The following is a 72,089-nucleotide window of genomic DNA, read 5'->3' on the forward strand; positions in this document are numbered from 1 at the left end:
AGCGCAGGGCTCGCCAAACAGTGTGAGTGTTTATTTTCTAGCGGTAGGGATGAGTCGCCGTCAGCTCAGGTAAGAACATACAGTAGGTGTAGTGCTTTTCAAACGCAAACTTGACCAGCGACTAACCCTTTTTTTGACCACTCTATAGTGTTGCAAGCGCGGTCGGTTGTAATTTGCATGGTGGAAAGTCTGACAGACTTTCACAGTCTACAGTCTGAGGCTTGCCAATCTGTACATTTAAAGTGGCAACTGATTCACGCCGGAATGATGCTATTATGCGCTGTTATTAGCTGGGCCCGTGTGTTGACACAAGAGCTCACTGTAATCCATAATAGTAGCCTATTACAGCGGGATTTCCCATAGCATAATTCAAATATTAATTTATTTTCCCCCAAACATCAGCCTTTTTGCAATCGCATAGTTTTTATGGCAATATTACTATCGCATAAATAGACTGATATTTTAACTAGTATTATTATACCATTGTTGATGTTGTTGTTAATATTGTTGTCGTCGTTGTTTATGCAGTTCGCTTAATTGAAAACATAGATCATATGCTAATTCACCTTTCTATTTTGGGTGTAAATGTGAAGATCAATATAACACTTGTAATAATCTAATTAATTATGGTAAAATTAAAAGCAAGTACAAAATCAATCTCTGATGCTGTGGACAGGACTCAATTGATGGTCCATCTGTTCACTCTATAGACATCATGAATGGGTAATCTAAAGACACAGCTGATATCATGATGACTGGCGTTGTGAATGCCGTTCTGTTGTTTTGGTTACAGCGGTCAAATATTTGGAAACCTCTTATTATTGCTGATTGAATTACTAGATCTTAAAACATCTCAATGTCGGAAATAGTCATTTTGGAGATAAAATAAATAAATAATTGTACGTTATAATTTAGGTAGGCTATTTTGGGCAACACAATAAACATATAGGCTACTTATTATTTTCGTATTATTATTATTATTATTATTATTATTATTATTATTATTATTATTATTATTATTATTATTATCAATGCCATTAGGCATATTATTCGGCAAACTATTTAATTCATACGATAATAATTAAATCTTGACCAGAGATTGTTTATTCTTTTTAGTTTAAACTTTTTCGAAGGATTTTTTTTTTTGGGCAATTAAAAAAAAAGAAAAAGAAAGAAAAGATTTCTCCATTATTATATTTTTTCCAGTCTGTGAAAAATGAATACCTCTCGACTAAATAATATTTTAAAGCAATCCAGCGACTGAAAATCGCAGCAAGCCTATCATACTCTCAAAATTCCATTATAACCCCTCCTGCTATAAAAGCTAAGGATACTAGCATTCAGTAGGTTATAGCACACTGACGTGGACAGCAAGCAGGTCTAGTGGAGTGGAAAGTATCGATTGGTGACGTTGACAATATTACAGTGAATGAGTTGAAACCTATGGGCTTTTAAAAGTGGAAATAGAAATATTGGAAAAAATCGAATAGAAGTGATTTTCTGCGTTCTCATTGGACGTTCATCGCTGTTAATTTTGACTAACAAACGTATGTGGCGTATAGCAGAGGCTGTCAAAACAGATGCACTATATCACTGCACCTTCGAGTATATAGGCCTATCTCTCTCTCTTTCTGTGTAGCTCTCTTTTGACACGTTCGATCACTCTCTCCCAATAGTTATCTTAAGAGTAAAAACCCCTGTTCACAAAGGGCTGATCTAAAAGAATACAAAATGTGAAAAAGACACACCTAAAGCAGATATTTTACATGTTTATCTAAAAGGGAACGCGTGCTATTTATTACACATTTCCCTTTACCCAGCTGTGACAGGACGCATGTCATATAGAAGAAAACAAAAACAAATTGTAATGGAGCCACGTGAAATATAAAAGACCCAACAGCCCGCCTATAGTATTCAATGGGCACTGTGATCAGTTGCAATTAGTTTTCCTATCATTTAACAGAGGAAGTAACTAATATAGTAAAGGGGAGTGGAGGCAAAAAGCTGGGGTCTTGCGGGGAAATAAAAGCAGCTTTAGGGGAAATGTGTAGTCGAGTGTGAAATTACAGCCCATGGTGTTACATATTGTACCAGAAGCTCCCTCCAAAAATACTAACAAAAAGAAGAATCGTCCCCAAATTTAGCCAGGAGGCATAACATAACATAGCCTCCTGTTCTTTTAGCCGAACCTACAACGGTCACAGTGCGAACACTTTATAAATGTGTAAGAGCCTTCTTCAGTCAAGCCAAAGCCTGCATTTCCCCCCCACTAATTATACACTTTTTTTTTTTATCAGTTAGGATGCTTAAATTCAGATATATGTGCAGGTGCCATTTTACTAAAAACGAAAACAGTAAAAGCAATAATAATGGCACCAAAATAAACAGACTATAATAAATAATTGAATGCATGCGCTTTACGTAAAATGAGTGCATACGATTCTATTTGTATTTTAACGGTTTAAAAATACATTTTCCAGGAGAAAAAAATGAAGCTAACTTTATCACTTGCTTCAGAAGTGGACAAAAATGAAAAATGCTCAATACGTATTTCGAGGATCTAAACTTTACAACTAAGCTATTTTTGGTATATTATTCTTCTGAATATATATATTTTTTCTGAGATAAAAAAAATAAACATTATTATATCGAATTAGGCTACTGTAGATAGATAGATAGATAGATAGATAGATAGATAGATAGATAGATAGATAGATAGATAGATAGATAGATAGATAGATAGATAGATAGATAGATAGAAGTGAAACGTTAAGTGAGGCATATTACATACACTCTTTAATAAACTATAGCATAAACAAACTTACAAAACCACAGTCAACGAAGAAACATCAAGAACGATATCAGTTCTAAAAAAATCTTATAGCCTACATTTGAGCTTTAAGTAAAAACAATAAGTAAATAAAAATAAATAATACGTACATATTATGAACAAACATTAACTTCATCAGTTATCATCAGCAATCAAGAATTGTGTTGGATAGCCATAAAACAAACTTCAAGAGCCTCCCTCAATGAAATAAAGCAAACTAAGCAGCGCCATCTACAGAAATACCTACAATACAGCAGCCCAAACAGCATGGTCAAAAGAGACAATCCTTTCATCAACATTTGACAGGCCAAACTTCGTAGTGTTGTTAGTTGCAAATGCAACGATAATATAGTAATTCTCCATTGTCCGATAGCTGTCATATGCACTAGCAAATATTTGTCAGAAATTGAGATTATAGGCTATTTTTAGGCCTATTTAAATCCGCAGACTGCGAATATTTATGCTTAATAGTAGGTATTGTTTACATATTCCGTATTTCCTTCAACAGCGCTGCGCTAGATACTGTTTTAGAAAAAATAAAAATGCCACAACCGAGGCTAATATTGCAATCTAATAATATTTAACGCCAACTCATTATAGCCTAATCGATGTTCGGAAAAATATGAAACCATAACCGACAAGATAGGCTAATTTAAAAGAGAGTAAATACAGTAGAAATAGAAAACACGAAGATTAAGACCTTCCGTCATCCTTAACTAGTCTCATCATGACAACATCAACAACACGCACACAAAAATACATTCAGTCTCTACGTTTAGGTCACCAATATGATTCAAACATGATTCATGTAGTTTGACAACATACAGTTTAGAAATACCACGATGCCTGGCCGCTGGTGGTACCGTTTCCTTTCCACTTGTCTTTTAATTTCCTCGATTTTTTTAAACCCATCTCTCCTCATTTCCCTGTTTGCATCCCTCCCCTTCCGAAGTGTCAGATGAAGAGACCTCCTCATTTGGTGCTCCAGCTTTTTGCGTTGGCGAATCACAAAGTGTTGGAATCTATTGCCTTTGTCTGACATGTCATCCATCTCTATGCGAGGGGGGATCTGGGAAGGAGGGGGGCGGTGGACTGCAGCTTTTAGAAACAGACACACTGAGAAGAGGGGTTTCAGTCTCAGCCCAAAGCTTCTAACAGGCACATCCCATTCTTGAAGAGAGGGGGACCGAGAGACACTCGCCGTGTCCATGTTTTTTCCTGTCATCCCCGGACGAATCTGACTGTATCCCCTCAGACTTTACCAGAAACGCTTTCCATATCGAGGAATTTACACTGCAGTTTCACCAGAGGACACTGGAGGAGACGCAACCACTAATGCTTGCGTTCCCTTAAATATGTAGCTAACAAATATTAACTGAACGACTGATTACGCTAACGTTCCTGCGTAAAAGATTTTTTGAGAGACTAGAGCAGGACATGATCTGCACCTGACCAGCCTCGTGTCTTTATTGAATGGACTGAACGGCACGAGATAAAGTTCGTCGCTCGCTGAAGAACTTCTCCTGTACACTGGGCATCGGAAGCACCGCGCTTTGAACGGATAGCGATCTTTATTAATTCCAATTATAGCTACATAATCAAGGCGAGACGGCGACCTCAGTCGATTATCTTTCCTTCCTTTGCTATCCCATGGATATTCACTGCAAAGCAGACCCCTTCTCGGCGATGCACCGTGAGTAAAAGATCAGTTTTTTTTTTCACCCTTCAAAATCTCTACCTTGTTTAGCATAAATCAAGTCTAAAATGTTTAGCCCAAAGATGGCTTGTAAGTCTACAACCTGCCCACATTAAGCTATTCACTCTTACCAAGTTTTAAATAATTGTTTTCATATTTTATAGCCTACTTTTTGCTCAGTAAAGCGAATACGGAAAGTAGTCACCGTATATCAGCAATCGCTTAATGTTATATATTAAGCGGCCTTTGGGTCGTTTGTTCAGACAAAAAGTCGTTCAAAAAGTCGATTACAATATTTTGCGTAGTTCCATTTAAAATTACGAATTTTGCGTTGTATGTGATTCGTGCATATTTCACGCAATATATGTCTTATTTTTAAGTTACAACGCTTGAGTAAATTACTGGCACATGCAAGGTGACAAGAGATGTAGCTACTGCAATAATATAAAGCAAAATTGCCAGAAATATCTTGACGTGCCAATGCGAAAATACCAAATTGCTAGAGATTAAATTATTGTACAAGAAAAATGCCTTTCACCATTTTAAAGCGCGGAATTCCCAATCAAAATAAATATGCTCTACGTTTTGAAAATCAGAGAGAAATGGTTTGCTATTATGCACAGTAATATATGTATATTTTTTAAGGAGTTATTTGTAATGTATTAGTTGAAAACACGGCGTGGAAACAAGATAACGGAAGGCCTGGGTATAATTTAAATAATTAATTCTTAATTATTTTGCAGTAGCCTACTCCATGGTTGTAATATGAGTTATCAAAGCTCTTTTTAATTATTTACAATAATTGTGCAAGGAAAATTAAACAGGTTGAAACATAATCTATGCGACATGTGTTTGGCTGCAATGGAATAGAAGAGGAAAATACTACCTAACTGCAGCGGGTCTTGTGGGTAGAATAGCACATGAGCTAATGTTTACAATCATGATGCGTATAAAAAGGGTTATGGGTTGTGGAATAATAATAATAATAATATATTATTATTATTATTATTATTATTATTAGCTATTATTATTATTATTAGCTATTATTATTATTATCATCATCATCAGTACAATTGTATTATATTATAATTTACATTAGCTTATAGTTATTTACTATGCTGACAAATTTAAAAACATCAAATTAATTTATTAAACTAACTAACTAAAAAAAAAATACTGCCACACGTAGCCTACAAATTTAATTTGCTTTAACTGTAGCCTATGAGGAAAACGTTTGTACTGTCCAGTGAACCTTTGGATGATAATGTATTAATATTGTCATTGTACAGAAATAGTAGGCTTCAAATAAACAATAAATAAATAAATATATAAATATAATAAATAAATGAAGGTCAAAACATTTTACGTAGCCTATACGTTTTCTATCATATTTCTCAGTTAATATAGGCCTACATTATAGCATTTAATTGTTTATGGTTGTCCACATGTGCACATACAGGCAATGTGTGTGTGTTTGTGTGTGCGCGCGCGCTCCCATGCGGAGAGTGTTAAAGAGAGAAAGAGAGAGAGAGAGAGTGAGGGGAGAAACAGAAAATTAAACGCTTCTGTGTGGTAGCCATGTTAACGGCGTAGCCTATCTTCTATATGTATGTAATGTTATGCTTTTTGTGTCTGTGTTGTTGTATCCCATATAGGGCACGGCGGTGTGAACCAGCTAGGAGGGGTGTTTGTGAATGGCAGACCCCTACCTGACGTGGTCAGGCAAAGAATCGTGGAGCTCGCGCACCAAGGAGTAAGACCTTGTGACATCTCAAGACAACTACGGGTCAGCCATGGCTGTGTCAGCAAAATTCTCGGAAGGTACGAAAAATTACAGATGCAGCAAATTGGTCCAGTTATAGAAAACTAATACTAATCAAATGTTATTGCTTCATGTAAATAAACATCTTATCATTAACATTATTGTACTGTAATGTATCGTATTAGTAAGTTTTTTTTTCTTTATAGTGAAAAGGTATAATATTAAATTTATTGTGAAGAAGGAAAGGATATGTTTTCTAGGAAACTGTTATAGATTTTTGAATTTTGTGAAATATTTTTCAGCTATCAAAAGGATCTTATAAGGTATTCTGCACTTTAAATGTTCCTTAGAATTTATGAGATGTGTTGGTGGCATGTATTAATCGTGGGGTGCATGGGACATATATCAGTCGCTGAGGAAACCGTTTGATAAATGAATGATTGCGATTTTAGATCGCAGCCTACCAATGTTAATAATTGAAGACGCAAAACCTATTGAATGTACGTGTTAAAATAGAAATGACACATTTTCCCGTCGCAGGGGTTGGACTTTTTTTAATTTTTAATTAAAAAGTCAAAATATAATAAGTATGGGCCGTAGCTATTCATAACTCACTGTTTATAAATAATGCTCAATGCCACACGCTAGAAAAAAAAATATCGCCATTGCTATGACGTGAGGACAATTTTAAATAACGAATATCGTTCATCTTTTTCAGATATTATGAAACCGGCAGTATTAAACCTGGAGTTATTGGGGGATCCAAACCAAAAGTGGCGACGCCCAAAGTTGTGGATAAAATCGCAGAATACAAGCGGCAGAATCCCACAATGTTCGCCTGGGAGATCCGAGACCGACTCCTGGCCGAGGGCGTTTGTGACAACGACACAGTACCAAGTGTTTCATCTATAAACAGGTAAAGCGCTTTGAAATTCCATTTGCACATTTTCAATTTCAAATGTATTTGAAAAGCGTGATGTCATTGACCGAACAGAACGATTTGTTCATTCCGTTCTACTGACCTTCAGCAGCTTCTGTTATTAAAACGGCGAGTCCAAACACTAACGGCCAAATTATCTTCAGCTAATTTAAAATCCTTTAGAGGCCTTGTGCTGAAAACTACGTTTCGTTTCTAATTTACAATGCTTATTCCATGGGTGATGTTTTTGCTTTTTTTTAAATTCTTGCTATCGGGGTGGTCTCAAATGTGCAATTCAATCCCAAATCTGTCCACAGCCTGCAGAGGATCTATAGTTGAGGTCGCGAAAATCACATCTGTCTCGATGAAAACCAATCAATACTCTGTAACCAGATCTAGTGGCACTGGGAAATGCGCGACAAGACCTCACTGCTTTATACGGAATCTCATAGTTCGGAGAAAAATAAATAAATCAATTAAAGTGTTAAAAAAAACAAATCTTAATTTTTCTAATAATATTAATAATAACATTTACAATAATTAATAAATATAAATTATTATTAATATTATTAAACAAGAATAGTGCAAAAAAATGTTTTTAATGCAGTGGTTGTGTAATTGGGCTTTAACAATTTTAGTAAGTTATTAATTTACCAAGGACTAACAAACAGGCCCTGCAGTCCTTATGTTATCGTAAATAATGCAAAGGAGATTATATCCAGTCCTACTTTACTGCTATGCCTACCTACAATAAATCAGTCAGTTGAAAATAAATAGACTTAAGTTACCATTCTAATTCTTATTAAAATACAAAGGCTAGCAAGACTATCCCAAGTGAGATGGAGACATGGTGGTGGGAGGGGGTTTAAGAGTGGAAGAACAAGGTGAAAAAGGCCTACCTGCAAGCAGGAGTAATGAACTTTGGTTAGAAGGCACTGTTCCATAGAGCTGGCCAGAAGCATTACATTTTAATGAGCTGAAGAGAGATCATGGGCCGACTCGCACAAGACATTTCCCCGGAAAAAGAAAAAAAATACGGGGGAGAGAGAGAGGCTGAAAAAATTCATTTCATGCACTATGGCTGCTTTTAAAAGGGCAATTTGAACAGGTCTCAACACATGTATGTGGTAAATTTTTAATCTGCATTAATGACATGAAAGAAGAGCCACTAAATCTTTGTTTCCAATGATGTTCGAGTTATCACCTCAGAGGAGGGCTTTTTTAAGGACCTGTTTATGTATGAAATTATTACATGTTACTGAAATTTATTTGGACTGTTATTCTGAATCATACAAAGATGGGTTTTCTATGCTCCACAAATCAGATAAAACCATACTTAAGCTAATTATTTCAAAACTTGCCTATAGTATTTAATAAATTAGATGTTGCTTCAGTAAGCATCAGTGAGTTTGCAGTGTTTTTAACTGAACTGGATTATACTGCATCAGTACACTCTCCTTTAACTTTGAGACTGCTTAAAGCGGTCAAGTACAAAAAAAAATGCTAAATGCAATATTTGAACATTTTATAGCAGACTGTAGTCGTCCAGTTAAAATGTAAGCCATGTGCCATTTCAAACAGGTGTTCTTGTGCCCTGTCTAAAAGTATTCCCTCACCAGTGAGCTTCAGAGGCAGGACCCTCATGCACTGAGCGCTTAAGAGGTTGACCTCTGCTCTGTTGACATTAGAAGATGTCCCAGCTTTAAGCACATTTTCTCTGCATGAATTATTAAAGATTACACACTGTCTGGGGTGTTCTCTGTGTCCTCCTCACAGCATGAAGCCACTGGCACACAACCAGTTCTGAGCCCTTCTATCGCCTGAATCCTAAGCGTCCTTTCAATAGCATCGATTCATATTTTAATATTTCTTCAGGGAATTCTCAGCACCCTGGCAAGTCATTAATTCACACCTTCCAAATAGCTCATTCGATAGTGAGAACATGGATCCAAGCTATTGAATTTGTGTTGCCAACACTAGACACAGGGTTAAATCATTGTTTTGGATGGATGTTAAAAGAATTCACAAAATACTGTTGTAGTGTTTGTTCAGAAAGATAGAGTTTGCTCTTTTGGCTGCAGGACAATTTAAATGTAAATGTATTATTTTATTGCCATTCAATTAAATAAATAATAATAATAATTTTATATATATATCATTGTTTGTGTGTGTATCAGTTCACTGAATCAATTCTTAGTCATAAGTACTGATTTTCTGAGCACATACAGAATGAGGACTTCCTTAGTAATTCAATTTACAGCCGTATTATAGTTTATACAAATGTGAAAATGTGTAGCCAACGAGAATAAATGCATTCCTAGAATAAGGCGACAGCTTCTTCTCTCAAAAGTGTGTCCCAGATTAAAGACATCAGATGCTGCAGTGGGCTTTGGTGAAGCAATAAGACACTATTGCTTTCCTGTCACATATAATTTATAGCCCTCTATTTGCATCTGTTCTTCTCTGCCTCTAATTCCCAACTTTTTTTTATCCCCAAGTCCCAATCAATAGGCCCTCATCCATGCTGGCACTCCTGAATGTTTGTGCTAGGGAAAAAATGTTGGATCTGGAAAGTCAGTATCCACACTCTACAAGCAATCTCCTCTTGCTCCAGTGAGGAGGAGGATAGAGGGAGAGATTGAGATAGATAAAGAAGGAGAGGGGGGAGAGGGAGAGAGAGAGAGAGAGAGAGAGAGAGAGAGAGAGAGAGAGAGAGAGAGAGAGAGAGAGAGAGAGAGAGAGAGAGAGAGAGAGAGAGAGAGAGATTATTAAAGCTGAGGCCAGTTCGGGGCAGTGAAGCTCATCATTGAGGTGAATTGATGTGATTTCATGCTTTGTTTGCAAGATCATTCAGACCAAAGTGCAATGAAGACTTTCCCCCATATCACACCTTCGAGGTAGTGGGACTTTATCATATTTCTAAAGATGGGATCCCATTTGATTGAATCCACTCTCTCCGCGGTAGCTCCCACTCTGCCTCGCACATCTACTCCATGATTGGCCCTAATACCCCAAGATTGGTTATTTGTGACAGAATCAGTGCATCTTTATAGGAAGGCCCCAAAACAACACTAGAGTTTTACACACGCAACGGGTCGCATCAGGCTATGTGAAAGCTTACCGTGAAATGATCCAGCGAATCAGCTGCTCCCTCAACTCATTGTGTTCTTTTAACTGTCATTCCGTAGGATAATTCGAACCAAAGTTCAGCAGCCTTTCCATCCATCCTCCGACGGCACAGGAACGCCTCTCAGCACAGCGGGACACACTATAGGTGAGACAGCATACATTTAGCATATAAACATAAAAATCATAATGACATCAATTATGCCTGTGACCTAATGTTAATTCATTCTCTTTTAAGGTGATCTTGAGAGCACTCCATATACGTTAACCTATTCCTGTGCTCTTTCAGTGCCCAGCACAGCCTCCCCACCTGTGTCAAGCGCTTCCAATGACCCCGTGGGGTCCTACTCTATTAATGGCATCCTAGGAATCCCTCGCTCCAACGGCGAAAAGAGAAAACGCGATGATGGTAAGAGACTGGATTTCTCTCCATCGCTTTTATTCCCCTCTCACTCCTTTTCTAGGCCTCTCTACAGCCCCCTGTAATTTCCAATTTGTGTGGGGAGATGAAGATGGCATTTTGATAGCACTGGACAAAGCATTTTGTTGTAGAAAAAAAAGCCCTCTCAAGTGACTTGTTATGTAGTAAAGCAGATTGGACTGTTACATTCAGCCGTTTGATACTATGGTGTTTGTACGGCTCTAGCACATTTTATTTGATGATACAGTAGCTCTGTGCAAACAAGAATATGCCTACATGCTATCATTCGGTCCGAATTATGACAGCATAGCGCTTAGGTAGTGCGTCAGGGATACGGCTTAATGCTTTTGTAAATAATACAGGTCAATGGAAATGAAGACAAAGAAATGGCAAAAAAAAAAGAATAATGTGGGAATGGAAATGCAGAATATAATGAAAAAACTACATGATGTGCGATTTATAATTGACATATTCTGACATTTTAATTTATCTCAATTTTCTGGCTGTGTATTTTTGCTTTTTGAAGAACTGAACTAGCAGCAAAAAGGGAACTGCCAACCTGCTCATGCCAACATTCTCCCTCCTTTTATAAATGAGAGGGCACATACCGCCTAAGGCCTAATGGCCGATCAGCTCTTCATACAATCGCCTTTTGAATGCTAGTGAATAAACATCCATGTGGCACGGGGCCGAACGGGAACACAGAAAGTGCTGTAGTCAGAGGGAGGGAGGTTGAAGTGGTTGGAAATGATCTCTTAAAACATTTATCAACGCAGGGCTACTTGCTTCTTTTATGTTTCCATCTCTTTAGTTCTCTGGAGTGGCAACCACTTGGATGGGAGGAAAATAGGATATTGTAAGTTCTGTTAGCCCACCTTTCTCTTGCTTGCTCAATCACGAGCCACTCGAGTCTGATCAAGTGCTCTGTGAGGGTGTGTGTGAGTGTGTGCACGTGTACGTGTAGGGTTGTGTGTCGAGGGGAGGGGGGTGAAACGGAGCGCACTGACGCTTAATGATATCTTTATGGAGAGAGCTCTGGATCATATATAAACACTGCGAGAAAGCGACTGTGGCAAATCACATTTGCTACAGCGTGGCGTGCTCTCGCCGAGACCATCGTGTGGCTTTTCCTCTGCCTCTGTCATAGACCGTTTGCTTCTAAAAACAGAGAAAGGACATAACACGACGAGAGGGGATTACCCAGCCAAACGCCAGCGCCGGTAGTTATTCCTAGTTTGATTAGAACTGACACAACATGAAGAGTGGATGAAGAGCTTGAGTGTAATTGCATCATAAAACACTAGGCGGGAAAACATGAGTTTACTTGCGTGCGCAATATCAAATTTAATACCGCTTCACCGAGGATTACCTTTCATTATAGCAACTAGAGTAAATATTCCTGTTGTTGCCAATGTGTTTCCCCTTCTCTGGCATCATACAACCTCAAGCAGGTCTCTCAAGGTGCACCGAGACGTTTGTAGGGCATATGTCATGCCGTGTCCCTGATGAAGAGCTCATGGCTGGTAATTTGATGCAGTGCCAAATGTCTAAAAAGCATTGTGTTATTTAAACTTAGCCCTTATTTCACACCGAGACATCAGGGAGGCAGAGCGACAGCCAGTGTATGGTTTCAATTTCATAGCAGCCCAGCAGCCTTGGGCTACCTGAGCCTTATTTGGCTGGGCGCAGCCAATCTTCCCTTCATTAGATGATGACATAACAGAAATATGCTAATCCGATTTTAGGAAGAGCTGAGCAGATGCACTTTGAAACACGTAACGTGTAAAATGAGGTTGAGAACAGCCAGATCGGGGAGGAGAAAAAGTCACGTGTAATGAGTTAGCGTTCATTCAGTGCTTGATTTAAGAGACGAAGGCATCCACAGTCTTTATATTTGATGATGCTAGTGCCCTTTAAAAAAAAAGGTCCCCATTACAAGAGGGATATGGAGATAATGTAGTGTGACACGCGTTATGTACACCAGGTCTTTGCAAGAGGAGCTTCAGGGACACAGGTGTCATAAGAGTCATTAATCTGTCATTTTCATGTGTTACTGCAAATTAAAAGTAGCGCGTTGCTCGCCGGCTACGGGTGACGTTCGGCGTGGTGCGGACCTTCGGCGGGAGAGAGGGAGGGGTTGGGGGGAGCCTCCCAAGATTAGTTCTTTGGTGGCAATAGCTCCCCGCAAGTTGAACATAGTGACATTTAAGGGAATTTGCAATTCTGCAGAGAAAAGCTATTAATTCACAAATTAGCACCCCCTTCCTCTATCGTGGATGTGCAAGCTATTGAGGAGACAAAAGAAATAGCCTAAAGGGGAAGAGAGAGACACAGCCCTATCTGTGTAAAGATTGGTTTATATGTCTGCAAGCAGTGATACCAATTATGCCAGCACAGAGAATGCGCCTCAACCTTATTGCTGCCTTCACAGGCCCTTCAATCCATTGCCAGATTTATTTGTGTATCTCATTATGGAAAATAGAATGCCTCTCTTGCCAAATGCATTAATGGCAAAAGAGGGAAATTAAGCCTGTTTGGGATTTCTCATTTGTCAGAGTTAATACTTTGTTGCAAAATGACACAAATGAATGAACTGAGTTAATTACTAGCGTACATGCACGAGTCGCGTATTTCCACGCCGCTTCGTTCTCACCTGTCCTTGCGTCGGCTGATTAGCAGGTTGGTGTGACCCAGCTCTCTTCCATCTGTATGAGTCCAAACATAACCTACATAGGGAGTAGGCCGGTTGTAATAAATTGCATGCAAAAACACAGATTGACGCTTGAATCAGCTGTGGGAGCGTGCGTTCACATGAAAGAGGGTTGATTTAGAAGGCCTAGCGGCATATTTATTCGCCGTTAGCGTGATAAAGAGATTACGTCCGTGCCATCATGGTACAAGTACGCAAAAGTTTTACTTTGTAGCCTGTTTGTTCATCTAAAAGTATTGCTTTGAGAGTGAGCGACAACACACTTCAAATCCCCATGCTAAAATAGTTTGGCCCGCAGCTAGAATGCTTTAACCCGTGCTTCCATTTCATGGCTTGTGAGATTCTATTGTGTCAATATGGATTCTGCTTTAAAAAAGAATAGAAATGAAATACATCCAAACCAAGAAATGGATTGGCCTCAGTCTAAATCGAATAAGAACATCCCACCGATCTCATCATGATGATGGCCTCTGTATGAAAGAGAAAGCCCAGATTTGAGCGAGGCTGCGGAGCGTAACCGGCAGAGAAGAAGGTGCCGGGCTCCTTATCAAAGGACACAAAAGGTCTATGCCCCCGCTTGGCTGATACATCTGCATTCAAGCAGACCCGCCGCCCTGGCCTGGCCGATAGTGCAAACACGAAAAATCTGCAGCACGAAAACATCTAAGGACAGAGTGGTTCGCTCTAAGAGGCATCATGTCAGAGAAAAGTCAATTATGAACGTTGATGCTGAGAATTAATGGTGCGCCGCATTACGCAGATTTTAAAGGGAAAGAGAGTGAGAGCGAGGGAGATACACATTCATTAATTGCGTTCCAGAACGCTGCGTCACATGAGCCGATGTGCTAAATGACGGACCGGGTGCGAGTACAGTAAGGAAATGTGTGTTATGGGTGAGAGGAGAAACTCATGCTGACAGCGGTAGCCTGAGAAAAGAAAAAGGAGAGAAAGCGCAGCTCCTACTGGCAGCCTGCACACTGTTCAGCGACGCTAAATTGAATTAATAAAGCCTTTTAAACACGCTGTAACATAACAGGAATTAACAGCCCCGGTTGTGCTGCTGCCACCTCGCCCCTCTCTCTCTCTCTCTCTCTCTCTCTCTCTCTCTCTCTCTCTCTCTCTCTCTCTCTCTCTCTCTCTCTCTCTCTCTCTCTCTCTCTCTCTCTCTCTCTCTCTCTCTCTCTCTCTCTCCATCTCTCTCTTGTTCTTTCTCTTATTGTCTTGTCTTCTTCTGATTTAGTCATTTGCTGTGCAGTCTTGCTGCACTGTAGATTTCATAAACAGGAGGTCCAAACCTTTTTTCTATTCAATTCTTCAACCTATATAATTAGTGTAAACCTACATATGTTTCTAAGTATAATATATTTAACTTTTTATTAACAAAAAACGGGACAGAACGCTCAACATCTGGCTTAAAGGGATCAACCAAAAATGAAAATTCTGTCATTTATTTGACCACATATGGTTTAAAACCAGATATTTTGTCTTTAAAAAAAACAATTTATTAAAAGTCAATGGAACCTTAAACATCTTTGGACGGTATTGACTTTCACTGTATGAAAAAAAACATACTCTACAATTCTTTGTTTTCAACAAAAGAAAGTCAGAGGTTTGGAACAACATGAGGGCGAGTGAATAATAATAAAAGTTCAATTTGTGGGTGAATTATCCCTATAACAGTAAAAAGCAATGCATAAAAACAAGAGATGTGTGATATCAGGTCAAGGGTCATAGGGGTCACGAGACCCTCATTTGCTTTTCAAAAAGCTCTCTCATCCAAACCAGCCTTATCTGATGAGATGAAAGCAGGAAACTCAGCACTGTTCTCTTAAAAGAATTTCACACCTACCCGCTCAACCCTAAACACTTACTTCCTAAAACCTAATATATTCTCATAGTTCATATCACAAATTTAGGACGTTTTACTTAAAAATATTCAAACGCACTTACACACACACAGACATTGACTTCGTACTGTGCATCTATTAAAATGACAAGTTCACCATGATAAGCCCTTGACTGTCTCTTGTTCTTAGTTTTATTTGAACTGGGCTCTCCAGAGGAGGAAGCCCATGGGAGGCCTGTTTTATGGACTCTGGTTATCTGATCTGACAGAGCTCTAGTCCCATAGCACCAAAGTGCTAATGCAGTGGGATGTCAAAACAAACACACTCAAGTGTTCCAATGAAATCAATATAGCACGAGCGCTGATGTAAACAGGAGCGGAGCTATATACATAGTCTAGACAACATTACTGCATTCACAGTGAATCCCTGTCAAATGTCAAAAAATCCACTGTGAAACGCCGATCTAACCTTGATCCAACCTAAATCTCCCATAATTGTAACTTCACAGAGAACAGCCCAGCCCCCCACAGCTCCAACCGCGGGTCCGTCCCCTGTGTCAACTAGCGGCCCTGCTCGCTTTGGGCTTTTGAGTATGGCAAACATGCTGCACAGAAGCAAATGACAAACGCCTGCTTATTGATCGCAGTTTGCACTTAGACCACCTGATAGAAAGTAATTAATGACTCTATTTTCTTCTGTACCAAAGAGAACAATTGAGGTTTATACGGCAACAACACGCAGCCTTATAGAAGGCCCCCAAGGGAGCTGTCTATAAAAAATGCCTGCTCTCAGATATGGAATGACTCAGATAATGCAAGGAGAAAAAACACACAAAAAAACAACAACCACAACTTAATAGGAAGAGAAAAAATGTCACCTCTGTGTAGCTTAAATACACACTCGCACACACACTCACAGGCACACACGCACACACACACATATCTCCCAGTCTCTTATCAGACCTCTCTGTGGATCCATTTCTCCTGAAAGTCAGTTCATCCTGTGGCCTCAGCCATTGAAAAAAGGTCAAGCTGGCGGGTAGAATGGCAATAAAGCCCCTGAAATGGTACTATCAGTGGAACATGATTGATCAATTGAATTCCATAGCACAGAAAAATGTGGGATTAAGTAGAGTATTATACGCACAATGAGTTGAGGCATGATGTTCATTTCAAGTTCATTTCGCCTCTCTCCTGCCACCAGATCAGGCAATCAATAGGGGCCTTGCATATCATATATCACTACGCTCTCGCCGTGGAGAGAACATAATCTGCTGCAAATTTAGAATGACAGATTTGTAAGGGAGCAAAAAAGCCCCTCCACCACCAGAGGCGGGAGGCTGCAAGTACGGCTGTCGAGGTTGCACGGACGTTCGCCGAATGTTTGCGAAGGGGTTTCCGGATGAGCAAAATGAGGCACTGGGGAAAGGAAGGCTACCTGCTTCGGCAGGGTGATGAGGTCACGGTCTGAGGGGAAACTGTTCATTTGTTTATAGAGAGCGAGATGGAGGGAAATACATAAGCTGGCAGTCAAGCTGCGTAATTGTATTCAAGTCGGGACCGGCCTCCCATTTTTCCAGGGAAAAGCAATCTGAAAGTGAAAGCAGCATTACATTCTAAAGGAAATTGTGCCTTTTAAATAATAGCTCTCCATTTTCCACCGGCCCACTGACGGAAAAGAGAACAAGGTGGCTCACGCTAAAACACATGGCGTTCCCAACAAGTATATGTTTGCTCTGAAGGCAATCCATCAATTACTGCAGGCCTATCAGATGATGACGGTGCTGATGCTGATCTGGGATGGGGGAGGTGTGGGTCTCCTCTCCCCCGCTTTGCACCGTCCACATCTTTCCCTCCCTCTCTTTCTCTCCCAGCCTCATGTGCTCTATCTTTCCACAGCTATTAGGATCAGTTTGAGGCTAGCGCTGACTGAATTTGAGCTGATATACTCCAATCTTTCATCTAGCGGTGCTGAGAGGTGCACTACAGTGCTAGACGTAGCTGTTATGTGGGGTACGGGGGGAGGGATGGGGTGCCTGCCCCGGGGAGAAATGGGACCATAACGACTGGTACTAGCATGTGGCCTTGTCCCTCTCTCCTCTCATAGATGGTTCAGATGGCTCTGGCCCAAACAGTGATTCTCAGGGTAGTGTGGAGAGTTTACGGAAGCACCTGAGGGCCGATGCCTTCACTCAACAGCAGCTGGAGGCTCTGGATCGGGTGTTTGAGCGGCCGTCATACCCCGACGTCTTCCCTACGTCAGAACACATCAAGCCAGAGCAGGTCAGTAATATTGAGGCAAATGGACGAATACTAACAAACTAATACATTAACAAAAAAAACTGGAGATTGTCAGACAGTCTGCAGTGCTAATTTTAAAGCGGAGTGTGAGCGGACAGCAGAGTTCATTTGAACCGACGGATATTTATTTTTCTGAATAAAATCCCCAAGACAAACTAGTAAAAATCAAGTCACCATACGATTTAATCACAGACAAATGTTAAATGATGCATCTTGCCCAAGCATCACTAATATATGCATTAAATAGTGTAAGGTGCATTAAAGCCAGATTAATTTAGTTTTATTAAATGCACATCAACATGACTCCACTGATACGAATATGAAAAATAATTGACAAATCTTCGGTCTGAATGCACCAAAAATCATGCTGCGAAAAACAATCCAAAAAAACAAAAACACCACCTTGTGTATACAAGCTCTTATTTAAAGCTTTTGGCTTATTACAAGAGATAAGCTTTATTTACTTTCATTATACTATCAAACAACCAGTGACTATTAATTTTTCCCTTGAAACTCCAAGTAGAGGCCCATAAAGCAAAAGCAGTGGCCTAATTGAGTTCATTTTAATTTCTCTCCGATCGCAGAGAATTACACTGGTGATAAATCAGGGGACAGCCCTCACCCCTTGTAGAGGGCCTAATTTGCAGCTAATTACAAAACTGATTTCTACTGGAAGATCAATACTAAAACGAATTGGAAATGACTTGCAATCACAAAGAGAAGCCAAGAAGGTATTAAAAAAGGCAAGGAAAGAGGCTAAACGTGAGGGAAAAAACAGCCCTGGAACAGTCCAGAAAAATCACTTTTAATTTAATGTAATATTAATCAGACTACATTCCCATTTATTGGTCCGTTTTTGTGCCCCCTTTTTAACTCTTGAAAGAGCGGACCTATTAGCCATGTCTGGTGTGTGAGGCCGGGCATTAAAAAGCCATTTTGGAAATGCTAAACTCAATGGGCTCACCCCTCCCACACTTCTGCCAGCCATTTGGTCATCCTTTTCAGATGGCTCTTCAGTTGCCCCACGCCCAACTTGCCCCTATCTGCATGATAAAATAGCTGTTGTGCATCTGAGGCCAGACCAAATAGAGAGGAACATCCGCTACTGGCCAACTGAACATTTGTAGCAGACAATTAGAGTTTATCTGGAATAGAGACAGACAAGTCTGGGGTCACAGCATTTCCCATTGGGACACAGGCCTATTGTGATGCGCAAATGCACGAACGCACACACGCACGCAGACGTATACGCAGAAGAGCGGACATATGTATGCTCGCCCTTTAATACGCGAGGAACAATGGGAGCCGGAAATCTATTCTCATTTGTTGAATTAGTTACAAAGAAATCCATTTGAAGAGAGTCGTAGCACCTCAAATGCGGCGTGCAGATCCAGACGACATAAGCGTCAATGTTTTAGCATTTCAAAATAATAACAGAGAGCTGTTTTGGGGCTTATGTTCGTGTCATCATTTTCTCATCCTAAAGAAAACTATTTCAAATGGTCTCGAAACGAGGCCATGTTGGTAATCTAACAAAGCGGACCCGTCTCCTCCCTTGGCTGGTCAGGGGAATGACTGCAGTCAAGCACAAAGAGACAGCTGACACCCCTTCCTTTCAGTCTGTTCCAAATCCTTCTCTCTGTCCCGCTCACAACCTTAATGTATGCACACACAGTTCACATTAACTCCACCAAAACACACATGCACATCTCTCTGACTGGGGGAAACAGAAATAATGTGCAAGTTTAGTAGAACTGGATTTCAGGTGCCCATTTACAAAGCCACAGTAACTGAGCCGCCACTATATTAAATTCCTGGTACTTTGTGTACGACAGTTACCCTTCCTTAAATCGTAAGAAAAAGGAGAGAAACAGTTTTAAAATAACATAGGACTGGCAGCTCACAGGCCGAAAGCTTTCTAATTGGACACCTAAAAGTGATGCTTGGACCCCAAGATATATCTACTTAAAGTGTCCCCCCTCCCCTCATTGGCAGGCTAATGAATACTCGCTACCAGCACTGAACCCTGGACTGGACGAAGTCAAGCCCAGTCTGTCAACCAGCGTCAGCTCAGATTTGGGCTCCAGCGTATCACAGAGCTACCCGGTAGTGACAGGTAAGAGCGCTGGATCGACTGTCCCAGCTGACCATTAGAATACTGGCAGGACATTCATATTCTAGTCTATGTGACTGTTTTATGTGGTAAAGTGAGCTTTATAAGTTGAGCGGACAGGTGAGAGTGGAATGTGACATGTTGATCTAAAGTGGATGGATTAGTGCTGCCTGCGCTGAGGAGCCGTGTAAGAGAGAGGCGATCGAAACAGACAGGCGCCGTTATTTGCATGCAAGACCCAATCATTCTAAGCGATTATGGAAAACTGTTGGCCAGTGTCACTGTGCAAAAACCCATGGATTGTTTTGACCACTTTACCATTGTGTACCGAAAACTTCTTCAGCTCATAGTTCTCAGAAAGAAATATGGCGTTCCAGCATGGTTTGGCCTTCATTGTTGCATCGTTTTTGTTTTTTTCTTGTGGTATGCGGTGGTTAATGTCAGGCTGGCTAATTGAAAGATTGTTTCATTGTTGCGGCTGTTATTACCTCAGAGAAGGTTAAGTTTACTGATAGCCAACTGTCGGGCTGAGATTAATATGCTGAGCTTTTAATAAAATTCACATAATTATGCAGGAGCCATCAAAGCCAATGAGTTCTGTGTGGGCGGAGGACAGGATGATTGAAAATTGCTGTGCCCCCTTCTCAAATGATAGCTGGATAATGTTATGTGAAAAGAAAGGGCTTTTTTCCCCCCTCGGTAATATGTGGGAGGTAGAGTTCCCTCCAGAAAGTTGGGCCTCTGGAGAAGAAAGGTGTGTTTTTGTCCTTTGTATGAAAGCAGTCTCGGTCTAGGGAGCACCCTCATGGCAGGTGGCCTTTCTTGCACCTGGGATGGGACACACTGGGGGTCTTAGTGTAGACCACCTCTTGCTTCTGGAACAGGAACGAGAGATTTTCAATGGTTGTTTAAGTTTTTATTGTTGTTAATGATTTTAAAACAGTGTTGGTTTATGCATGCATGATGAGAACACCTACCCCTGCCATCCTAAATTCAGCATTTGCTGAAAAAACTAAAACTAAAACAATTGTAATTATGTTCTAAAGCTCTTTCAGAATGTCTAGGATCAAATGACATTTCTTGAGAGTCTTATATATTAACTGTTCCATGTCGTATTCTAAATGACTTTTGGCAGTAATAACTTCATTTATTAAAAAAAGAAGCAAGAAAAGCAGTTCAACGACGCAATAACGTAATGTTATGGTGTACTCGCATGTGATAAACTGGAAATAAGAATAAGGACAGAGTTAAAGGAGGTGCTAAATTACCCTACGCATTTACACTGAGAGCCAATTCTGAATAAATTACTCCCTCTCATTGGATAGAGCTGGAGATTATGCTCATTCCCAGCAATGTTTTCCTGAGCCAATTAAAATTCACACTGCCATTGATCTTGTTGATTTTATGTCGTGCGATTTGCATAATCTATTAAAGATGAATGATTAATGAACTCTTCATTACAAAACAGAAATTGGAATTTTAAGGGCACTACGAGGCATAGGAGACGTGTTTTTTTTGTGTTAACTGTTTACCCAATTAGTTTTAGGGGTTACTGCTCTGTGCCGAAAGTCCTAAAGGAAAAGCCATTTTAAAATAGCTTATGTAATGGATTGAAATTAATGACGTTGGAAGAAATTTAATAAAAATAATAACAAAAAATACAACTTGGTGTAAAGAACATTTATTTTTTAAAAAATGGTATACTTATAAATATTAATAATCATTTATAAATGTATAAATACATTTAAAAATATATATGATCAATTCATAAAATAGCAGAAAGTACAGATGATGGAGTTTTTTGAGAGACCAATCTGATCTTCTGTTGTCATCAGGGCCAGTACTTGCCCCAATGAGTCATGCACATTCCACACTTTCATGTATTAACTGTAGTAGAGGGGGGAAAAACAATGGCATGATTTATTCAAACTGCAGTAAAAAGTCTGGAAGCTGTCCAGATATGACTAGCCTTTTAAAAAGGCCGTTTGCACATACCTTCACAATGAATGACTAGTGCAGATTCTTAAGCACTGTTCCTGCCGAGCCATATAATGGAAGTCTTCCTGGTGCCAGTAGGATGGTACCGTGGAAATGGGCACCCCTCCGACCCGCTGAAAACCTGAGCAGGTGCTGAAGGGATCCCCCTTGTTCCAAATCTCTTCGGAGAGATGGAAGAAGGGGGGGAGAAAAAAAATACTGAGAGCCCGGGTCTGAAAGCAACAGAGCTCCATGTCTGTAAAAAAAAAAAAAAACAAGCAAGAAAAGTAAGAAAGAAAAGCAGCATACGCAGGCAGAGTGAAAGAAAAGACTGCTTTGTGTCGGCTTATGCGGCTGATGAACTCCGGCTGAAATATATCCGACAGAGAGCCATTTTTTAAGTGTGGCCCGCTATTCTCCAGTGAGCAGCAAACAACACGCTGCTGGCTAGACTGAGGTACCTGATGTGTGGCCCGGTGACAAACTGCCTCTGTCTTGAGTCACCAGAAGCCGCGGCAGGCCCTAGAGCCCAAATTAATGTTTATTTCAGCCTCACAATAGCACACTAACCTTTGAGCACACATTTGATAATGAATAACTTTAGGAACTTATATTGGGGATTCAAGCAATTTGGCCGTCCAAACATTACATTGCTGTAATTGATCGGGGTGAAGCAGTTCGTTTTTCCTGTGAGCCTGTGAGAAAATCTTGAAAATTGAGGTCAAAGATTTCAGTACTGTTACAAAACATAGACAGGTGACTTTGCTGGAACTGTTGGGTTTTAAAAAAAAAGGAAGCCATTCCTCGCTCTCTTACGGCACCCATGTGAAACCATGCATTCGTGAGAGCGAGACAGATGTAGAGAACTCTATAGCTCTGGTTCATGTTGAGATGTGATGCGCCTCCACATAGACCAGTGTTTATCTTCCATCTCTGTAATCAGGAGGTTGACAGCCTTCCTTTTTGCAGGTCTTGCTTGTTTCCAGGACAATAAGCAACAGCACCTCTGATTAGTTTCAGAGTTCAGTGATCTTGAACACTGGGCTTCGGTCAGTGTAGCGAACGCCCTTGTCTCCTTTACAGCGGCAAAGCAGAGGCCGTGAAAACGCGAGGCCTAATTCCTCCGACAGCCTCTCTTCCTTTTCTCCTTTATTGGCCTCTAAGGTTTTTTATTTTTGAAGTTAGGCTTTACGGCCATCATCTTCCTCTTTGAAATATAGTCATCTAACAGCCTCGTTTCTGTATCGCGTCTCTCGATTAAAAAAAACGTCATGTTTATCCTGCTTCTGCTGCATGAAGATTCGGCTGCGAGTTCCAGACCTGCGCAGGAAAGAAAAATTGCCATTGATTTGTGTGGGAAAGAGGCCAGTTAAGTTGCCTGATTTCCTGGCGTTTGGTCAGAACGGGTTGTCAGGGTTGCATCTGACAACAAGGAGGCCTTATCTTAATGAGCGACTCTCCGCACATAGCTCGGTTGTAAAACAACAATAGTTGGGAAACAGCTAATGAGGCTATCATGAAGCTGTGAGAGCCCTCCCCACAGACCATGTTAACAGCAGAGGATGTTAAAGAGGATGAGTGGAGAGAGAGATGAAGACAGAACTCACATTGATTGCTTGAGCTGCAGTGGCAAACCCGCTAAGATGAAAAATGCCAAACCTCATCAGCCAAATGATATCAAGGCTGGCGATGCAAAGGGGCCGCGTCGCGATTTGCAGGCTTTTTTGTTTGGAGATGCGACACTTACCTCCGAACCTTAGGGAAATTTCTCTGTATTTGAGCTTGATTGATCTGCGAGCCATGCTGCTGTTCAAGAGATATTGTTCGAAAGTGATTTACCTGTTTAGATTTGCTCATTTTTTGCTCATTTGACGAATAAATAATTATAATCAGGTTTGTATAAAAATGTAGCTTTATTTAGATTCAGATACAAATTTAAAATTGATAGAAGACTTTAAAAGTCTCTTCTATTATGGAACAAATTATATGTTGCTTTCCATTCTGAGAAAAAAATAGATCAACCAAAGATTTATCTTATCTGTTTATAGGAAAAACATTTTTCACTTCTAATCTATTCTGTTTGTGTGAGTAAGCATGGCCCAAAACTAAGACTCACAAAGCAGGTCAAATTCAAGAATTTGTTTTTGTCAAATAAATAAAACTGGCCAGAATAAAAAAAAAAAAAGAAGAAAAAAACTGCAACGTAATGAAAAATGTGTTATAATTTTTTTCCTTCTTTGCTTAAAGTGAGCGAATCAAAATCAAAGAGATGCAAATAGTCAAATTAAGATAAAAAACAGTGACAATGTTTACATCTACAAAAATGCCCTCAATAAAATTGATCAAATGTTGCAATTTCTGATTTTGTAGAGATACATTCAAGGCACCAAACCACCATAAGAAATCAAATATCAATCCTATTGTATTTATGAGAGGCAATGTTTCACTGAGAGAGGCTGGGAGTACTCGTGCCAGCTGTAAATATACTAAGAAAAATAAATAAATCATTATTTTGTCAAATAGTTTTACAGAAACAATGCAAAGCACTGTCTAATGCTAAAAATATAGCCCATAAATGTGTGGCAAAAGTTTTAAAGCATCTTTGATGTAATTATTTGTGGATCTGTCTTTGCACATAAATCCCACACGTAGCACAGTAACATTTCCTGGCTTACCATGACCAAATCCCCTCGTGCGTGTAGAAATGCCTCTGGAGGCTCTGTTAAAACTCCTGAACACAACCGAGGAACTGAATCAGAACACCACGGCAGTCGGAACTTCACATAAATCCTTCTTTTCCTCCTAAACGCAATGTAGCATCACAACAACACCAAACACTGTCAGCCGAACTTCATTTTCCTTTTCTTTTACTACTCCCATTCAGTACTTCCATCTGTCATGATTCATTTTTTTTTTTTTTTTTGCTGAGTGCGAGCGATTGTGCATTGTCTGATTGTGTGTGTGTGGCTTTTTTTGTTGTTTTCTCCACCTGGCAGAGTCACATTCATCCTCCGCATGCGTTAAGCAGGAGCCGCATGAGGCTTCCCTGGCTCCTTTCACCCCTTCCTCACTGGCAGTCTCGGGTCTAGCGGAACTGTTGCCCCTCCAGGCCAGCGTGTCAGTAGATGCCTCCACCCCCTGCTACGGTGCCTATGCCCATCATGTCCCCGGCTACAGCCAGTATGCAAGCCAACCTATTATAGCAGGTACAGCCCTACAAAAAAAGGAAAAAGAAAAGAAAGAATAGAAACGTACCCTGCGCTGGTAAATGGGGGAAACAGCCACAGGCGTCATGCATCTGTTTCTTTTTGAGAGGGCACCAATAACACTCCAAAGTCATTTGGTGCTATACACTCTTTAACTAATTTTTTATTTATGTGTTACACTACCCTTGAAATCTTGGGGAGTCTAAGATATTTAAAAAAAAAAAAAATACAACAAAAAAGGTTAATAAGGTTAATTTGAAGGATTGCATAAGGTTAAATAAAAAAAGAGTATTTTACATTGTTACAAAAAAACACTATTCAAATAAAAGCTTTTAAACTTTTCAATCATTAAAAAAAAATTAGAATTTTCCAAAGAAATATTACGCAGCACGAATGTTTTCAACAGTGATCATGATAAATGTTTCCTGAGCATCAAATCATCATATTAGAATGATTTCTGAAGGATCATGTGACCCTGAAGACTGGAGTAATGATGCTGAAAATTCAGCTTTGCCTTTGTGTGAATTAATTAATACATTTTAAAATATATTACATTTGGAAATAGTTCATTTAAGTTGTAATAATATTTCAAAATATTACTATTTTACTGTATTTTTAATTAAACAAAATGTAGCCTTGGTGAGCATAAAAGACCCCTTTCAAAAACCGGTTGAAACGTTTTTTTTGTTTTATGAACGAGGTATACATTTATGCATAAAACTGCAACCAAATTTTAAAAAATCTACTGAGGCACATTCCATGGCGTTTCTGGTGACAGCTCATGTCCTGTACCTTCCTGAGAAGTACTGATAACTCTTTTCTAGTCTCTAGTTCTATGATTTGATTTTTTATGATTAAAGTCTGTGCACTAGTATTTTTTAACATGTTTGTTAACTTATGAGTGTGATTGGGTCTTGTGGTTCTCTATACGTGCATATTTCGTTCCTGTGCTTTAGTTAATAACCACAAACAATATGGCTATAATTTGCCTTTGGTTCCTGTTAATTAAACAAAAAGTACAATATCATAGTAAAACACAAATGTTCATATTATTTACCATCCTGGTGTGCCTGTTTGACTGGCAGCTCTTGTTAGTAGATAGAACGGGGGAATATCTACTAACAAGTAGACCCCCCTCCACTTAATGGTCCCCTTTCAAACAATGATGCGGAACCTCACAAGGGTCCAGTCGGGACTGACGAAGGCCTACGTGCTCTAAAGTTTGAGCCAGCACATCCAGCAGGATTGCTAGCCGTCACCTCCAATTACAGAGCTGGATATGGAGGCAATGTGCACTCTGCAGTCTCGTGATGTTTTGGGCTTTTTAGCAGCAGCAATGCCACCAGCAGGCCGAGGGCATTCTGTGCTTCTCTCTGTCGAGCAATTTAAAACACTTCAGTCAAAACAGGCCAGCAGCGCCACTCTGTGTAATAGAGGAAGTTAAAAGGCCGAGCGACCTAGAAGGGAAAAAAAGCAGTTGAGGTGTTTTTAGCTTCTGCAGGGTCAACAGTTTCTCAGGTTGTGAATTTAAAGAGAGGTGAAATCTACCCAATGCATGCTTGGCATGTGGGTTTTCTAGTTATTTGGCTACAACAAACAAGCTTGAGCAGACTTCTCAGATTTTCAGAGAAGATGGTTTCAGGGTTCTGCTTGAAAAACAAATATGTTTGAGTATTATTATTATTATTGATGTGCATGGTGTAACGCTTTAAGTAGTTTAATGCTTAGAGCACTTTTTTCTATGCATCATACATTTTAATGTGCCAAAATATGTGATGTTCACTTTATCTTCTTTACAGCATATGAAAAAGTACTTATATTTTGGTATTAATCTAAAAATCTTAAATTCTGCCTAACTTAAAAAATTGTAGTAGTAAAACTATTTAAGTAATTTTTTTTGAAAGATTTTATGATAATCATATACCCTTCACCCTTTCATCACTTATAGTCTATTGAATTTTTATTTTATTTTTTGTTTTTTTGTGGGTGTGTGTGCTTAAAATTGTTACTTTCTTTACAGGTCGAGACATGGCAAGCACAACCCTACCAGGGTACCCACCTCACGTTCCCCCCACTGGGCAGGGCAGCTACCCCACCTCTACACTTGCTGGAATGGTTCCTGGTAAGTGTAATTACTATTTTTACGAGGACGTTAATTTTAAGAGAGCTCGTAATATTTTCAGGGAACAGTCCTCTGCAATTGATCATCTTCAGGAAACCTAAGGTCATGCAAAGCCAAACCTGAATTTGCACTTCTGCATCTGGAAAACAAAACAAAAAATGGTGCATTGATATTCAATTATCACTGGCCAAAAGCTTCCTTTTTAATATTTTAAAAGCTTGGCTACATTAGCTGTAACATTTGGTAGCATATTAGGTAACATTTGATTAGATAAGTGAAAAAGCTACAAGCCAATGACATTTCTGGTGATGCTAATGTTTATTAAACAGGATAATATTAATGAGGAGCATAATATTAATGAGGATAAGATTAATGAGGACGATGAGGAGCCAGAACTGCAGTCTAACCAAAGACAACGACGGGCAGTGTGAATCTCGATCTCGACTCGTCAATAACCCGAGTAGCAGACTCGGCTTATCGGCTGCTGAGGAGAAAATTAGCGCCTCTCAATAAGTGATCAGGGACATAAGTGCGGGATATAGGACAGTTCCTCTCAGTTCCACTCGGGTTCCAGCGCTCATTACGCCCCTCCCTCCCTCTCCCCAACCGTTCGACGCTCTCACAGGCCATCGATAAACACAGCTTTCTCCAGCCCTGCCTCCAGTGCTGCAGAGCGTATCTCTTTTCCCCTCTACTTAACCTGCAGTTCAGGTTCACAGCAAACAGTTAAGGGTCACAAAACAGCGGGCGGGAAGGCCTGTAAATATTTAAATCACTATCTCTCAGAGGGACCTGACTTGAGTTTCACTGCCAGGACAGGATGCAATCTGGCAGCAAGAACGGCGCCCTCTCCCCAAACAGCGCAAACACACACACGTATGCAAACGGACAGCCTGAGAGATGGCACGGAGAAGTTGGAAAAGTGCAAATGCGATTGTACGCGGAGCCAGGGGATAACATCAGCGCCCACAAAGTCGGACTCGTAGAGCCCGAGCACAAACATGCAGTGTGCGAAAATTGGAAAACAAATATTTTACATCAGGCACAGAGAGGGATTCTTCTCTCGGTCACCGTTGAGTGCCTCAGATAGATTCAAGTCTGTCTTGGGCTTCCACGGCCCACAAACATGAATGGCTCGCAGGGGCAAATTTAATTCAGTGACAGGATTCATTTGCTGGGCAAACATATCTTTACAGGTACATCAAATATGTTTTCATCAAAGATTCATTTTCATTGGTCGCACGGGCTGAGAAATCCTCTTAAATCCTAGAGCCATGGGTTTTGTGTGCACTTCCATTCATCTGGCCCTCGAACGACTAAGATTTAGTGACAGACCCCAAACACTGTTAAAGCAAAAGCCATTCCTCACCAGCTTCATATAAAACCCAGCCTTTATTGTCTCATAAAAGAAAGAAACGTGGGGGACCAACAGCATTGCTCACTGACATGGACAGGGCCGCTTCCTGAAAGTCGAATTCGGCCGTATAAAAAAGGGGCGAGTGTGTGCGAGAACGAATCCATTGGGGAGGTTTTTTGAAGCCAGGCTTTGGTGCGGCCAAAGAAAAGAGAATCTTAAGAGCGCAACAGCAGAATCAAAGAAAAGAAACTTCAAAACCCAGCTCAGGATTAATGTAACAAATTCAGCCAAAATGGCCGAGCACCAGGGCGTAGGAAAGAGGACAGGGCGAGCCATCTGCCATCTAGAGCGGCGAAACAATGCCAGTTCCTTTAGTTCTGATGTGCTGAACTAATGTGATGCAATATTTCCAGTACAGCATTACTGTAACTCTGCTAAGCTCAATCAAAAGCATTAGTGGAATAATGTTGAATATAACAAAACGTTTTAATTTGTCCCTCAGTTACAATAAATAAACCTAGATTACACTGTAAACAATTGTTTTCGCTATTGGAGTAAGAACATGAAAATGCTATTTCAGTCTTTTGAATTTTCTCATTTAGTTCAATATTACTTGCTGTTTGTTTGTGAAATTTACAGGCAAATTTCAGGTATCACATTATTTTACAATCCTGTACTTATGGTAATTACAATAACCAGGTACTAACCCTGAACCTACCCCTAAATCTAACCTTAACCCATGTAGTTCATTTGTATTACCCAATACTTTCTTAGGTAAGGACACTGCAAATACACAGAAGTGCACGTACTGTAAAATAAAGAAAATCTGTGTAAACGTTAAAATACTAATTGTCTCTAGAGTAAAGCCACAAAATGAAACAGTGATTTTGATTTCAAACTACTTTGATGCCAACTTCATCATAATCTCTAAAACCCTAAAACAACAACATAAAAGATTTGAACAGCTTTAACAGAGTAAAGTGCTTTTATGAAATTAGAAAAATGCTTTCAAATTTTCCATAAATTGGCACCATTTTATTCCAATATAAATTCCTCAGTGTAACCTCAGTGATAAAAGAGATTTTATTTACCACAAATGCTGACAGTTGAGCTTAACTTCAACTGAACCCAGGGATATGTTTTTAAGATACTCATTTGCTTTATTGCTAACCTGTCATTTGTGTTTGATTTTAGGAAGCGACTTTTCAGGAAATCCCTACTCTCACCCACAGTACACAACTTACAATGAAGCTTGGCGGTTCAGCAACCCCGCGTTATTAAGTGAGTATTAACCCTTTTTGCTTATCCCTTATGGGATTAGTCGCTTTAAAGTGGGATTAATATAATCACATTTTACAATGGCATTATTTGCATACAGCTTTACTAAACTAGCTACAGTTTTATTTCTCTTTTTGATTAGCAAGGTCATAACACACTGCATCTCTAAATTAAGACGCGCATAAGCCCTTGGCAAGTGTTTTTATGTGTGCCGAGGTTTCAGAAACGTAATAGAATAGTTTGATTGTGTTTTACATAAGCAAAATCATTAGGAGTGGGCGTGAGTGTTGCTCTTGCTGTGGTTTCAAACGCTCCGCTCTTCTGTTAACTTCCAGGTTCCCCTTATTATTATAGTGCCGCATCCCGGGGCTCCGCCCCTCCCACTGCTGCCACTGCCTATGACCGCCACTAGTTACCATGGCAACCCAATCAAACTGCAGGACCATGGCCGCAGCCTCCATATCATACCAGTCTGAATGGCGCTAAGGTCAGAGGGATTGAAGATGGCTACGCGGTCTTCAGTTTCATGGGGCCGAGATCGGATTAGGAGGGTCAAGCAACAGCGGGTTCCCCCCCACCCCACCCCCCAGACATCGACTATAACCCCCCACCCACGCAACATCAACACTAAGGCTCTCATTCTCTAAATCGCTGAACAATGACTGAACTATTTCCTGAAAGACTTTGAAAGATTCTACAAAAATATATATATTATACAAGATATAAAACAAGACGAACCGTGTGAAGAACTACGAAGTAACAATTGATGTGTTGTTGTTTTGTTTTTTTTGTTCTCTCTTTAAATCAATCAATACATTCCTTTACATACTGTATTTAGTATCACTAACAGATCACACACACAAGGTTGCCTGAGGCCTTTAAAGTAATTTGCCCATGTCCTACACCATTTCACTAGTGTCTTACCTCTCACGGACAGAACAGCGACCTGTCAGAAAACTGCAGTATTGCTCCATTTTCTGTCAAACAGACAAGTGTAACAGTCTTAGAAGCCATCTCTGACTCATGGTGTGAAATTACCAACTTGATTTAACATTTTCTGTGATACACAATCAAAACGGGGGAAAAGAAAACAAGAAAAAAAAGATAAAACAGGTCAGACACTGAAGAAGAAGTTAACTGTTGCTGTAAATGACCTGAAAAGAAAACCGTATATTAAATTATTGTTTTGGTTTAGCTGATGGTTTGTGTGCGTGTGTGCATTTGTGTGTATCATACCTTTTCAGGATATTCCATTTTATCATCATGTGTAATCTCCAATACCACGATCGGTGCCGCTCTTTTCTCGTTTGCACTATTTTGCATTACTGGATTTACGGAAGTTCAAATGAATTGCAATTATCTTCGAAAGTTGCCAGATTGCGTTAGCAAAAGGGTCTACTCCAATTGACAAAGCAACAGCAACATTGGGCAAAAATTCACTTGCTATGTGTTAGAAACTAGTTGTGTCCTTCCGTGTGGATCATTAATGATTCCTTAAACTTAAAAGAACCATTTTTTGTACCATGTGACTGAGACAGAACGACTCTAGCTGACTCAGTACCAAAGTAATCATTAGCAGTCAATTGTACAACAAGTTCAACAAATGCCTTACAGCTTTTTTAATTTCATTTTTCATTTTTTTATGGTTTGGCTATGGTCCTGAGAGGTAGGCATGCATGTAATTCCTCTGGGTGGTCGAACAAACGTTTCACCAAATGTTAACTGAGGACAGAAATGGAAAGGGTCCATACATACGCTCCTGGAAATGTAAAGTGAATGTACTTTATACCACGTTTGCCAAAGACTTAGTTTGATATTTAATATTTTATTTGCTGTATCTGTCAATAAAACAGTATTATGTTTTAATAGTAGTCAAAACTGATTGTATGTGGTAATGTTGAACAAAAAGGAAAAGATCCATCTTAGGCCCACAGCAATGTACACAGAAAAGGTGAATTCTGTTCCTTAAAGGTATGTAATTTGCAACAAACTGCTGCTTTGTAGAATGATTTGTGTATAATGTGAAAACAATTCTTCTATGTATATAAGATCATCTACATTTCACCATTGCAGTATCGTACTAATTTACTGATTCCATTTGTAGATATGAGAATTGAAAAAAAAAAAGAAAAAAAAGATTGACATTGACATTTGTGTCTTCAATGTGTTGTGCTTTGCAGAGACGCACAACAAAAAGTTTGAAACCGACAGGTTTCAGATGCTCTCACCACATGTGCGGCTGTTTGTATGTTTTGTTTCGGTTCACATTTACTTAACTTGTTCATACTGTTTAAGTCTCTATGCAAATCAAGTAAAATGGTATTCTGTATTCTGATTTATTACTGCGTTCAATTTTAACCTTCATTTGAAATGATCCCTGAATCCTGTATCAAGGATAAGCCTGTAGAAATGAACAAATACATTTCACATGCCTGGTTTTGTGGATTGTTTTTGTACTTTGAACCTTCCTGTACAATTCAAGATTTTTTTTTTTTTTTTTGCAGATATTAAGTTAAAGTTATTTTGCTACCAGACCAGATTACTCAAAACTCATGGCATGCAAATGAAAAAAAATCACAATATATACAACTGTACATAAATGTACACACAGAACAACCACAAGTTCTATTTCACACAATACAAAAAAAATGTAATTTATCATTTCAGCTATTAAGTTAAACTACTGTCCCGCACAGAATGGAGCCATTCGAATTCACTCACTGCTATCCACATTTGTTAGTGGCTTTTGGAAACATGCTTTTGACAGAATTCTTCATTTTAAAACAAGCCCACGGCAGCAGAGCAAGAAGGGGAGATTTTTCTCCTGTCCTTAAAATAATGCAGAATAATGTGTACTACAACAAAATTTGTTGCAGGCATAACAATTATTTCTGATGAAAATATGTAACAAAAAGCGACATGGCCTTAGCCATCACTTTATTCCACCTCTGTCCAGTTCGGGTTTTTTTTTTTTTGTGCATATGAGAAATAAAAAATTTTGTATGTCAGCCTGTGACCGTAGTGGTGATTATTAACCCTTTCATGAAAGAGTCATTCAAGGATTCTTCAAACCGTGAGATGTTCAGTTTGTATAAATGCCAGTGATGAAAATATCACATCTGTTGGTGTCCAGTAAATCAATCAAGTACACATTGGCTGAGTGTTTAAATAAGTGAGGCTAGAAGACAGAGCTAGAATAACCCAATATTTAATGTGGTATGTTTATATGTTGATTTTAATAGTGTATTATATATAAATTATACCTATTAAATTATACCTATAAAAAAATAAAAAATAAAAATTATATATATATATATATATATATATATATATATATATATATATATATATATATATAGCTATTTTTAAAACAACAGTACTTGAAAATGTACTAATATATGTAATATTGGTTTAAAAATATGGACCCATTTTATATTGGGTGGCCTTAACTACTATGTTATAACATTTTAATTTATCATTTGACACAATGTACTTAATGTGTACATACATGTTTTACATTGTACTTAATTTTTTTGAATTACCTGCATGTTCATCTGTAATTAATTTCTGTAGTTACATTTACACTGTTGACCCTTACCTTACACCTAACCCTACCCTTAAACTCACCCATACCACCACCCCTGTCCCTAACTTTACCCGTATCCCACCTCAATATCAGCAAAAGTGCTTTACAATACAATATGAACACAATAAGTGCATTGTACATATTTTCTGATGTAAGTACATATAAGGCCACCTAATATAAAGTGGGGCCAAAAAATATAAATAAAAAAAATCACATTCATATTATATGCACACACCGATACATATACTTTTTTTTGTCTTCAAATCAATATGGCCTTTCATGCCATCGCAATGGGGACACAAGAGGACATTTAAGGCTGGAAGAGACAGTGAGTTGCAAACATAAAAGAAGTTCAAGCGAGGAAGAATGAGAGCAAAGAGAGTCTTAGAGAGAGCGAAAGTGTAAGCAAGTAAAAGGAACAGTGGAGGAACGGAAGCAGAGAGGAGTCGTCACAGTGAGGGTGTAAAACAGAGTGTGGACTATTTAATGATGCATTGGGTTCCCTCCGCAGCTGACTGCTGCCTGCAGCAGCTCTCCTCCAGCCCGAGCAGACAATCCTACCCTGCTGTAATTCAATTTTTCTGCCTATTGTTTATTTCATGGCTCCCCTGTGAAGCATCAAAAGCTGCTGTTCTGTCAGCCTCTTACTGTCGTATATGTTTGTCATTCAGCCCTTGTTAAAATAACGAAAAAGGCCTGCCTCTGTTCTTCCCCCAGCTGAGAATTCCCAGTGGTAAAATTATTCCATTTAGATGGAAACTTTTTTGTCACTCCCCTGTCTAAATTGGCATATCTGCTTCTTTTGCTGGAACCAATAAACTGTGAACCCGGATGCATCTGTCAATCAGGCTCATCTTTACTTTAGCATGCCAGATGACAACAGGGGAGATGGGGAAAAAAAGCAGCAGAATGGAATCAGCTGATTGGCTCTCATCAGCAAGGCATTACAAAAAGCACCTGTCATCCTCTCGGCTCCTCAAACACTGCAAGGGGCCCGGGCTCAGTACTACTGGAGACAACTATACAAACAAATGCATGACGGTTCAGTCTCATTCTCAACTGAATTTTGAGGTTATGTGAACTCATTTTGGAAAGTGAACTTTACATTAGAGTTTATAGATTCTGAACGTTGAAATGTTTATTATACTTTAACTGATATTAATGCACTTTTGCGGGAACCTGTGAAATTATAAGATAAACCTTTAACACATTCTTACAGTATTAGAAACTTTTAACTTTCAGTAAAATGTGCAACTATCAGTCCTAAATAAAAAGCTAATTGTTAAGAAACACTAAGACTTTATTTTACAGAGTCATTGTTAGTTAATATAGTAATAACTTTCAATTATACATATATTATATGTATTACACATAATTACATGCAACCAAACAGGTCACACTTTATTTTACAGCGTCAGTGTTACATGTTACTTTAAATTATGCATAATTACATTTACTAAGCCAACCCATATTCCTAACACTATAGTAAATACATGTAGTTACTTAATATCACTCAGTATTGAAATATATATTTACACTGTAACACCAACATCTTAAAATAAAGTGTAACCCCAAATCAAACCCTAATCTGGTAGCACTTTATTTTACCTATATGTAACACAGTGGGGCCAAAAAGTATTTAGTCAGCCACCAATTGTGCTCCCACTTACAAAGATGAGCGAGTCCTGTAATTTTCATCATAGGTACACTTGAACTATGAGAGACAGAATGAGAAGGAAAAAAATCCAGAAAATCACATTGGCTGATTTTTAAAGAATTAATTAGCAAATTTTGGTGGAAAATAAGTATTTGGTCAATAAAAAAAGTTTATCTCAATACTTTTCTGTGAGCCACCGAGCCCGAACTCACGAAAATGCGTATAAATAGTACGAGTGTGCAATCTCGTGGAACGTATACGCCAAAATGAGTTTTGGCGTGCATATGGTACGCGGTTTTTCGCATGCATATGAGTCTCATATGCACATGGAAAACGGCGTAGCATTTGCACGCCAACCATTCCACGAAATTGCACACTCGTACTATTGATACGCATTCCCATGAGATCATGTTGGAGCCACCACAAGGTTTTTACACATTGTTGCTGGTAGTTTGGCCCATTCCTCCATACAGATCTCCTCTAGAGCAGTGATGTTTTGGGGCAATCGCTGGACAACACAGATTTTCAACTCCTTCCAAAGATTTTCCATGGGGTTGAGATCTGGAAACTGGCTAGGCCACTTCAGGACCTTGAAATTGTTCTTACAAAGCCACTCCTTCATTGCCCGGGTGGTCTGTTTGGGATCATTCATGTCATGCTGAAAGACCCAGCCCCGTTTCATATTCAATGCCCTTGCTAATGAAAGGAGGTTTTTACTCAAAATCTCACGATACATGGCCCAATTCATTCTTTCCTTTACACGGATCAGTCCCCCTGGTCCCTTTGCAGAAAAACATCCCCAAAGCATGCGGTTTCCACCCCCATGCTTCACAGTAGGTATGGTGTTCTTTGGATGCAACTCAGCATTCTTTCTCCTCCAAACATGACAAGTAGAATTTACCAAAAAGTTATATTTTGGTTTAATCTGACATTCTCCCAATACCCTTCATGATCATCTAAATGCTCTAGCAAACTTCAGACGGGCCCGGACATGTACTGGATTAAGCAGTGGGACACTTCTGCCACTGCAGAATTTGAGTCCCTGGCAGCGTAGTGTGTTACTGATGGTAGCCTTTGTTACTTTGGTCCCAGCTCTCTGCAGGCCATTCTCTAGGGCCCCCGTGTGGTTCTGGGATTTTGGCTCACCGTTCTTGTGATCATTTTGACCCCACGGGCTGAGATCTTGTGAAGCCCCATACCCATACTTGTGAAGCCCCATTTCATGAAGCCCCATACCGAGGGAGATTATCAGTGGTCTTGTATGTCTTCCTATTTTCTAATAATTGCTCCCACAGTTGATTTCTTCACACTAAGCTGCTTACCTATTGCAGATTCAGTCTTCCTAGCCTGGTGCAGGTCTACAATTTTTTGTTTCTGGTGTCCTTTGACAGCTCTTTGGTCTTGGCCATAGTGGAGTTTGGAGTCTGACTGTCTGTGAGAGGCAGAAATTTAGTTTTTTTTGTAGGTGACCAAATACTTATTTTACACCATAATTTGCAATTAAAATCTTTAAAAATCAGAAAATGTGATTTTCTGGATTTTTTCCTTCTCATTCTGTCTCTCATAGTTGAAGTGTACCTATGATGAAAATTAAAGGCCTCTTTCATCTTTTTAAGTGGGAGAACTTGCACAATTGGTGGCTGACAAAATACTTTTTTGCCCCACTGTATGTCCTTGTTACATGTGTTATATATACTTACCATATAGTAATAACAGCAAGTTATGCATAATTACATGCAACTAACCCTAATACTACCCTAACCATATAGTAAGTACTATGTAGTTATATATTGTATTGTAATATATAGTATACCATATATAGTAATGTAGTTCATTATTATTACTCAGTACTTAAATATATAATTACACTATAAGACCTTAAAATGAAGTGTAATCCCTAATCCTTACCTAGTAATACATAGTAATATTACTTAGTAACTTAAATGTATGATTACAGTGTAACACAGACACCTAAATATATAAAGTGTAATCAAAGAAACTTCATGTATGCTACAGAAACGCACATCATATAAGCACTATTCCAATTATCTGACAACCCAGAACGGCAGTATGACTGTATTACACTGGTTTTACACGAATAACCTGATCACTGACATAGAAACATCCACGTTACCACGAAACAGGCCAGCGTGACATCGCCTGCATCTCATCAAGCATTAGTCACATTGGTAATCGCACGGAAAATGTGTCCATGTAGTTCTATGTAAATTTCCTACGAACAATAAAGATTTGTAGACACATTATTCATAAGAAATGGGAAAATGTCGGTTGTTTTCTGAGGCTTGAATGGGGAGAAAACGGCATCATCTGTCATGGGGTGTCACACTGGAGAGAGAAAGAGCACCAGAGGAGTTGCACTGGACAGGACTCACTGTTAAGTCCTGTCAGCCGTCTATGTGCTCGTCATCATCACTGCTGTCATATTTGATGCTGGGGAGGGGAAAGGCCAACCTGGGGCTGTCAATCAAATCCACCTCATTAGGGACAACGCTAATTATGAAATTTTCTACGATATCTGGGAATGGAGTATTTCTTAGGTACTGTATATCATCAAGACAGTGTAGATGACAAGGGCTAATTTTGCATGCTACGTAAGAACAGGGTGTGTAAATTTAAATATCCATGAAATGAACACAGACCCGCAATGAGTTTGAGCACGCAAAACTCAGACTCACTGAGTTTAAAAAAAGGAAGAAATACTTTGGGCTGCCAGTAATTTCTCCGGACTTTAAATTCATCCTCTGGAATAATTTTGATAAATCAGGCTGCAAATCTTTTGCCATTAAAAATTTAAAAAACAAATTAAAAAAAAAAAACAAATCCATGCATACAAATTAAACCAACGATCTAATGTATAGGATCTATACATTTGCTGTATCTTATTTTATTCATTTATTTATTTTATTATTTTTTGACATGCCCTGTTCCTATGTGAAACATATTGAGACATATTGTGTTCTGGATAGTTGTGGATCTTGTCATGAGAGCCATATCTGTATAATTGGGAATCAAAGCCTACTGCTTATATCTGTTCAGAAGGTCTTCCAGGATTGACTTTCAAACACTTTAAAATGAACAAATTTATATATTTTATATTTAAATGCTATGCAGAGATTCCCCAACTATTTTGTCAGCTGAACCTCTTTGCCCTAATATATTTACTTGAAGTAAGCCCTTAGATTTTAAGTTAATACGTTAGGTCAATAATAATAAAATTAAGTTCACAGCTCTCTGGTGTGCGTTAATGGTCACATGGCATGCAGGTTAACATTTTTTTTAAATTATTATTTAATTACTTAATAGCTTTTCACTAAACTCACTCCCAACCTTCAGTTCCATGACAAATTCCACTCTGCGAAACCTTTAAATAATGTAGCATTTAATGCACTCTATGACATAATAACAAAGCATCAATGTGAAAAATGAGTTTGGTCAAAAGTAATCTAAGTAGTCAAAAAGTAGTCAGAATACATTGCAGAGAATTTGCAATTTTGATTACATTACTAACTACAATTTGGAATCAGTAACTGACAAAAAATGTGTAAGTAATAAACCTAACACTGTATTAGTGTTAATATCTTAGTATCTTAATATACTTGAGTCACATTTAGCAGATTAGAGTTGGGTGATAACAGTTTACATTTACATTCCAGAAAAATCAAGCAGTTGAGATATGATATAGTATATATTGACCTATGCGAGTATACTGTATGTATGAGGAAAAAGTTGGACATATATATATATATATATATATATATATATATATATATATATATATATATATATATATATATATATATATATATATATATATATATATATATATTCAGCTTCATAGATGGACGATAATATAGTTACGTTTTGCACACAAACAAAATTAAGCAGTTGAGATTTGCTACATATCGACTTGACATAAGTTTACAGTACAATACTATAATGCATGTATAGGGTATAACTTGATATAAAGAGCCGTGCGATTTTGTGACAACATAAACAATTAGGCAGCCAAGATTTGCTTGCTTTGCGTGAGTGTACACTCACTGTATCAAATACTTTAGATGTGCAAAGGGTGCACTCGTGTTACGTATGAATGGGGAGAATGTGCAATGTGCAATATGGTGGAACAAGTCCCGACTTCTAAATAAAAGAGCCATTTGGAGATTGGTAAAGTCATCATATCACTGCATCTGCTGTTATAAGCTCCAGTTGCTATAAGAATAGTCAGCACGCTTAAGACTGCACATACGCATTGGCGGATCTAGCTTGAGATGTAAGCTTTTAAATGCGATTAGAGCATAAGAAACACGATTATGGGACAGTTTATACGATTTTGTAGCTAATTTGAAATATGTTATTTAAATGAAAGTTCGTCAAGTAGTTTTTGAGATTTCATGATTCAAGTAAATAGGGCAGGAGCCATTGCAAATATGGCCGCCGAGTGAACAGACTTTCCTTAAAAGGGTCTTTGACTGACGTACAAAATATTTCCAACTTTTAATTAACATAACCTTTTAATATGCATTTAACACTGGATTTCTTTACTGTGGCAATATTGGGAATGAAATAAACTTTTCCCAGCATCATCTTTGTTGCGAGCACATTGGCTTCGGTGCCCAGACGCTGTCTTGATGGCTGCGCTGTGATTATGAGGTCATTTTTACCCAAGCTGTGTGAGCTCATCCAAGAGACGGTTACATAAGTTGGTGAGCGTCCTAATGAGCAAGCACTGATTGATTTAGCTTTGTAAAAAGCGCCGTGTGGGTGGCGCTGAGAGCTACCAGGTTCGGCCTTTGCACCAAACAACGGGGTGGTTTTATTAGTTGTATTATTAGCACGGGAATCTTACAGAAGCCCATCTGATCGGATACCCTCTGCCTCCAAATCTGGCCACTTCCATTGGCAGCCAAATCTCATTTTCTTTCAACGGCTAAATGATCGCTTCTAATGGCCATTGTGTGCCACATTATGTAATTAAGCACTAACGCAATCTGCTTCTCAGCATGATTATGTCACCTAGCCTGCAAGGAAATGAGAAATCAGAGCGCCAAGAGCAGAGTTTTCCTTTGACCCGGCCATCCAATCAAGTGGAGATCTTCTGAAAGCCGACAAAGACCCTACCTAAGGGGGTTTGTGTGTTTGCAACCCCAGGGCACCCTTAATGTTCGAGACAGAGGCTAAAACAACACACAATCCCCCCTTTACAGTCCTCAAGACTCCACGCCGAGGCTCATCTCGCCCGTTAAGTGTCTGAGTAGAGAAAGAGAGCAAGACAGAGACAGAGAAAGACAGAAAAAGGAGAGAAAGTGAAGAAGCACCAACCCCCATCGTCCCTCCTAACCCCAACCTCCCCCTGGCTCAGTGTTCCTCTCTATACCACCACCCCCTCCCCAACACCCAGTCACTGTCAGGCCAAACACATGATGAATTGCCCTGTCAACAGAATTCATTCAGGGACCAATTAATTCAGCAGAAATGAACTAGAGCCATCAGTCGCTGAAAAACTCAGTGCAAAGAGAGCAAAGTAGCTTACTTTGGAGAAGAGAGAGAGAGAGCCGGAGGAGGAAGCCACGGAGAGAAGGGAGAAAAAGAGCAAGCGAGAGAGGGAGAAAGAAAGAGAGAGTGCATGGTGGAAGTTAGTCTGACAGAAATTGGTCATTTAATGCTTTAGCGCACTGGAGACAGCCCCTGTCATAGAGAAAGGCATGGCAGGGCTCCCCTGGTGCTTTATTTATTAATTATCCAAAGCAGCGAGGGGCATTTAACTGTCTCACTCCAGGCCTGTCAACCCCATTTCTTGTCATTTCCTTTCCATAAACAGATCCTTTAACACTGCACCCAGGTTAATAGAATAGAATCCCACCCCATCGTTTTGAATACTATAAATACTCTTTTATTGTAAAATAGCCTTTGATTCGTTATATGTATGACCACTTCCTTATGGACTGAAACAGTCCTTATGGTGGATACATGCTGATCTGGTAAATCAGCAGGAAATACACACATAGTGAGGTAACACCGTAGATTAGGGTCCAACTCTGAATATTAACTAGTTGCTTATTAGCGTGCATATTAGGATATTGGATGTTTATTAGCACTTATAAAGCACATAGCAATGCCTTATTCTGCATGATCATATTCTACATTCCTATTCCTACCCAATACCTAAACTTAACAACTACCTTTCTAACTATTAATAAACAGTTATTAGGTTTATTTAGGGAAAAGTTGTAGTCAATAGTTAGTTAATAGTGAGAATTGGACCCTAAACTAAAGTGTGACCCATAGAACTGTCTGCTATGAGAAAAGCATTAAGTCAAATGAGAAGTGTGTCTAAATATACAGTATTTGTGAAACAAATGGTGAAAAACAAACTATATTACCTACTGTACTTAGCCTGACGTCGTCATATTCAGATTCTAGTCAGAATATGAGTGTGATACTTCTCCATTGGGCTGTGATAATGAGGCGTGTTTCAACCAAACCCAGAAAGAAAATGCCTCTGCACTCAATTGCATAGACCTAAAACCAATCAGAGCAATGGAGTAAGTGACGTACACTGACTTGAGCGACGCATAGTTGTCAACAGAACTCAACTGCATGCAAGCTGGAAGAGGTAGAAGATGAGTGTAAACTATCTTTGCCGTTGTTGTAAAAAGAATTTCAGGATACACGGAGTACTTACCAAACGATCATCATTTATGAGAGAAATAGTAAAGATGAATGCATACAGACAAGTTCTCCGCTTGGCACTAAAACGAATTCAACCCCTCTTTGGTGACTTGGATGATTAATGTTGATAATTGGTCCATCATCATATAAAGCCCGCCCTGACAATTTGTTTGGTCCGAACAGCTCTGGTTCGACTCTGGATCAAGTCCAGACCGAACTTGCCGACCTCAAATGTTGTGGGCGGGGCTAAGTTCGGCTGGCATCCAGGCTATACTGTACACTTCCACTGAGAAACGTCAGTATTCCATGAAGCCATGGAAGCGGAGGGGCTGTCGGATTCAAAAAATTTGCAAAACAAAGCAAAAAAACTGAGCTGAGTGGCTCTTTCCAATATACTGTATGCACCTTGTGGTAAAATTCTATCTGTTTAACAACACGTAGTAAACTGGCTGTGATAAAGGGACATTTGTGTGTATTCTAGAGGTATTTATTATAAACTCGTTCAAATCTGATGCTCCAAAGTGATCACAATTGTGCCATATAATTTGGTCAAGGATATTTTTGCCTTTGTGAAAAAAATAAACAAACATGACGTCACTCAAACACAGTGTCCCTTAATGATCAGTGTCAACCTTAAAGGGACAGTTCATCCAAAAATGGAAATATTGTCATTAATAAATAACTCATAAGACCTCCAATTATCTTCGGAATACAAATTAAATCTGAGAGCTTTCTGTCCCTCCGTTTACGGTCTACGCAACTACCACTTTGACGCTTCAAAAAGTTCACAAAGATATTATAAAACTAATCCATATGAATTGAGAGGGTTAGTCAACATTTTCTAAAGAGACTTGATTGCTTTATATGATGAACAGATTTCATTTAGTTTCATTGAACAGCTAACATAAACAGAAGCTCAACTGAACCAAGCTTAAACAAGAATGAACCTCATTGGTTCTCACACATCAAACATAGTAAGCCTCCGTTTAACACAACTGATGTGTGAGATGATGAATGTTTATATATGAATAAAAGCCTAAATTCAATCTGTTGATCATATAAAGCAATCGTCTCTTCAGAAAATGTTGACTAAACCGCTCAATTTCTATGGATAAGTTTTATGATGATGTCTTTATCAAAAAGATCTTCATTTGTGGTCCAAAGATGAATAAAAATTCTCACGGGTTTGGAACGACACGAGGGTGAGTAATTAATGACAGAATTTTTATTTTTGGGCGAACTATCCCTTTAAGGCTGGACCAATAACCAATAATATTTTAGTTAAATATTTGATGTTTATACGATACAATTTATGAATAAACTACAACATAACTCTGTGGATGCATCTTTAATTGCACATTGTTATATATGAACATCACAATAATAGTTCAAAGCTCACTTCAAATCTGGCATACAGTTAGGGAGTGAACAATTCACTAACTGAGTGATTCTGATTCAAACCGCAAACTTGAGCGCAACTCAAGCTGTTTTGCAAATCTTTTTTTTTATTTATTTTTTACGACTCGTTAAAAATAATATGATCATAAGAGTAAATTGTTTTGCTCGTTTTGCTCTTACACACCTGTTCAAGGTTGCGTGCAGAAAACACCGGTGCCCACTCAAACTACATGATATCTGATATAAACACTTATACAAGCACGAAACGTTTTACTGACTGAATTAATTTTGTGTCACATTGGTGATCATTATAAGCTCTGGAATGTATTCCATTCTATTCACCTGCATACCTAAAGTATGCACTTCAAGAACAGTAAAGAAAGAACAGCTAATAAATGGTAGAAATGTTTAAATATTGCATTTAGATATTCATATGAGACAGCTAAATTGCATATTGACTGTGAAATCACACATACAAGGCTAAATCCATAAAATCCAAAGCAGATCACAGTTTGACAATCCATCTTAGATTAGTCCTCTCACGTTTTCTTCTTTTTCCAAAATTCGATTAGAAATAATTAGTACCTATGGTATCTTGCCTATCAGAAAACATCATTACAGCACCAGATTAGTCCAGGATGGGCTCTGAAGCAGCCCAAACTAATTAAGGTTGTTGTGTGATTTTTGGCCTAGTGATCAAGAGACTGTTGTCTCATCCCATTGGTAATTATGATGTCCATATGGTCAATGCAAAGCTATCTAAGCATGGGAAATACTATCAGTGTGACGTGGTTGCCGGCAAGCCAAAAGTTTGTTCTTCCCCATTGTGGAAAGTCTGATCAGAGGCTGAATTATTGATGGGGCCCTTTCTCTAGCTGAAGGCGCTGGGACTCAGGCATCTGTGGAACACCCCATCTCAACCAGCAGGAAGTGAAATGTGACACTTTTTCCATCGCCAGAATGAAAGCCCAAGTACCTTGGATGGTCTTCCATAGCCGTCTCTTAGATGAAAAGATTGAGGACTGATCTGCCAAACAGTGGAGTCTATTTATTGCAGGTGTCCAATATGGAAGCACCCCATGAGACCGTCTTATGGTTTATATACGCCATATGCGGAAGACGTTATTATAGTCGACTACACAGAGATTATCAGGAAAACAACAGCACGGGATCAAGTCATTTATGAGTTTAATGCAGTAATTTGAGCAATTGCTTTTCCAGCAGAGTTCTCATCACGGAGAGTCTGAACTTGAGACTCTAACTTTACTGGAACTTAACCAAAATTCCTTATCGCAGATCAAACGATGAGTGATCACCCACGGCCTCTCCAATCTGAGTCTCAAGTCAGCACATTAGACCCAGTTGAATTCTGGCTGCTCTATAGTCCACTCTGCTGAAGAAGAAAAAAAAAACGCTATTTATCACACCTTCAGTAAACCTGATAGACAACAGAGGCATGCAAGCTGAGTGAACCTGACAAATGAAATAGAGAAACTAACCGAGAAGAAAGAAGGTGCTTAGGTAAACTGTCTTTGCTGAAGCGCACTCCTGACTGCGGCTCACTTGCCGTGTTTAAAGTTGACTTGTTTTCTTAGGTAAGGTAAAGAGCCGGCGGATGAGTGTGTCAGTAACTAAATGCGAAGCACTGAGGCCTTGAGCGTGGGGATTGCTGACGGAGGGCGCATATCAGATTGACTCTAAGTGACTGCTAAATGGACGAACAAATAAACTGGCATGGGAAATTTGGAAGACACCAAAGATAAAGGCCTAGAAGTATAAACAATATGGTTTGTATAGTGTATGGATGTTGGCTAATTCAAGTTGCATGCCATTCTTTGCTGTAATTTTTTTTTTTTACTGAAAGAAACATTTATTACAATGCTTAGCAAACAAGAAAACAAGACGCATGGCATAGCATTAATTATAAACCCTTTAATGCATGCTGGCTATAACTATAATTCTTCTATTTTATATTGCAGTGGACAGAAAACTCTTAAAATATATCAATTTGATAAATAAAATGCAAAAAAATATGTATTTGACCAGTAATACTATTTAAAGCTACACTATGTGATATTTTCCCCCATCTAGCGGTGAAAAGGTATATGACCATCCGGGGAATAATAGTTTCTGTTCCACTCAATTCTGATTTCATTTTAACTTCTACGGTGGCCGATTTAGTCCAAGATTAACATGGCAATCCCTCTCTTCACATTCAACACAGTGCCATCGAGTGTTAAAACACGAAAGGCGAAGCTTGAATTTACGGGTATGTCCCTTTTTGGCTAACGTACTTTCAAGATGGAGGGAGGTCGCAAAATGGCGACTGGCATTCGAACCCCTCACCCGTTTGTATTTTCAATGGCATATTATAAACTTACGAGAATACTTTAAAAGAAGTAAATATACATAAATGAGCACATATATTTTTGAAAGAACTAAGTGTTTTTAAAGAATAAACAAAAAAAGTTACACAGTGTAGCTTTAAAATAAAAATATTGTGCAATGTAATATTGTAGTGTACATATTATTTCAAATAAAGAAACATTAAGATATGTGCTTTAATAATTTACGCATCGGAGGGTTGTGGTCAAAAAGTAACCATAGCCGCTAGAATTCATACTATTTTAAGTGGTGTTACAAGGGGCTACATTTCTTTAAATTCATTAGACAAAGCTGAGCAGCTCATTTCTCAGCCTAATGTAAATGGTAAAAAAAAAACTGAACCGAGAGGAAGATAAGGAGATGTGCAGCAGAATATAATTAATTAAATGAGACTAATTAGGAACATGAGAGCAGGTGCCAGGCTATGGGCTGACAGCACAGACAGCAAGACAACATGAGAGACAGAGAGAGAGAGAGAAAGAGAAAGAGAGAGAGGGATAGAGAGGGAGAGGGGGGGGGTGAGAGAGGGGGAAAAATACTCCGGTTAAGGGGTGTAACATGACAGGGAGAGGGACAAAACAACTTTCTGCATTTTGTCATGTGAAACCCCACAGGAATAGGTATGACAGAAACCATAGACCCCAGCACCATAGGGGTCTTTCCTTTGTTTGAGACAGATTATTTTTTTGGCAATTGGAAGTTTGCATAAGCGCAAGATTTTCCCCCCTAATTATTCCAGCATATGCTCAGCACTGGTGGCGGCATAAATTTCTCTCGCTCTCTCTGCCTCTCTCTCTTCTGCTGTGGCAGAGAATGGGTGAAGCATGTTTCCCCTCTGGAGAACTTAAGTGAGATTTCATATTTAAAAATCAAGATGACAAGACTTTCTGCCTTCTTTACATGCCCACCTGTACTCACTGAAACACAGCGTGCTTCCAGTGCACCTGAATATGGATATTAACCTTATATAATATTCAAATATTCTATTCTATTCTATTCTATTCTATTCTATTCTATTCTATTCTATTCTATTCTATTCTATTCTATTCTAAGTTCGATAAAATGTAAGATATATTATTTTACAATTACCAAATAAACAATATGCACTGTTGCTTATAGTATATATAGAAAAATATTATACCAAATAAATATGACGGTCACTCAAAAGTCTCAAAAGTCATAACTTATACTATACAAATGTGTGTGTGTATGTGTGTGTGTGTTTTTGTGACATATCAGGACACAAATGTGTATAATGGCATTGGTATGACATAGGTATTACAGAAGAGGGTGACTTATGAGGACATGTCCCCACTTTTCAAAAGGCTTATAACTTATACAGGATGAGTTTTTTTGGAAAGTAAAAATGCAGAATGTTTCCTGTGATGGGTTGGTTTAGGGGCAGGGGCAGTGTAGGGAGATAGAAAATAAGTTTGTACAGTATAAAAACCATTACGCCTATATGGAATGTCCCCACAATTCACAAAAATAAACGTGTGTGTGTGTGTGTGTGTGTGTGCATTTATTTATTTATTTATTCATTATATTTTTGCCAGTGGAATATGAAATACATTTTCAGATATATTCTATTGTCTTACAATTCGAACTCGAACCCCTTTAAAAATATTCAGATTTTTACCCCGAAACAAAGCAAAAATGCTAATAAGTAAAGTATTTTGGTAGCACCTTGATACCATGTATAATGCATTATAAAAGGTATTCATATTGTACAAACATAATTGTAACCAAAGTTAAAATGCATTATAATACATTTGAAATTGGCTATTTGTTGTGTTTTAATGCATTATACTTTCTTAAGGTGTATTAAAATGTACTATAACTGTGGTTACATTAATACATGAGAGTGAACAATGCATTTAAGGGCATTACAAGGCATAATTAATGCATTACAAATAAAGTGTTTCTTTTTTTTTTTTTTGCAGTGTGTATTTTATGTGCAGAAAATTTTGTACATAATGTTTGAAGACTAGTGCATTTTTATACTATAGTCTAATTTATCTGTAATTATGGCCTTTATTTCTCTTGACACAATGACTAACAGCACTGCGCAATGTGATATAGGTTAAAACAACAAGAGAAGACGTGATAGCAGAAGTTGTATCCCTGAATTCTTGCTGAGAACCACTCTAGAGAATGCAGGTTAAAAAGTCATTTCTACTGGAAACCAAATGAGTTCATTAAACAGACTCATCCGTTCATGTTATCCGTTTACAACAGATGAGGTTCAGCACCTCCGACCACCCTCTCCAAATAAAATGTCATATTCCTCATTTTACTGCAAAGAAGATCAGCGAACTGCAGTTTTCATCCAGACACAATGTATTCTGGTGTCAGGCTTTGAAATGTGTTAGATATGGCATCATGGCAGAAACGGCAGAGAATATAACAGGGCCAGAGCCACCCAATTAACCCTGTGCTGCACTTCTCATGGCGGAGAACATCTACTCTGTGAGAGTGGGGATAGAGACGAGGCATCAGCTGATTTTAGTACAATTTACTCCCCTAACAGGTTACAAATGTGGCATGTGATGAATATAATGAGGCTTGATGTCACTTAGCCTGTGGTCATGTGTGGAATAGCAAAACACTTGCTGAAACAGAGCGAGAGAGAAGATCAAGAGAGATTTCACAAAGGTCTTCAGGAAAGGAGATTCTTCTCCTCCTCCTCCTCCTCTCTCTCCCTAAATCTGTAAAATGCTGCCTGACAATCTCCCAAATCGCATCTCACTATTATGTTGTAATGTTGAAGTCTCCGAAAATGAGTGTCATGCCATTTATTGTGGACTGCAGTGGATTCGTTTTTAGTATAAAAAAATGTAGTCAATGTTGTTAATGATAAGTACAAAAGTTAATGTTGTGTTTGGGGGGGGGAAGGCATACTCAAAACTTTGATAACTGTCACAGTTTTGAGAGAGAAGCACACAGCTGAACACCAGAGCACATTTTAAAACTTCTGCCAGTCATGAGCAGAAGACCAGAGACCAATATGTTTTTTTAGCTCTTGAAATAGCACAAGAGACCATTTGAAGAACTCGATGCTGGCATTCAGGATGCTGCCAAGAGGACAGCTCAATATTTCGTTTGTGCTCAGCTGTCAATGGGCCAAAAGTAAAGGCTGAGAGAGAAAGGCCGAGGTTTTTTTTTTTTTTTTTTAATTATCTCCGACCCAAGCCCACTGTGCATCATCATTAGAGAAACTAAATAGCACTGGTCACTTACTCAGGTAGTGGTAAACGGCACAATTAATGGGCTGAGAGGGGAAAACTGTATTCAATTTGAAAGCCTTCTCTCCTAATCCATCTCCACTGATCATGGCCTGTGCTGAGCTACACGCTTTTACATTCAATTACAATAATCAGGTTAATTCTGAGTAAAAAGTCAACGTTTTAATCAAGGGCTGACAATCTATGGTTATCTAGTGCTGAGACAAAGAAGGTGATGGTAAATGAAGAGACTGTGTAATGAGTTCTGTTTAAATCTGAATTAAAAACACAACAACCACAAGCTATAGAGGGATATATATAGAGAGAGAGTATATAAGAGACAAAATATTATTTAAATATTAATAAAGTGTTCTTGCTTTATTTAGCACTGCACAGAAGAAACTGCTAAACAGATATTTACATATATTTCACAAGACATATGAGAGGAACAATTCTATGAGAGGAAAACATACAAACAAAAAAACATGCTTAGGCAACGTATACAAAAACCCTTCTGCTCCTGACGACACATTGATGTCTTAAGACACAAACTGATCGGTTATGTGAGAAACCGAACAGTATTAGTTATTTTTTTTACGTTATATCCCGTCTTTCCAGACGGAAGTAATAGACGATGGGAAAACTTGATGAGCCTCGTCAGAACATGAGGTAAAAAATAACATAAATACTTTCCAGTTTCTCACAGAAACCGATCGGTTTGTGTCTTAAGACATCAATGTGTCGTCAGGATCAACAGGGTTTTTGTGTATGTTGCCTAAGCATGTTTTTTTGTTTGTATGTTTTCCTCTCATAGAATTGTTACCTATTCACCCCATTATATGACTGGCACACAGCAACGGTTGGAGTTAAAAATCTTTCATTTAAGTGTGTTTAAAATTATGTTATGACTATGCTCTGTGCGTTCGTTCAGCAGCTGTTATGACACTTGTCCACACTGCTAAGAGTAAAGAATCTGTAAAATAAAACCGGAAACCGAGGGTAACACAGATATGACGCAATTGACAGGCGACTCCCTCAGACGCTATGCTCAGACACCCCGGCTTCTTGGTTAAAATTAGCCTGACAAGCCAGACCCACAAGATGTTTGGTCTGGAAACTCACCATTGACAGGGCTCAATCCGAGGGGCGGGATAAACGGTTGTCTTTCAAACTCCCTCTGCACACAATCAGACAGCGCTACATCCAACCAGAGCTAGTTGAAAGATTACACTTTCACCGTATCCGGTCAGCAAAACTCAGAACACATCTTCCCTTTTTAAGAATGACTTCAGTGCCGTTCTTTGTTCTTTTATCAGCGAAAAGCTCAACTCCAAGTCTTCCAGAGTCGCGGTCAAAGCTTATTTGAAAGACCGCCGTTCGCAAACTTCTGTGTTTACTAGAAGCACGCAAGTGCAACTCGGCCATCATTATATACACGATGTGATTGGCCCGGCAAGAGTTTGCCGTTTACAGCTCAGAAGTGTATTGAAAGTTGCTAGACGACACTCGCAGACAGATTAGATTTGCTGCGGCTAGGGTGCGTCTAGATTTCTAGGCTAGGTTAAAATAGCAATTTTCTCACAATTTACAAATAGTTGGAAACATTTGGAATATTGTAAGTACTCAACTGAACAAAATATATAACACTGGCCTAGTGGTTTTTGTACATTTTACTGCAAAATATAGTGCATCTTTAATATGATTTATAAAGTTTAAAAAAATTATAAGGTTTTAATTTATTGCCATCTTTGTAGGGAACCACACACACACACACACACACACACACACACACAAAAGCATGGGGGCCTTCTTTTGGTGCCCCCTCAGCACTTGGTGGGAGTGGTGGCACTGACCATAATGTTTAAAGTTCCAGTGAAGCGGAAGTTACAACTGATTTTATTTCAGTGCTGTGACGCATTGCCAAGTGAAATGGAATATTGAATAGAGGGCAGAGTTTTACTTAAGCGCTCCACCTCTCCATCTCTCACTTGTAACAGACTAATGGTTGGAACTAGAAGAGAGTGGTTAAGGATATTCAAACCCAATCCGTCAAACTGCAGTCATCGGAAAGGGAACACCATTCCAGACCGGAAGTTACTTTTCAGATTATGATGAAAGATTTCTGTGTATTTACTTGCACGGATTAATTGTTCACCCTAAGACCAGTAACATTTGCTAACAAAGTAAATAAGATCGATTTTGATTTTAAAATGTTAATGTTGAAAAATTTGGGATACACTAGGCTACCCGTTTCTACCGCATATATGCTCATTGAAAATTACCGCATTTTAGTACAATGCAAATACATTAAGAACCACATATTTGTACTACTGAGCATTATGTGATTTGTGTCATGTGCAAGTGCAATGGATCGCGTACAAACCAGTAGGGTGTCAGAATGGTATATGTCAATACTTCTCATCTAACCACAATCAAATTCACTCTAGATGGTGCGATTTATCTCGATAGGTTTCTTTCTTTTTTTTCCTTCGTTTTTTTTAACGATGATAAGCCGAAATGAAATGGGAGTAACGAGGCTATTTTTAAAATGTAAGGAGTAGAAAGTACAGATAATTTCATGAAAATGTAAGGAGCAGAAGTAAAAAGTCGGCTGAAAAATAATTACTCCAGTAAAGTATAGATACCTAAAAAAGGTAACGTTGTATTTGTACTTTGTTACTTGACACCTCTGGGCTAATGTAGCTTAGGATGCAACCGACTCAGTATTAGTTATGAGATTTGTTTTCCTTGAGTAAATTTGTAATGTATTGTACCCGATATATATCCAAAACAATCGATATTGAATCTAATCGAATTGAAAGCTTGGGAATCTAAATGAATCGTGTGAATAGTACCCAGCCCTGATAAATTGTATTTGAAAATATATTAAAATAGAAAAGTTATTCTAATAAAATTTTACCATTGGTCAAATAAATGCAGTGTTGGTGAGCAAGGACTTTCAAACTAATCCCAAACATTTGAATAAATAAAGAATGAAAAAAATGTGGCAAGGGCAGTATGTTTTGTCAACACTTTTGCAGTGCTGTAGTTTTAAGTTAGCCAAGTGCATCTAAAGCTCAAAAAAACATAGAGTGCTGCTTGAAAACCCTCTACCTCTTCCCAGAAATAAATAAATGAAAATCCAATACATGTAAGAGTAACAAAAGTTCACAACATCACAAGAGTGTTATTGCAAAGCATTCTAATTAAAACAAAACAGTAACCCCAAAAGTCCAACTTTAATAGAAATGCCAACCCTTGAATCAAAACTTTGAAAGGACTAATATTTGTTTTAACATGTGTACTGTCTTTTACTGGCCTGTGCATTTTTGTTTTCAACAGTAAGTGACCCTGAAACCTGGTCCTGAATAACAAGAAAATTCACAGAGGTCTGTTTAATCAGACCGGACAGAGGTTAGAACAGCTCAATATAAGAGATAACCACTCTTTGATTCAAACAGCCATGCAGAACCTAAAGGTAGCAGTGTCAGAAAATGTACTGTCAGGAATTTCGTATTTAAATTTGACCTTATTAGCACCACAGGGATAAATGGAGAAGTAAGGGACTGCAGGATAAAACCGACCAGACATCTTATCGCTTCTAAACAACTACTCTAAAGACATGAAGTTGAATTCAGTGTTGTCCTGTAAACCCTAATGCACAAAATAATTAATTGATTTGAGTAGAACCAACTTTCTTTTGCTTTTGAGTTCACAAAACTGACACAGTTTAAGTCATCTGAATTGTTTCATTGTTTTGAGTTATAAACTTGCTTTTATTTCAACAAACTTAAATTTACCTGAAACTGGGCTGGGAATCCTATTTCCCATCATGCTTTGCCACGACACTCAAAAGGAAAAGGAAAATGTTCAAATTAAGTGGTATATACTTAATTTGTTATACTTATTATTATTTTTATTTTTTGGGGGGTGGGGGGAGTTTACCATCATGGTGACAAGTGGGGGAGCATGAGCTTAGTTTGAGAACAGATACGGTATATTAAATGTTCTATATTGCTTATTGTACTTATTCAGCAAGTGCTAGGTTATTCTAACGCTATAATGCTATCAAAGCATTGTCTTACAAAATGAATGAATGAATGAATGAATGAATGAATGAATGAATGAATGAATGAATGAGGCATTTATATAGTGCTTTCATATGTACTATTGTACACCCAAAGAAAATTAGAAAATCTAATTTACAAATTAGAAAGGTGGCATTTATTGAATTAGCTAGTTAAAGCTAGCCAAGTTTTCACCACTACTAAAAATATTTAAGTTGATCATTTTAATTTAATGTATGCATTAGCTTACTCAAATATTTAAAGGTAAGAGCTTATTAAATGTATAAGTCTGCAAGTCTGTAAAATTCAGCAAGTTCTGCTTACTTTATCTTTACATTTCTTAAAAAGCGTGTAACCGATTGTCTCAAATCAAAAGGAGAAATATTTTAAATGATCACATATAACACTTTTATGTTAGAGGTTATTTTTTTCTAGTGATTAAAATTTATTAAAACGAAATATTGGGATTATGATGGGATGGGAACCACTCAAAGGTTCTATATTTGAAGCGCCTGCTAGAATCCTTTACGATTGTATCTAAAACCCTTTTCTTCTAAGAGTGTAGCAAACAATGTTCACAGCTGTTATCTCAACTAAAAAGCTATTGGATGATATTTCAAAAAGTGACAAGTCCTTTTATTGTGCCCTCTTTCAACAAAAAAATACAATAAAAAACTGCTCATGTCAAACTATCTTTGAATGTTACAACAGTAACAGAAATATATAATTTTTTTAGTAGGAACCTATTTCCCAGTAGACCTAAATGTAAAACATAATTCATAGACATGATATGATAATCATTTTATTATAAAGAAGCAACATGTCTCTATAATTAATATATGGCTTTTAATCATACTGGCACTGAAGAGACTGTCAGGTTTCCTCCTTCTCATACAGTCTCTGTTAATTGCTCGGATGTCGTTAGCTGTCCAAATCCCCCCGGTTCCTTCCGTTTATCCTCAGGCGACCAGTGTGAGGTTTTCCCTGCCTTCTCACCACTATACCGAAACAGGTCTTCACTAGTCATCTCCTTCTCAAGCACAGCATCCTCCACTAACACGCACCTCAGGGGCAGTCGTCAGACACCGCTGTTGATTTTCATTAATTCACAGACACTAAATTTGCCAGTTTGGGGCTCACCCTAACTCCACCCCACGTGCACCTGTGCTCCAGGGCAGGTAGAGAGCAGAGCGCACCCCATTGTCCCCTGGCAGCAGAATTAAATGAAAGCCGCCTGATTGCTGGATATCACAGGCCGGGTGATAAAGCAATTAAGGTTCTCTAATTCTTTTGCCAGGAAAGGGTTGGCCCGGGCCTGGGAGGTAATTAACTATATGTAATGGAATCCTTTTATTACTTCTTTTTTGATTCGATTTTTGTTTCTGACGCCGCTTGCTGCATGGAAGCGGAGGTCTGTGTGGCAGGGGTCTCTCCTGTCCTAAGTTGTCCAGCAGATGAAAACAGATCTTTAGTTAATAGGCTCTCCATGGACAGATGAGGTCTATTAGGAGGTTAATTTGAAAATGAATGGGGGAATGAAAGAGAGAGACCACGGACAGAGACAGCACAGGAGGCTCATAAACAGTGTCCACTACAATCATCCTCTTGCTCTAAAATGAACAAATACTATAAACTGAAAATAAATTCAGAACTTAAAATACATATATATATTTGAGAAATAAACATTGTATTCAAGTATTAAGTCTGTGAACATAAGACACAGTACTATATTTTACTTTACATAATTAAAGCCAGTTTGTACTTTTTTTCTATGCTTTAAGAATGGGGGCATAAAAACACTCCAAAAATACCAAAAAATGCAAATGTGAATGTCTGTACGGTAACATGGGATCTGAACTTCTCCATGGAGTCATTTTAAAAAACAGCAAAGCATTGTTCAAATGCATGGCACCACCCTCTCTCCCATTTCCATTTTTTCCCACTGCCCAGGAAAATATGATCCGAGTTCATTGGTGTGTGTATAATGAGGAGGTTACGGTGAGCTGAGAGAGGTCGTGTAATTCCCCGTACCGAGGGACAGGCTTTTTGGGGGAGTTGGCTGAGCACTCCTGCTCTCTGATGCATGCACTCATGTGTGCCAGCGACGACCCCTCCAAATCCAAGGTTCTTCTTAGGCATCGCCTGCATAAAACTCATACAGTTGGACTGTATCAATATCCGCTGCTACACAATTTTTCAAACCAAAAAGCAGAAGTGAAACTAAAAATAAATGATGTATGAATTGAGAAAATCAATGTACTATCTAAAACAGCAGAGTCGAGGGTCCTCTCAGTGACTTCCTTTGTTTCAGATTGCAGACTCATTTTGGTATAATTTATATATACAGCATATATTGGCATATTTTATATACACAGCACACCATTACATTTTTATATATATATATATATATATATATATATATATATATATATATATATATATATATATATATATATATATATATATATATATATATTATATTATATTATATTATATTCATTCTAAATTTGGACTTGGATCTGGGAGGATTAATCAACAAAAACAGATCCCGAACTACACAAAGTAAGCTACGATATTAAGTAGGCCTAAACTTTCATTCAGTATACAGTATAGTCAATGATAAAATCCTACTGATAGCTTTCATTTATCATATTAGACAAATTCACCACAAAAATAATGAAAAGATATCTTAAACTTCATTAAGTGGGCTCAGTTCATGAGAGTAACCTCTCAGATGTGGGAATAGCCCCTCCGAACCAGGGGTCACCGCCATTAGCATATCATTTGACAATATGGCCGGCTATTGTGGGACAGCTTCCCCGAGGAGGCCTGCTCGTGCCTCCCAATGGACAAGAGGAACCACATCATTCCAGGGTTAAGTATCCCCACTTAATTATGATAAAGACATACGGCACAGTGCTATTCAGTCTCTGCGGCCTGTGTCAATACCCCGTATGGTCAATGCTCTTTTTCCTTTGACCGCCTGACCTCTTAAGAAAGCTTCATCCATCATCAAACTCCTCACCCCTGATCATTGCAAATCATTACGCCCAGACACGGCTGGCCTCTGGTGGTCGCGGCCGGGATTGGGGGTGGGTGTGGGGGTGCTAATCTGCCGGGGGTGATCAATCATGCCTGTGGCACCCTTACATCAGGACCTTGATGAAATCTTATTGGGCTCTAAAAGCAGGAGAGAAGTGAGCCATTCAGCTCAACACATGCCAACACCGTTATACTTCAACTCAAATCATTGATCTCACATTAAAACCTATTTAATCACTGCAGTCTGCCAGGATGGAGTCTCCATTGTGTATTCGAAGCATTTCAGCTGATAACAAACAACAAAAGACACTTCACTGTGCAAAACTCTTACCTGTATAACAGCTTGTTGGGTACCCTTAAAGCAAAACAATAGGAAAGTCAATGGGGTCCAAAACAACACTGAACACCATTGACTTTCATCTTATAGACAAAAAAAACTTTTCTGCTCCACATATGAAAGTTAAGATTTGGAATGGCATGACATAAATACTTTTTTGGGTGGACTATCCCTTTAAAAAGACACTTTGTATCTGCTCATTTATCAAAAATGCATATTGGAGCCAAATACGAATGCAAGAAGGACACCATCCTTCATCCTCTCTTCTGTCTGTGGAAGAACCCCTCCTCCTCATCCTCCCCCTCGCGCCGAAGATGTTCTCCTGACCCCGCTTGCTTTGCAAAACTAGCGCAGCGCTCTAACCCGAGGGTATGTGTTGTCATGCAAGCAAGATAAGTTTATTCGGCGTGCGGCCGGCATTTGTTCCGTCAGGCGGTGTGGGCTCTGGACCCTGAGCGCTAGCAGTGGGGAGCCCAGCTCAGCACCTGCAGTGCTAGCGAGGTGGCTATGGAGATGCATTGGCCACAACCCAAATATCTGCCTCTACCTTCTGCGCCGAGCCCAGCCTAGGGAAAGCAGGAGGCAGCAATATTGTGGAACAAATGTCCTCTAATGTGAGCCTGCTGGTCTGAGGCTCCAGTGGGGCCCGCCGCCGCACGGCCTGAATTTACCCTTCACGCAGGCCGGCCGGCAGCATGACGGAGGAGGTGCTAAAGGCAGGTTAACGCTGTGGGGACCTCCAGATGCTCCACGGCCCAGGCACTTTGGCCCAGCAACAAACAGGTGCTGATAGGAAGAGCCAGGCTCGGAGTTTAGGCATGCCAACGACAACCGGGGGTAACTGAAGACCTATAAACTGCCAGAATGATGTCCACTTGCTCTATTTACGTCTGCAGTGGGACAGGTTTGGAATGTACTTTTGAGACCTGAGATCAAAGTAACCCTCATCTAACCTATCAGTTTAAAACGCATCTAGTCAAGAAGCGACTGTAATTGAGAAAGCGGAGCGCTTTGGGATCGGAATGGTTCTCCTTTAGTTTAAAGCACTAAACCAAGTCTTTGAAGTTCATCTTTACGACTCTCTGAAGAAAAAACACAATTACAAGCACAGCTGCATACGGAGCTGTTAATGTTCGCCCTGCAAGAGACGAGCCTCTCACTGGAGGAAATGTTTTTGTTTGTCTGCTTGTGTTGCTCTGTGATTTGAGAAGATTCTGAGATAAGGAGCGCCGTCTCTCTCAGGGTTTCTAACAAAGGGAGGGTGGATGTACTAATTTGGAGCTAAAAGTGACAGCGGTGACAAAAATTAATCCATATGTGCCTGTCCCCCTATTAGAAAAAAAAAAAAATGTTTCTAGAAATAAACTGCCAGAACCATTTAATATCTACACATTTATTCATAGATCACAGTAGAGAGCTCAGCACAGACTGATTTTTATTACGCAAATGTGTGCATTTAAACATTGAGCTTAAGATAAAATAAACTTAAAAAATAAATCTAATTAAATTACATTAAAAAAATAAACGTTATAATTTGCAACAAAGCAGAAAGAGATATATACACACTCTAAAAAATGCTGGGTTAAAAACAACTCAAGATGGGTTGACAATGAACGAACCCAGAAATTGGGTTGTTTGAATGGGTCATTTACTGGGTTCAAACAACCCAATTTCTGGGTTTGTCCATTTTCAACTCAACTTGAGTTGTTTTTAACCCAGCATTTTTTATAGAGTGTATAGGCTAAGCCAAATTAAGTGTCACTGTTCTTTTAGAACATTTATCTTAGAGAGTGTAGCAAATAATATGATAAAAAATATATCATATTATATATATATATATATAATATTATAAATTCCAAATTGTATTTTATATATTATATTATTTATATATTCATTATTTTAAATAATGCACACAAAATATCAATATTCATATTACACATTTAATCATTATTATTATTATTATTATTTAGGATATTATTATCATCATTATTAAAAGGCTAAATATGCCTTCATTTACAATTATCTCAATAAATTCCCTTCGCAGAACATCCATAAACATGCTCACTATTCCTGCGCCGCTGCTGTGGGGAGGGTAGTGGTGAAAACTATTTGAAATAATTTTCCTGATCAGTGGCCTCACTATCAATTGGAAAGCTTCCATCTGCAATACTGTGCTCTGTAAGAGAGAGCAATATAAACTGGAGGAAGGATGTCTCGAGTGAATGGAATTTACTTTTAGTGTTCCAAAAATGACTTTCCATTTTTATGCCGATTGCTTTAATTTGTGTGCAATTAAAAGTTGCGAACGCGTGAAAACAAAGCATGTACAGTTACAGCCAAATGCCATAAGCAAAGCAGAGAGAGAGAGAGAGAGAGAGAGAGAGAGAGAGAGAGAGAGAGAGAGAGAGAGAGAGAGAGAGAGAGAGAGAGAGAGAGAGAGAGAGAGAGAGAGAGAGGGAGGGAGGGAGGGAGGGAGGGAGGGAGGGAAATGGCAAGAAATCTGCCTGCCTGGAAGTTTACGGATCTGCAGATCGGTGTTTCGTGTCTGGGTGGTGGACTGCTTCTGTCTCAAATGAGCAGTCTGGGGCACAGCAATGCAACAGAAGGAGTGATAACCATAGCAACGGCCTAGTCCCCAGCTGTCACGCAGGAGTGGAGATGGGTGCTGCGAGCACGGAGACCACTTAACCTCGGCCGCACTTCAACTTAGGGGAGTCAAGATGCTGTTCAAATCTTCACAGAACCCCACTTAATATGGAGACAATAAGCCCCGTGTGTAGACAAAGGATGCTTTTGAAACAGCCAATGAATAAATGAGCTATGCAAGGGCTCTTCATGTACATTAAGTGCCTTATCAGAACATTGGATGTCACCTTTCAGAGCGACGGGGAGAAAGGAACCCGAGGCTGTGCTTGGTTAAGCTCTCAAAAATGTGCACATCACATGTTCATTATGATTCATGAAATCACCAACATCCTTTTATTTGTCCCAGCCAAGAATAACCTTCATTCAGACGTGCTGTAACCTATTCATTGGACGGCAATGACAGTACAGCTCATTCAGCAGCTGAGCTCGCTAAGAAATAGCAGCACGTCTGCTGTGGGTATTCAATTACTGACCTGCATCCAATATGGGTAACTAGGTAACTAAGGTCAAGCCATCCCATAATCGACAGCATGCATAATGTCAGCAATAATAATGTTCATTTTTTTAAAAAGCACATCGAGAGAACAGATTACAGAAAAAAAATATTTTTTCCTCTTTTTAAAAAAAAAGCCTAATGGGAGACGTTTTCTCTGCACTTTTAGAGCCTTTGAGAACCATGAGTACTCATTTAGACTGTTATGACGGATTTTTACAGTTTTATATTTACAGGCAGCCACCATGAATGAAGACAAACATTAAAAAAAGCCTTATGGGAAGATTAAAGAGACACATTTTCAACGCACTTTGCACTATTTTATACTTACAGCTGGCTGATGGGTCTTTCACAAAGCCTGTTTTACACATGTTTGTGTCAGCAAAGCATGAAGCAGTTTCTAGCAAAATAAAATCTGTAAAATGAAATGGAATCAAAAAATAAAGTGCCTACACAGCGTATGAGACGGCCACGTCTTCTTTATCCTCGCCGTGCATTGAGCAAGCGATGCCAGCGCCAGACCTTTTTGAATCATTTCCAAAAAACACACAAGCCATTTGTTTTCCAAATGCATGTTTGCATGATTAATGCAGCGTAAACAATGCCACCAACCCAAATTCATAACATATGACTTTTTAGGGATCGCAAGGTTACGGGCACCAATTTGAATATGACACTATGATGCATAAGTATTTTGCGGCATATCATAAATAGCAATTGGTATTCATCATAATTTGCGGCTAAGCAAAGCCAGCCCCCTCCTGAGAAGGTCATCTCCATATTAATACGAGAGAACAATACTCAGATGAGTAACGATCCATTCCAAATGACAATGTTTGTTTCTAATGACCACTTCACCCAGGCCTGACTTGTGGAAACTTGCCATATTGCGGCACATCAGCAGGGTTAGTGAGGCAATTGTCTCAGCCATCAGTTGAATCTGATAAATGTATAAATGCTTTTTTGTTACATTTTGGTTGTTCCATTTCATTTAGATGTTCTAGGTTTAAATGAATAATAAAATAAATCTTCTTTCCTCACCTTATAAGGTGGATTTTTGTGTGGTTAAAGCCCACACAGAGTGTGCATTAGTATTCTGTTAGGTAGAGATGAAGGCTCATGGTTCTATCAGATATTTCGCTGGGGGCTGAATACAGAGTGTCACTCCAAGACTCTCAGCCCCCAAAAGCCCCTTCAGCAGCGCTAGAGCCGCGTTTCCTATCTCTACCCAGCACAGTGATATACTGCACACAACATGGATATTGAATTCCATGCACATCTGTACAGAAGAGCTTTTAAGATGAACTCAGGCTGAAGCTTTTCCCTGCACTGCCACAAAACATTTCTCTCTGGTTGCTACATAAAAATTCAGCTTAAATGCATATTGGGAGCTATCAAAAACTGACTGGATGGTTTGTGTAACTGTGGCAACAGGATTTTTTTTTATTTGGTAACACTTTATTTTAAGGTGACTGAAAATAAACTTAATAGATACACTACATGTTACTACATGTACTACTTACTCTAGTAATAACAGTAAATTATGCATAATTATATGTAAATAGTCCTAAATCAAACCCTAACCATAACTCTCTAGTAAGTATATGTATAGTTAAGGGATTCTGTCAGTAATTACAATAATTATAACACCTTCATGTCATTCCAAACCCACAAGACCTTTATTAATCTTCTGAACACAAATTAAAGGGGGGGGGGGGGGGGGGAACACTCAGTTTCAGTCAATCTCATGTCAATCTTGAGTACCTATAGAGTAGTATTGCATCCTTCATATCTCTGAAAATTCTTTAGTTTTATTATATTTATAAAAGAAATATAGGCTGTACCGAGTCTTTCCGGAAAAAAACGAGCGCCTGGAGGCGTATCGACTGGGCGGAGCTAAAGAATGACGATCGCGAACAAAGCGGTGACGTCCTCAAGCGTGGAGAAACCCATGGCTATCTCAGCTAATACAGATAATGATCTAGAATCAGATCTGAGGCAGAAATAAATTGAACAGGAGAAACAGCAGCAGCAGGACGCCCGTCGCTGTGGTATGTACTGTATTTAGGGGCCTGTCAACATTTCTGTGTCTTTACAAGCAGTTTATGAGGACATGATTCGGTTTATGGACTATTGTATGAATAAATCTTAGCAGTAGCAAGCAAAACGGTTTTGCACGTCAGACTAGTGTAACGTTATACATAGAACAGCAATGGAGTAACGTTAGTGCATTTGAATGACGAAGCACGCGATCGTATCGTTTACTGATGTTTACTCATTCGACGGTAGGCAATAGCAGAGACATTTGAAGCAGTTTTACTCACCGGCTGCTTCCAAAGCAGGACCGAACCTTTATCGCTGGGACCGCTCCGTCAAAAACACACTTCTTTGGTATGATTTTGTGAAGTCCTGTGACAGCAGTGGCGTGAAAATCCACTTTGAGACACGACTGAAGCGATGTTGTGAAGCTTCCGGTCATTTCTGCGTTCAAATCGGTTCAAATGCAGTGCTGCCTTCCCGGAATGCTGTGCTGAAGCGTTAAAGTCGCTTGATGTCACTCATAGGAATAAAGTGAAGCGCGGCGCGACAGAAGTGTTCACGGACGACTGGATCTGCAGCTGAGAAAGTGTTTACGGGAATGCATTTCCTCTCTCGCTCTAGGCGCGCGCGCGGACCAATACTCGAAAAAAAAAAACTCTCCGAAACTTGTGAGAAACCGGAAGGAGTATTTTTAACACAGAAATACTCCATCAAACGTCCAACATTAGTTTTTGAAAATTTGTCTATGTTTAGGATGGGAATCCAAGTCTTCAACAGTGTAAAAAGCTCAGTAAGCATTTCACCCAAACAGTCTCTGACGCTGTTCACGTGAGCACCACGCGCACATGTTGTCCTGACCCAGGAGCTGGCCAATACTGAGGCGGCGTTCTGATGTAGAATCCAGAAGCTCTTTACTATTTACAACGTGAACAGTGTCAGAGACTGACACGGAAGATAAGAAATTGTTTAATAAAGTTGTTATTTCCATGGTTTATTTTGCACTCAAAAAGTATCCTTGTCTGGGTCTTGAAAGTGGTAATAACATTGCAGTCTGTGTGGGGTCAGAAAGCTCTTAAATGTCATCAAAAATATTTTAATTTGTATTCCAGAGATGAACGATGGACCCGCAGATTTGGAACGACATTAAGGTAAGTAATTAATGACAGATTTTTAATTTTTGTGGGAATTAACCCTTGAATTAATATTACTCAGTACTTACTTGAGTAATGGACATCACCTTAAAATAAAGTGTAACCCTTCATTTTGCTGCTTGTGTTTTTAATGATGTGAAGGAACAACAGAAATGCCACTTTTTAAAACATGATGGAACGTCATCATTTCAAAATAAATGGACTTTCTAGCAGCTTCCCATTTAAACAGTTTAGAGGTGAGAATAAAACCAAAACCAGTCATTTTCTACCACTGTAACGACAGACATCACAATATATAATTCTGCCCAAACTGTGGTTTATTTCTAAAACAAGAGGTTACTAAATAAAATCCAAACCATATATTTCTCAACATCGCCACTTAAATGGCTGCTGATTGAATAAAAAAAAAAGTAAGCTTACATCAGACTTTGATAACTGTTTATATTGAGAGGAAGCAGTTCTCAAAGTATTAATGAAAATACTTCAAATAAAACCGACTAACATTTATATATTTATACGTCTTAATTACATTCGAACACTCAGGAATGTGTCCCCAATAATTTGCTAACAAAATAATAAATCCAATATAGCTTGATCTAAATCTGGAGCATTATTACCATTGATTATACGATCGTTATTATCACCAAGAAAACATGCTCTATGGTAAAGCATTAAGGCATTATAGCATGGCATATAAAGCTATACAAATACATTTGACAGGCTAATTCTAATTGTTTATAAATTGCATTGAGTAAGCTGAAATATTATAACAAATTAAAGAAGCCAATGTGCACATGGTCCAAAATTAACCTTTGCCAAATACAATGTGAGTATACATGCTTTGGTGAGTAAATAAAACTTACCAATTGAGTTATTCACTAATTGGCCAGGAACTTTATGAGCTGCAACATAATATAAGATTAAAGTAAAAATGTACCTTTAAATTTACTTTAACCTTCTGGAGTCTGAGCTGTTTTGGGGCTCTTTAGAAGTTTTGACATGCTTTGACATTACATGTAGTTACACATGGGTATATTAGGGCTGGGTATTGACATAAATGTCACAATTAGATTTGATTTGGATTCACAAGCTTGTAATTCAATTCAATTTTGATTCGGATTAGATACAATGTCGATTATTTAGAGATATATTAGGTGTACATGGCAAATTTTCAATTTTAAGGAAAGCAAATCTCATAACTAATGCTGTAAACAATATAAATCAGTTGTAGCCTATAGGGTAGTAAACAAACACTTAAATTACACTCAATTATGTTTTTTGTTTATAATAATAATGTTATAATATTAAATTCATATTTCTACTCCAATTATATATATATATATATACACACATTTAAATGGCTGTCATAAACACTTGTCAGTTTTATTCATACATGCATTAAATATTGAAGAACATTACAATTTTAATGAATATGTAATATGGTGCATATATTTAGCAAAATCCTTCTTTTAAGAGTTCATTTTTCTGGCTGACTAACGAGTTTATGGACACTGGATATGGTTTTCTGAGGTAAATGTGACATTACAAGCTGTTTTACTGACATCTTTCCACGGTTGAAACACTGATTGAGGGGTTCTATTCTATGTGACATGCTCCAGATCTCAGTAAGTTGTACTTTATCTTTTAACATTTTCAGATGCTCATTAATGTCTGTTCATTTTGCGTTGTAACTGGTATTAAGGCAGAATCAATTCATGTGCACTACACGTCTTGCGATCTCGTGCCACGGCGCCAAAACGGTATTCATGTTTTTGAATTTTGTAATAAAATGGAAGTATTTTAAAATCTAAGACTTTGTTTCATATCAATAGTAACGAAGCACAAAGATTATTGTGATTTGTTGGATGGGAGGTGTGCTACAATGTTCTTTTCATCCATCAACTGAAAACAGGACGACTAATCAATTCTAGGGATTTAAGAATCAATATCGGTTCATAAAAATGAGAATCGAACAAAATCGAGAAATCTATATTTTTTTACCCAGCCCTATAGTAGATATTATTCCTAAGCAGACCAAAACGTAAACAAAGATGAAAACTTATGAGGTGCCTACATAGTTTCAATATGCAAGGGGAAAAAACTCTTAAATTTTTTTTTTTCTTAAGGAAAAAGAGGACATTATGTTTAAACCTTCAGGCTGAGAGCTTCGGAAAAACAATCAAACACTCGGTGTCATGAAGTGAATGCAAAGTAAAATGTGCAGAGTATACTCAGGAAACACATTTACATAATACAAAACGAGTGAGGTCTTCCTCTGCTGTGTTGTTTCTGACTGTGTGTGCATGTGTCATCTTCACAGTGACACATTGGCGGTGACAGAGGTCAGACGGGCTGGCCTGTTGTTTTGAAAGGGAAAATGCGGCATTGTCCTGCTGTAGTCTCCTCTGGCTGGGAGGCATGCTCTAATCAGGACTCTCCCCTTTTCACTTCGACTACAGAGGACTGAGAGGCGGCCTGCGGTCTCCGAAGGGACCTGCCTTCACCCATCCTCTGGGACCCCTCAATGGGCTTTAGAGGCCAAATGAGGTGTAAGTCTATTAAACGGGGGTTTGTCTGCAGATTTCAAGCCCATTGAGGGTGTTTGGTGTGTCAGTCAGGTGCAGTTAATTCAAAATGCATCGACTTTACCTTCACATAGGAAAAGTGAAAAACAATGCGTTGACAGACTAAATCAAGGGGAATTTTGGTCGCTTATTGAAACTTATAGCCTTGTATTTAAATGAGTACGAGTATAATTAAACAAGAAAAAACACTGAATGAATGAGCACTTCAACGATTGTAGAGTCTGGACCATATGCCCTACAAACAGATGAAGGAAAGATAGATTAAACAGGCTCTGTTTATTCATATGGAGTATCGAGATGAAGAATGGTCTCCAGCAAGCAGAGCATTTTGGAGGACGCTGCCGTCACACTATTCATTATATAGGAGTGCCTGTGGGTCATCATGCTTTATCTAAATCAGGTTCTAGCCCATTTTCCCCCAATACCGGCAGGCAAGAGCCATGTGTTCTCTGATTAACCTACTTCAGGTAGAGTCTTCAAGACCTGCCCTTCCAATGCGATCTCCTTGAGAATATAGAGCTAGCGTGATCATTCTAGGTCATGTGATATATCGGTGAGAGCAATCTGACACTTCGGTTCGTTAAATCTCAAAAACATGCAGAGAAGCTCATAATTTGATGTGCGGATACTTCTGACAGACGCATTTCACCAAATGTAAGTCGAATCTAAAGATCTCTATGGCAAATAAGCTGGCTTAGTGGGAGTAAATTTCCATTTTCCTGTAATTAAGAGTCTACAGTATGCTGATAGTTGATGGCAGTGTTGTCTTGGTTTATTCCTTAGATTGGGACAGATGTTCTAGCCTTGAAGCTATGATAAACAACACAGCCACGCCACTGTTTTAGTCGCAAGGCATTGAAATGCACCATAAAGCATTGACGTGCCCCCATCCAAAGTAGACTTAAAAAAACGGGTTACGTGACAAGAGGCAGCAATCTAATTCAGCCCGGGATGGACTGTCAGGGCTAATTACACGTGATTGTGAAAGTGTGCCTCAGAGCCGAAAAATTTAATTTGCTATTGATTTGCTACTTAAATGCCTCACGTCCATTCTTATCATTATTACATGGAAGCCACATTGCCGATATGCAGAGACCCGACACATCAAAGCACAAAGTCCAGGCTCAAGGTGCTTTCCTTAGCAAAGGGGGAAAACATGAAACAATGGATTAATTCCTTTATATCAACTTGCTCCCAGAATATGAGACCTCAGTCTGTCAGTCACGTGTGTGACAAGAAAACAAGCTGATTAATATTCATGTAAATTAATTTGACTACATAGGCTCTGATCCTGTTTCCCAGGGACCTCTCACAACCCCGCCATACCCAATTGAACACAGCATATACAAAGACAAAACGAGTTAGACAAACTGTTGCAAAAGCTGAAGAATAAAGGATTAATCAGGCCTTTTAATAGTCTATATGTATACTATGGTCACTGTGAATGTGCTAAGTAAGATACATATTCTGTTGGTCCTGGAACAAATTACTACTTAGTAAAATTAGTACTAACCCTATCCCTACCTCTAAACCTAACCTTAACTTATTGCTAAAATTAGAGGGAAATAATAGGTGAATAAGAATGATGCGGAAGCCTAAACTTGACATAAACTGTAAACATGTCCCTCAAATCTGATTTGACTTGATTTGAATGTTGTTCAAGGATCGTGTATGAAGGAACATGTTCATGGTGGGTGTAATTTCTTCACAATTTGGTAAGCCTAGACTAGATAAACCCAGACTGATCTGCTGGCGATTTGATTTCACCCGACAACTCAGTCTGGAAAACTGCACATTAATTTCTAATGTTTCTGTTACACTTAGGGAACCAATCAGAGAATGGCTTAGCACGCTATTTGCGGGTTTAACGCAATGACAGATACGATGGGTCCCATTGATCACGCCTCTTGTGGTCTGATTGGTTGAAGGACTATCCAATTGTGTACAGAGTTATTCGAATAATGCCAGTCGATCACGCCTCTTGTGCAGTAGAAAATACTCCCCAGACCAATGTTCAATTTTAAATTGAGCGGTCAAGTCATAGCCAGACAATAAGCCTACAGCAAGCATTTGATTTCCCCCCAAAAGGTAAACACTGTGCCTTTGTGGTGTTAAGGCTGCAACATACTCCGCAAGAACAGCGAAAAAAGTTTTCGCTCCCAGGGCTGCGAGAACAAAATGACGTCATTTTGTTCTCAAAGGCCTGGTTTGGGAGTTCTCGAAGCTTGTTCTCGACACATCGCCTGAGCAGAACTTTTTTCTTGCGGGTCCGAGAACTATTGTGTGATTGGTCAGACATTTAAAGTAGGCGTGGTTAATGCAGAGACGCGCAGATGATCGGCACCTGCTTTTCTCGTGAAGTATGGAATGTACTGGCCAGAACGAACTTTGTTCTTGTTCTTGCCACCTCGAGAAAACAAACAAATTTCTTTGTTCTTGCAGAGTATGTTTCAGTGCTGCTCAACACAGCAGCAACACCAAAACTGGCTCGACCAATGACATTACTGAGTGAGGGGCAGTACAACCAATGACATTACTGAGTGTGGGGCAGTACAACCAATGACATTACTGAGTGTGGGGCAGTAATAATAATAATAATAATAATAAATTTTATTTATAATGCACTTTATATTAAACAAAATCTCAAAGTGCTACAGAATTTAAAAACAAAAACAAAACAATCAACAACAATAAATAAATAAAACCGAAAAATAAAATAAAATAAATTAAACAAGTAGCAAGTCAATTAAAAGTCAATTAAAAGCTCTGCTAAAAAGGTGGTACAACCAATGACATTACTGAGTGTGGGGCAGTACAACCAATGACATTACTGAGTGTGGGGCAGTACAACCAATGACATTACTGAGTGTGGGGCAGTACAACCAATGATATTACTGAGTGAGGGGCAGTACAACCAATGACATTACTGAGTGGGGGGCAGTACAACCAATGACATTACTGAGTGTGGGGCAGTACAACCAATGACATTACTGAGTGTGGGGCAGTACAACCAATGACATTACTGAGTGTGGGGCAGTACAACCAATGACATTACTGAGTGAGGGGCAGTACAACCAATGGTGGACAGGTAAAGTGTCTGTCAAGAAAACCAACTTGAAAACAATCACTATTTTTGCACCTTATGTTTAATGATGGAGTTTGAAGAATTGAAACTAATGTTAATTACACAATTGAGCTTTGAAATGAGCTTAAATACAAACTGACAGTTTCTAAATCACACTCAAATGTGCAGGTTATATATTGAAAAAACTAGAAATACTAGTTTCTTCAATTCTTCATCTCGCTTTAAACAATTACTAGCATCTTAGTAAGTTAATTACTCTTTCTACCAACCATACTTGCTGAGGTTAAACTTCTAAACAAACAAAAAAAGGATACTATCACCAAAAATTGGGATTTGTTGAACTAGCATCATTGCTAGCTTGACAAGATGATTAGTGTTAATTGAACAGCCCTGGAGAGGACGCAAGCTAGTATGGGAGAGAAGGGGATGTGTTTTAGAGAAAAAGATGAGGTGGTGGGTGACGCTTGGGTGGCTGTGAATTAGAATTAGTGGCATACATTGACTGGTATAAGAGCACTGGAATGATGTTCTACCTGTTACTAAGCCTTAAGGCCGGAACACACCAAGCCGACGGTCGGCCGTCGGGCAGTTTTTGTGCGTCGGCCAACTAAGTTTCCTCGGTGTGTTCCACACAGTTCCACGCCGTCGGCTGGCGTTGGTCCTCGTCGGCTGTTTTTCAGCCGATTCGACATGTTAAATCGGCGTCGCGGCATGTCGGTCAGTCGGGACATATGATCGTTCTGATTTGCTGTTCAGCTAGCGAACCAGTGCACGAGAAAATAAAACGGAAGTGACGAAGCAAGTAAACGACAGAGTCAAGAGGGAACACAGAACGCCTGTCTCCTCCATAGACAGTAAAAGAAAGGTGTCGTCTCATTTGATTATATTCCTCATTACGATACATGTTAACACATGTTAATATATATGGCTGTGTAGACCGAGGCAAGTGAAGACAAACTGATCAGCATGATCCAGCAAAGGCCAGCTTAGTATCACACTACGGGAAAATGTTAACGTTATGTCAACTGTGTGGCGAAAGCAGAACCGTGGCGTGAGATCGCAAATAAAGTTGTCATGTCAGGTAAGATTTCCTTTTTGCAATATTTTTTTCTTCTTCAGTAGTCCATATTTAAAAAAACTGCATGTTAGATTGTTGTGTGCAACTTTCATCTTTGCACAGCAGTTAATTTCACATTCAAAATGCACTAAAGATATCAAAACACTTAATGCATGTCTTCATGTCCAAAAGCAATGATAAATCCACAGTTTAGCCCTCATATATTTCGGTTGTACTAACTGTGTGGAGAGTTTTGCAAAAGTGACCTAAATGTATTGAGAAATGTGTTCAAGCGACTGTAAAAAAAAATGCTGTCATCCAGAATACATCCAGTTAATAGTAGAACAAAAATGAACATTACAATAGCCATGAAATTGACATAACTCAGCGTAATGTTTTTTTATTTTTTTTATTGTCCCTCAGAGAAAGAGCTCAAGAAGCGGTGGGATTCATTGCGAACCCACATGTGTTACAAGAAACATGGACCCTCAGGAAGTTCTGGAGCTCAGAAGACCCACCTGCAGTTTCTAGAACCTCACACAAAAAGGAAGGAGTGCACCTCAAATCTAACTATCAGGGTACACACACACACACACACACACACACACACATATATATGTATGTATGTATGTATGTATGTATGTATGTATGTATGTATGTGTGTGTGTGTGTATAATTTATTTTATTTATTTTTTCTTTCCATTTGGACAAATGAACATTTTGCTTTTGGTAAAGTGGCCAATGAATGTTCAGATGGGTCTATTTACAAGTAATTCAACAAATCAACTTCCACAATGTGCATCTGAATAGATCCATTTAGCCAATTTGCAGGGTATTGTTTTAGCTATGCCCTGTTATTGTTATGGGTTATTGGTGATTAAGTGTAAGAATCTATTGTATCACATTGTTCACATTTTGATTGTTTCTTTAAGGAACCTTTGTCTGAAAGTGAATCCTGTTTACCCTCAGATGGTACCAACAGTGACACCTGGATTGGCACCCGTGAGGAGCCCAGCTTCATTACGGCGGAGCTACGGCCCAGTACACCCTTGGCTGAATCTACACATATAGCTACTTTTATAGCTATTCTCTATATAGCTATTTGTGCCCATTGTACTGAACATTGGAAAATAAAAAACTTTGACTTTGGGTACTTGCATTCACAGTTCTTTATGTAAAAAAGGATCACAAAACACAAGATGATGCAGAATTCTAACCCTTATTTTGCTATTTGACATCTAACTAGCAGGGTAAATAAACACATCTGTATTGATGTTTTAATTTAAGAATAAATAGATTTTCAATTAATAGAGACATATTTTCATAATGTGTTACTTCCACAATACAATGTTATCAAAGTGCAATATCTGTAAATTAATAGTTAGCATGGTTACTGTCAGTTAAGTTCAGTGTATGGTTTAGTGTTACATTATTTTCATTAACATTTCTGTGCCACTGGAGATTTCATTTCCAAACTGCTGTTATGTGATGTGCAAGAAGCAGCATGATATCATTTTGAAGAAATGTCACCATAGGCATGTTTCCAATGAAAAAAATATATACAAATTCTGTCATAATTCATTGAACTAGCACCAAGCATTGTCACAAACATAATTTACTGTAAATCAGAATGCGTCATACACATATATTTATTTTAACAATCCTTATAAGTGGCCATTGCTCAGATTGTGTCACATTAACTTCCACAATGCATCTGAATGAGCCAATTTGCAGGGTATTGTTTGAGCTATGCCCTGTTATTGTTATGGTTCATTGATAGGTGAACAAGTGTAATAATCTATGGTTTCACATTTTGACTTCGGGTATGGTTTCACCCATTTAGTGAGCGTTTCTTTGTATTTTTCGCGTCCGCTTCTACCTTTCCTCTTCCACAAGTAAAAGACCAAGGGCTGACAACGGCAATGCCATTTGCAACGTTCTGAAATGCACGAATCCGTCTGTGTGGGGAAACGAAAACGACAGCTGATATCTTTATAGCTCTTCCGGTTTCCCGCTTCGAATAACGAAAACAGACTACTGCCACCAGCTGGGACGGAAAGGTATTTCCTCTAACGCAGGCGCAGAACGGACGCGCTATTGGCCGTCTGATGTCGAGCGTCGGCTTGGTGTGTCAGGGCAACTTTGGACCGCTTTGGACCCAAGACGCTGCCGACGTGAGCCAACGTGAGCCGACTCAGCAGTTTGCTTTCGTCGCCACTAGTTGATCGGCGTCGGCTTGGTGTGTTCCTAGCTTTAAAGATTTCCATTCAGCAAGAATATACCACAGTTCCTTCCAAGTCAACTCTTCCCTGGTAAACAAAAAAGAAACAAGTTCCTTAAAGGGACAGTTCATCCAAATATTCTGTCATTTACTCACCCTAATGTCTTTCTAAATGACACAAAATATATTTTAAAGAATCCTGATAAACAATTTGGGTTCTCAGATTTCCATTGTATTGAAAAAAACAGACATTTCTCAAATATCTTCTACATGTTCCACAGAAAAGTCTTACAGTCATACAAATAATTGAACAATAATAAACATTAACTTAGAATAATAAATGCTATACAAATGTATTGTTAGGGTATGATGCCTAAAACATACATTTTCTGAATAAAGATTCCAAAAAATAACAAGAAGTGGCGATTAATAGTGATTAATTTGTATAATGAATCAGTATATGATTTTTTAAAAAAATAGCCTTAAAATGGTATATTTAATCTAAAAAAAAGAACCTACATAGAACAATAATGATCAATGTCAACATGTGTAATACATTTTAATATGCACTACAGTGTACATGAGTGAATTTTTCCACCAAAAGTAAGGCTCAAAACACTGAGCTATTTTGTGCGTGTCTGTGTTAGACCCTGGAGACTGTGACTGCCAGTGTAAAACCACTCCAGTCTTTGTAGTTGGGGCTGAGGTCACCAGACCAACATTGACCTTTGCAGTCCTATTTCAGTGATGGGCATTTGTCA

At 38.8% G+C, this 72,089-nt stretch overlaps 1 protein-coding gene across 27 annotated transcripts; it reads left to right on the top strand.

Moving 5' to 3' along the window:
* The first annotated feature begins 3,946 nt into the window (after window positions 1-3,946).
* Window positions 3,947-30,863, top strand: pax2a (paired box 2a). 27 transcript variants are annotated; one of them, XM_067420739.1, is made up of 13 exons: window positions 3,950-4,523; window positions 6,170-6,347; window positions 6,591-6,611; window positions 7,007-7,204; window positions 10,396-10,481; window positions 10,572-10,742; window positions 11,566-11,610; window positions 17,418-17,593; window positions 19,607-19,727; window positions 24,698-24,907; window positions 26,928-27,029; window positions 29,581-29,667; window positions 30,019-30,863. In XM_067420739.1, exons 1-13 carry the CDS (start codon window positions 4,481-4,483, stop codon window positions 30,138-30,140), a joined length of 1,560 nt encoding a protein of 519 aa, XP_067276840.1. In that variant the 5' UTR covers window positions 3,950-4,480; the 3' UTR covers window positions 30,141-30,863. The 27 variants fall into 27 exon arrangements, with proteins under 27 accessions (XP_067276867.1, XP_067276840.1, XP_067276841.1 ...); XM_067420740.1 differs by having other exon boundaries at window positions 6,182-6,347; XM_067420743.1 differs by having other exon boundaries at window positions 3,953-4,523; window positions 30,000-30,863.
* The last annotated feature ends 41,226 nt before the right edge of the window (window positions 30,864-72,089 follow it).

This window comes from Pseudorasbora parva, chromosome 17, assembly GCF_024679245.1.
Source record: "Pseudorasbora parva isolate DD20220531a chromosome 17, ASM2467924v1, whole genome shotgun sequence".
Lineage (NCBI taxonomy): Eukaryota > Metazoa > Chordata > Actinopteri > Cypriniformes > Gobionidae > Pseudorasbora > Pseudorasbora parva.

Excerpts from the sequence above, each read along its gene's own strand:
- pax2a (XM_067420739.1), top strand. The coding sequence starts at position 4,481 with ATGGATATTCACTGCAAAGCAGACCCCTTCTCGGCGATGCACC. Across the intron at positions 7,205-10,395 it reads AGTGTTTCATCTATAAACAG|GATAATTCGAACCAAAGTTC; the intron begins GTAAAGCGCTTT and ends GTCATTCCGTAG. Across the intron at positions 17,594-19,606 it reads AACACATCAAGCCAGAGCAG|GCTAATGAATACTCGCTACC; the intron begins GTCAGTAATATT and ends CCTCATTGGCAG.